Source organism: Chenopodium album, chromosome 12 (assembly GCF_948465745.1).
Source record: "Chenopodium album chromosome 12, dcCheAlbu1.1, whole genome shotgun sequence".
NCBI classification, from domain to species: domain Eukaryota; kingdom Viridiplantae; phylum Streptophyta; class Magnoliopsida; order Caryophyllales; family Amaranthaceae; genus Chenopodium; species Chenopodium album.
Genome location: NC_137845.1, coordinates 35,224,864 through 35,296,952, shown reverse-complemented (window position 1 = coordinate 35,296,952; position 72,089 = coordinate 35,224,864).

Sequence of the window (72,089 nt, the reverse complement as noted above, 5' to 3'; positions counted from 1 at the left end):
ATATATTAGCCAACACAAAAATCATATCATCCAACAAATTAAACATATCAGCTAACACATGAAACATATAAGCCAACAAGTAAAACATGTCAGTCCAGCCAGTCGCACGGAAATTTGCATGCGGGCATCTGCACGAAATACCTTCTCTATAGAAAATCCCTCTTAACAAGCATCTAGATTACTCCCCAAGTTACTACTAACAGACTATGACTAATAACGTGCCCTCCCCAAAATATTGATTCCTTGCAACAACCAACCACAACCTCAAGATAGGCGCTCCCCTAGCCAACATTTCATCTACCTCTACTACTTACCATCACATATCAGCTTCATCTGAACCTAACTCTGCAACTGTGTAAACAAGTCAACTTGGTAGTGATGATGGCTTGTGGGGGAGTGTTATCAAATCTAGGAAGGAAAGTTATTAAAACCACACTAGCTTATAACAGATATTTACTATTATTAAGCATATAATTAATTATATAATCTATTTTTCATTATCAGAGGGATAAAATCCCTAATACTTGTGGTTCATATCAAAAAATAAGTTTACTTTCTTGTAAAATAAATTAAACTCTCAAATTGATTGGGTTTATTTAAGTCTCAATGAATTTGAATTTTCAAAATTTCATTTGTAATATTGCTCCTATACAACTAATTTATTTTACTTAGTATATAATAATCTTTTTTAATTGGTTAAATTTAATAATATTTTATGTGGAACTCTACATGCTTCTGAAAAAAATTCCCGTTTTATTTGTATCAATCAAGAATAGTGGTTAATGATGTGCGTGTATGGAGTAAGTATTTATCATGTACTCCCTCCGTCCCTTATTTACATTCATGCTTTCCTTTTTGGGTGTTGCAAAATTACATTCTCACATTCCCTAAGTAGTTGTGATGTGGCATTACTTTTATTATTTTTCTATTTTGCAATTAATGGCACATAAATCATAATTTTCTCACTCCTCCTTCATCGTTTGCGGGTTCTTCCACCAGCTTCTCTCTCTATTCTCTTCTTCATCCTCCCCCTCACTTTCTCTCCTCAATTCTCATGGTTTTTTGCTTCATTTTCTACGAAATTTACATGATTACATCTGAAATAGTCCCCTCTACAAAAGCCCCATTTGAATTTTGCGCAAATAGTGTTCCTTTTCGTAGATCTGAAGTTTTCACTGTCACTTTTCATTTTCTCTCTCTTAAAATACCATCAGATCTAGGGTTAGCTTGCTCAATTGTTGTTTATTACGCATTCCCTCGATTATTTTGAAGAAATTTTTTCAAGAACTACCAATTAAAGCGCGTGTTTTGAAAACAATTACCTATTAAAAATTTCTTTTAAAAGAACTACCACAAAATTGTAAAAAGTTTAAGTAGCACTACCATTCTAATAATTCCTACTAGAATATTCGGCATGTGGGTTCCACTTTTTACCTTTACCTCATAAAATCACCATCTAAATTGACTAAATTATCCTTCATAAAGGTAAAAAGTGATAAAAAGTGAGACCCAAAAGCCGAAAATTCTAACCAAAATTGTTAGAGTGGTAGTGCTACTTAAACTTTTTACAACTTTGTTGTAGTTCCAAAAAAAGTTTTTAATAGGTAATTGTTTTAAAAACACGTGCTTTAATTGGTAGTAGTTGACAAAATTTCTTTATTTTGAGGTAATTTTCGATAACCTTCATCAATTTATTTGCAGAAACTGAGTTCCCCTCTTCCATTTATTTTCGACAATATGTTTAAGAATTCGAATTCCTCTCTACCAAAACAACCAAATCCTCCTGTTTGGGATTAACGGTTTGGCCCAGATCCTGATGTTTTGTTTCGTGGTGATAGTGATGATGATGGTGGGGAAACTCCACCTGACGAATGTTCGGATCGTGATTGTCACTGGTCGACTGACTGCAATGGCCACCATTCTTACAGCTTAGATGTTTAGAGCAGGCAATTTGGTCATCACCTCGACCCTAGGGAAGAAAGTGGCTATTTTGGGTGGTCTATTAGTGATGGTGACGGTAAAACCCTTAGTGGTGAGGAGGTGACATCAAAAATGGAAGAAAAAAAGTCCCCTATTTGGGATGAACGGTTTAGCTAGATCTTGATGTTTTGTTTTGTGGCGATAGTGATGATAATGGTGGAAAAACTCCACTTTACGAGTGTTCGGATCGTGACTGTCACTGGCCGACTGACTGCAATGGCAACCATTCTTACAGCCTAGATGTTTGGCGGAGGCGATTTGGTCATTACCTCGACCCTAGGGAAGAAAGTGGCTGTTTTGGGTGGTCTGTCTATGACGGTAAAACCCTTAGTGGTGGGGAGCTGACATCTAAAATAAATGTTGAGGAGGTTAACTCCTCCCCTGTTGATGAAAAAATGTACTCTATTGATGAATAAAAGTCCCCTGTATTTGGTTATGTAAGTAACTCCAGCAACACTGTGTCATCTCCATCTCCAGTTCGTGATTGCACATTTGGCTTTGTGAGTAACTCCAGCAACACTAATTTGCCTTCAAATGATGTTAATGTTGGCGGCTACGTAAGTGATTCATGTGAATCACATAGCTAAGTATTCCTCCCCCTTTAAATCTCTGTTGTTTAAGCACTTTTGATTAGGTTAGTTATTGAAAGTGTATGCCAGCAAGTGTGATATCTTGCTGGCCAGGGGAATTATGTGTGTTTGAATGAGGAGAACGATGAATAGGAGAATGTTAGGATTGAATTTATGCTTTACTTTAACATGTTTATGATATATGAGTTGATGTGATATTGATTTGAATATGATTATGACTATTATTTGATTTGAATGTATTCTTAAATGATATGATTATTAGATGATTTCAGTTATTTTGATTTGATTATTATAATGATGGTTTTAGTTGATTTGATGCTTTTATGATTTCAGTTGATTAAATTTGATTATTTGAATGATGGATTAAGTTGAGTTCGATTATGAATTTGATGCTTTGAATGATGGAGTAAATTGAGTTGATTATTATTTGATTATGAATTTGAATGATGGAGTAAGTTGAGTTGATTATTAGTTGATTATGAACTTGATTTTTCTTCGATTATGAATTTTATTATGATTATCAATGTGATTATTATTTTATTTGATTGATTTATTAGATGATATGATTCTGACATGATTTGAAATGTCTATTTGAATATGATTATGATTATCAATGTGATTTGAATATGATTTTAGGTGAATATATTATGAATGTGAGATCATATGAATTTGGTTATGATTATGATATGATTTATGGGGACTTCTAAGATGACTTCAATTACGGGCTTTTTATGAATATATGATGCATGTGGGTTTTTTTTTCATCAATGATAAGACTCCTAATAATGAGATTATAAATGCAAAAACTTATCTGGATTATTTTCCATTTGATTCCACCATTTCTTATGATTGTTGAGACTTTTAGGCAGATAATTTTGAGCAAAGTGTGTGTTTGTAATTAGTGATTGATGGGGACTTTTGAGATGATAAGAATTTGTTTCTACTTGGGCTTAAAAAAAAACATTTGATCTATATATGATGAAAATAATTTTCATTTCAATGAGTCATTAAGATACTTACAAAAACTTGCTACCACTATTTACAAAGCATCACATAGCCCACATGTAGTGAAGTCCCCAAAGACTTAATACTGTAGGACTTTACATACTAATGAGCGGAATTTCATGAATCATATTCATAAGCATCTAAACACCAAGATCATTGCATAACACATGTAATTGTACCTTTGAAGCGTGATTCAACGTGTGATCGAGCAAGAACAATGGGAGATAAAGAACCCTAAGCGTGATTCCTCTACTTCGTCCACGGGCACAGATTAAACCTCCACTAATGCTAGTTAGTGGTGATTGAATGCTTCAATCAACCTTCAACGGAGAAGAGAGGAATGAATGAGCCCCGAACCACCATCACCACCACCATGAGCAACCACCTTGCTTGGGTGGTCCATACTGTACGGACAAAGGGGAGGAAGAGAGAGGTGTGTGAGAGAGAGGGGTTGGGGTGTTTGGTTGCTTGCTTCACAATTTACTGGATGGGTAAATTATGACTTATGTCAACCCTAGGCATAGCCTCTATTTGTATATCACATATATAATTAGAGTCCATGTGAAGCCCAAACTCCTAGCCCACTTCTAACTACACTAGCCCTACTCCTTACATGGCTTGTCATATCCTCATGAGGCCCATTAATGGGCCTCTTACTTGTTAAACCCAATACCCTTGTTGTGTGACCTCATAGGATCCATTCTATTAGGCTTTGGACTATTTAACTAGCCCAAAGATCATTTGTCATATCTAGCACCAAACAATGACGACCCAAAAGAATGAACTTATTATCTCCATAATAGTGAACCTTGATATGTCTAGTAATTACACTCATCGAAGACATAATTCCTTCAATCTCCCACTTGACTGAGACAAGTGCGCAATATTCAAATTCCTTATGTCAATGTGTGTCGATTTGATAATATGATTGCATCTCATGTCGTGATCATATTAATCTACAAATCTTTTCTTGAAATCTGAGTTAGAATTACAAAACAAATGATTACTATGTAATCCATTTGAGCACGGCCATGCATTTTCTGAATTCTCCCTCTTCAAGGGGCCAAGACACATTCCTAATTAAATAGGTAGACTCAATCCAATCTTGTGAAACCAAAGCTCCCACTCAATTCTTGAAGTAGCCGGGAAACATCCTTTATAGCCCCCTTTTACGGCATGACGTTTGAATGTACCACAGTTAAGACAATCTTTGAATGGAATCAATGTTCCACTCATGTCTAAGGAACCACTAACATATCCGGAAGCTCTATATTTGAACTTCAAATTAGGTCTATAGTTCGATCATGCATCATTCATGCATATCCATGTGATTGACCGAGCATCATCACTATGCCCTTATAGCCCATGAAACTGCGCTATCCAATCAATCTTATATGCTAGTCCATTTATTGAAATCATTTATGTCCACTTTAATGATTCCGAACTAGGAACTTAAATAATATATAGATTTTGTTCACTTGTGGGGTTTCATTCACCAAGTCATCAACCTGATGAGCCCATCAATCCATAATTATTTTGGACATTTTATTTAACATCAAAACCATAATTAAATAAGATTGAAACTTTGTTTCAATTGATAAACATAATTTTGCAAGTTAATGTATTACTTATATGATATGTTTTCTCAAAACATACACAACTTAAATTACATAACTTGCTACAATCCAAGAACCTTAGTATGACTCTCATACCTTGGTCATAGCAGGGGTTTAGTAAGTAGAGTTCATGAGACATTCCCGTAAACATGAATTTTGCAACATCTAAATTTTATAATAATCTTCATCTCCATACACTAAGAATTTTCCTTCGCCCTTTCGCAAGGAGCTTAGAAATTTCTAATTTGTATTCTAATGTTACATTGAATTTTGATTGAAATCTGTCATCACTTGTTCTTAAAACACGCGAATCAAATAGACGAGTATAGTCCATGACGTGCATGATGCATCCTTTGCATATTGCATAAGGGTCATCACTCAAAACCTTAATTTCATCAACCTTCCTCGAAGCATTGAATCTTGTTAAGCAATGTGCCGTGTTATATGGGATTGAAACTCCTTTCAATATAATGTTGAATCTTATAGAATCTTATCAATATAAGCTTCTTAACCAAGCTCAAACATCCTTCTAGACCTATCTCTATAGATCTTGAATCCCAAATGTACTCATTATCCTGTTCAAGGTTTTTCATACAAAATGCATTAACTATCACTTGACCCTTCAAGCAATGAATAATTGCTCTTTATACTAGACTAAGAAGATTATATAGCTCCCACTAAATATCTTGTATACATAACACCTTCATTTATGGGAAAATCAAACAATTTTGATTAACTCATAAAATTAAGAACACCAACTCCATGATGCTTACTTCAATCCATTAATGTATCTTTTATGCATCCTTAGGATTATTGGATTTTCAAAATCATTCTGATTGTATCATATACAAATCTTCTTTCATGAACAATTTCAAGAAAGTGTTTTGAAATCCATCTACCAAATCTCATAAGGCAGAAATCACTAAATATCTTTGATAGATCTTTGCAATATGACTAATGTAAAGATTTCATCGTAATCATAGTCATACTATGAATTTGTTGAATTCTTTACCAAGTCTTTGGTTTGTTTAGAAAACACTTTTCTTTCTTGTCTGTTTTGCTTATAATGGGTCTCACCCAATTAGGCAAATTAATCAAGTGTCATACACTTGCTTACAAACTTAGAATCTATTTCAGATTTTATGGTTTTAAACCACTTAGAGTTATAACTTGTCAAATCATCTTTATAACATGCATAATCATCATGTTCCAAAATAACTATTTTAGAATTCTTAGTCAATATGAAATCATATTTCTTTGACTAAGTTTTACTTATGCTAGTCATCATTGTGGGTCTTTATGCAACAATCGAAACTCATACAACAACTTTGTTTAGTTTTCTATGAAAAACGACAATAGAGGACATGCACTTGGAATGTACTACCTTCGACACATGGTTGTTATTCCCATTACACTTAATGAGCCCACGTGTTGTCATTTATAACATGAGGTGAATCATGCTTATATTGTTGCTTTGATTCGATTATTTCTCGAATTTCTTCAATATTTTCGAATTAACTTTTTTTGAACTCTTTCAAGGCTCTCAAACTTTTCGAGATTCTTATACTCCCACTTGCCTTTTGAAGAGGCGCATTTAGCATAGGGTGAACCAACCATAGTTTGAACCATGTTTGTTTGTTACTTTTCTCGAGCTCTTTCGAGATTTACACTACTCCCACTTGACCTTTTGAAAATGACATCTTTTCCATAAAGGGCATATATTTGAGCAACAAACATTTTGTGCTTAGTATGACTTATGTAGTAGTACCCCGTGCTTTGTATAGGAATTGAACGTGTATCAAACGATTTAATACAACTTTTATTCCTTGCTTTGTAGAAGGACTTTATGAGAACTTTTCTTATCCATATCATATATGAAGCCTTTGCTACATTTTGATTTGACATATGTAGTTTGTTTAGTTTTGTATCTCATCTTAAAAGTGTATCCCCTGAATAATGGTTGGAAGATAGGGTATTTTCATCCATTATCAAAATATATCTCATACAGATTGATAGCTCCTTTCATAGACACTTCATAAGGTGTTCTTTCGGAGTTTGTTGTAAAACAATTTCACAACTCTTGGATGTTTATCACGGTCTTGGCTTAAATTCTCATTATTACGATCATATCACAATATTTTAAATATATTGCCAAGTAAATGTCTAGACTCAAACTTTCACCATTACAATCATACTATAGTGTATTTATTATCTTGTCAAGTTGATTTTGAACTTCAAACTGGATCGTTTGAACTTTTCAAAACTTTCACACTTTAGCTTCAATTAAGCACAAGTGATCATATCACAAATGAAGTTTCATTGTCCGTCTCTAGCCTTTAAACCTTAGGTTTTCTTACATCGATATGTATTAGACCTTGAGTTCATATTATCATTTCTCTAAACAATGACTTTGTCAAAAATTTCAAATTAGAATGATATTTACATATATCAATAGATTCACAATATAATGATATTGAAAGTCCATCTCTTTGGATCTTCCGCATGCAATGTTCATTTTCATTCGAATTAATTGACATTTTAGAGACAATTTATATATATAGAACTGGTTTATCTTTATCTATCATATAGAACTTTTAAACCTATTATTACTAACATTGAATGGGTATGTTTTGATAATGACAAGAATAAATAACATTTATTCAATTCTAGCCATAACTTGGTAAGGTGAAAAACACGCTTCTACTTGTAAAGTTGCAACTTTTGCTTCTAAACTTGTAGATTCTACTTGTGAAGTAGCAACATTAGCTTCTAAACTTGTAGATTTATTTCTCCCTAAGCCATACTTCTTAATTTAGTTCAACCACATTCTCAATGGGAGAGAACTAAACATGACATCGTATGTCCAAGAAGTAGTAATACACTAAAATAATTTCTATAATATACTTCTTAAATTGGAACATTTCCATTCTTTTACCTTCCAACTGTATGAGGTTGTTTCTAATCAATTGGAATTGGTCCATTTAATTTGAAACATTTGTTGTTCATAACGACTTTTAGCATTTAAGTAGTTCTAGGTTTGAGAGGTAGCAACTTGTTTGCATTTCTTGGCCTATAACTTTTAATGCAATCCTTATATATTCTTAAACCCTTCCCTTAGAGCCACTTAGAACATTTCTCTTAGGTTCAAAATGATACTTTGCTTAAATTCTTTAAGCACTTTCATGATTTTGCTAAGTCTTTTTCAATCATTATTCATATTAGAGTTTAATCAACTATTTAACTCCATATGAAATGAATGAAGAATAACATCATTTGACCAACTTTTGATCATAGAGACTTCCAATCACTTTCTTATAATCAATCATATTGAAGATAAGATATTTTATTGGATTTCTATACTTGTCTTTTAGAGGGTTTGCACCTCCCATCTCATTATATCCCTTGAAAAACTTTTCAAAATGAAGATGTGTTGGCATTTTACTCAAACATTTTGAACAAAACCAACCTTAGACATGTGACATGAGTTTCTAAAACTTGCCTTTTAGAACCATTTTAGCAAAATTGGAATATAGGTTTATGGATTATCTTTTAACCTTTTGAGAACGTTTCTCAACTTTATTTTCAATCGAGGAGATTATACATTAAAATAAAATTAGAACGAAATATTACTCATAAATAAACGTAAAATTCAATTATGTTTAATTTAATTTAAAGTACCATAAACGAATTAAATTTGGTAACTTTAAAACACTTTATTCAATTTAAATGATCCCAATTTGAATTAAGTGATTCCAATACCCTTTATTTGTGTAATAGTTGACCGGACTGAGTCCCTACCATCAAGCATTACATTTTCGAGGTGAGTAAACTCTTTACTGAATGCGATTCCTGCAACTCTTGGTTGAATAATTAACCATCTCATGTTTAATTATTACCCTTTGCTTCAAGGTTCTAAACGCTTTAGGTAACCTTGTTAAGCATAACCAATTAAATATGTAGAACATGATCTACCCCAAGTTACCTAAGATAACAAGTGACACTCTGTTGAGGCCGACCCATCACTTACGATTGAAGGATTGTTGGGTATCTAATTGGAAAGGCAAACTCAATATTTTCGGGACCTAGATTTATTATGTTGTGATTATTTAGTAAACTCTAGTGCATCATCACAAGCATCAATAAAATCTAACATGCACAATCTACTAATGCATAAATAAAATGACATAGTATGGCCCCTTAATCCTAAAAACTAATAAAGCAAAACTCCCACTTCAACCTTCATGGGTCTCATCCATCTAGCTCCTTTAGGCCTTCACTCCATTGGCTTCTTGGATTAACTGCAACCTATAATATTATTCTATTCTATTCTATCTACTACTTAAAAAAAATAAAATAAATTACAAAAATACTTAACGGTACGCAGACCGTATTTAGATTACAAAAATACAAAAACGATGCGCAGATCGTATTTAGAATCTATGGGCCATACTAGTCTATATATAGCAATAAATATTATCATATATTATAAAAAGCCATATAATAAATCACTCATTATGCTTTCCTAAACTACAACATCGAATGTTCATAATTAAGGAAACATGGCATCTTAATATCTCATATTTTATTAAATTACCACAATTAGATAATATCACATAATATTCATTACCAATCATAAAATATCATATATTCTATCTTAGGTATGAGATAGAATCAAATCTTATTTTAATTATGGAAGATAAATTATATTTATTTCCCATGATTATCCTAACTAATTTAGGAGATTCTATCCTAATTTCCTAGCCAATCACAATATTTTAAATCAATTATTATCCTAAAATAATTATGGGATACTCACATTATTTAATCAATTATTATCCATATAGAATCTTTTGCTCAATAATTATCCAAACTTAACAAAATTAACAACTTTAATTTTGATAATTATCTTTTTAATATTAAAACTTATCATTTTAATTTTGAAATATGATTTTATCCAAAAATAAAATAATTTTTTTTGTAAAAAAAACCGCATCAGCCACCGTGGTGTGGCCAGCCGAAGCTAGCCACGGTGGTCGTACACCTTACGGTGTACGCTGCACAGCAGCAATGCAAGGGCAGTAGCAGCACACGCCACCCTTTACGCGGCACTGCTGTGGCTGCTCTTGTTGTCCGAGCCTCCTGCCCAGCCCCTCCCACCCTCCTGGACCACCTGGTGCAGCATTCGCCGTGGCTGCACCACCCAGCCGCGTACCCAAAAATAAGCTTCCTTTTTTTATTTTTAATTTTAATTAAAACATATATTTTGTTGAAATAATAAATTAATTTTAATGTGGTCCAATATTCAAAATTAACTCATATTCAATCTTGAAATTAGGGTTCTTCATGAAATTAATCCCCAATTCAATTTAACTCTTAAATTAAATAATTTGATCATGAAAAATTCATAATTTAACATGAAATCAAATAGATTAAAATCATAAAACACATAGGTTATCGAATTAAATCAAAACCAAAACACAAAAAACAAAATTTAGGGTTTAGGGTTTCGAATTTTTCGAAAATTAGGGTATAGGGGTTCGAATTTTTCGAGTTTCTAGGACAAAATTTTAGATCTTTTGGCTAATTCTTGAGCAAATTAAACAACTTGTAATAATTCTATATGTTAAATCACATTTAAAATAATAATTGACACATAATTAAATTATTCTCCCTCCTAATTGAATTAAAACTGTGGACATTAAAAAATTAATAATTAAATATGTGTACATGCATAGGCTAACTGATACCACTGTAGGACTTTAGATACTAATAAGCAGAATTTCATGAATCATATTCATACACATCTAAACACCAAGATCAATGCATAACACTTAAAGAACATGTAATTGTACCTTTGAAACGTGATTCCAGGTGTGATCGATCAAGAACAATGGGAGATAAAGAACCCTAAGTGTGATTCCTCTACTTCGTCCACGGGCACAGATTAAACCTCCACTAATGCTAGTTAGTTGTGATTGAATGCTTCAATGAACCTTCAACGGAGAAGAGAGTAATGAATGAGCCACGAACCACCATCACCACCACTGTGAGCAACCACCTTGCTTGGGTGGTCTGTACTGTACGGACAAAGGGGAGGAAGAGAGAGGCGTGTGAGAGAGAGAGGTTAGAGTTTTTGGTTGCTTGCTTCACAATTTACTGTATGGGTAAATTATGACTTATGTCAACCCTAGGTATGGCCTCTATTTATATATCACATATATAATTAGAGTCCATGTGAACGCCCACTTCTAACTACACTAGCCCTACTCCTTACATGGCTTGTCATATCCTCAAGAGGCCCATTAATGGTTCTCTTACTTGTTTAACCCAATACCCTTCTTGTGTAACCTCATAGGATCCATTATATTGGGCTTTGGATTATTTAATTAGCCTAAAGATCATTTGTCATATCTAGCACCAAACAATGACGACCCAAAAGAATGAACTTATTATCTCCATAATAGTTATCTTTGATATATATAGTAATTGCACTTATCGAAGGCGTAATTCCTTCAAATACCACTATGTACATAGCATCACATCACTTTTTCTTTGATGAGCAAGCCTCATGGTCGTTTCCGCATAAAGGAGTTCCATATTTTGACGAGCCTTGTGACTTTAAAAAATTTTCATTGTTGAGTAATGATGCCCAATATTGTAGTTCTTCATTATACTCATGATGAGTGCCATTTATGGCACTCATTTGATGAGTATTTTGGTTGTTTTACCTTCTTTTCATAGCTTTCTTTCATAATAAATTCTTAGTTTTATGCTTTTTCTCTTTATTTTACCGTTTCTCTCTTATTTTGTGTTTTTATGGTTTTTCTAGTGTTTTCTCCTTTATTTGCGCTCTTTTCGTGGTTATAGGTATTTTACAAGGTTTGGGTCTTGATATTGTTGCCCAACTAAGTTAGGAGATGCATTTGGAGCAAACTTATAGCATTGGAAAAGCTCAAGATGCAAGGAAGTAAATGCTCCAAGTTCTAGCTCCTAAGCTCTTAATCTGCGCTCTCATGAAAGATGATGTTGAACCCACCATGGAGGCCCTTGGAAACTGCCACCCCCAATGTTTATCAAGTGGAGCTCACGAAGACCCATTTGCAAGCGCACGAGGCATCAAAGAAGTCGAAGAAACCCAGAAGAGCGCGGGTGCGCATAGCCCGTGCGCGGGCGCTTCTCCCTATTTTCGGCTTTGCTCGATTTGGTTTCCGCGCCTTTTATAAATACCTTTCTTAACCCGAATTTTGTAAGAGGTTGGAGACATAATTTTGGTCATATTTTTAGCTTAGTTGAGAGTTTCACTCTCTAGTTTTAGGGTTAGTTTTAGGAGTAGATTTAGAGAGAGAAAGTGAGAGATTTCATTGGGGATTTGAGAGATGAAGATCTAAGGTGACAATTATATTGAAGATCTCCATAATTAATTAATGAGGATTTCTAACTCTATCTCATTTTAGTGCTTTGCTTAATTCCATGTTTGTTTGATTTGATTTTGATGTTTGATTCTTGATTAGTGTAATTGTTCTTTTTATTTTGTTGATTCTTGATTTCTTTAGTTTCTTGTTGATTAGATGATGATCCTTGAGTAGTTGTTTGGCCAGGGATTGGGTGAAACTTGTATGATTGATTGATTGTGATTAATTTGGGAATTAAGTTAATTGATTGTTGAGTTAAAGTGATTAATGTAAGTTTACATGTGCGTAATTTGAGTAGGCCTTGAGAATTATGCTAGATTGCACTGTAATTGCTAATGACACGACCCATCGATTTAGGAATTGTAATTGTCGATTGGTTTGGATTGTGATTCTCCTAGTTTGTTATTCATAGAGACCACTAGCTTAACGATTAGGAGATAGCTCTTTGATTCCAATTGATAGCTCTTATTATTAGTCTTCACAACCATTGATTGGCACGTTCTTCCCAAGTTGTTGCAGTTGTCATGATTACTTGTTGATCCCCATTCCCTAGTGTTTTATTTGTTTGGTTGTTTATTTTGTTAGTTGTTAGTGTTACCTCTTCACCATCGACTTCAACTTAGCTTAGGCGCCCAATTGAGAGCGCTTGAACATAGCTGTTCCTTTGGGTTCGACCCTTGACTTACCTCTATACTTGTATTTAGGTTTGTTAAGTGTTTATAAATTTTGTTTGGCTTAGGGAGGATTAGTCAACGACCTAGTTTTCCCCTCGTTAAAATGATGCTGTTGCCGGGGAATGGTGTCTATGTTTGAGTGTTTTTGATTGCTTGAGTCTAGGTTTTTGTATATGCTTTTCTTTTATTTGATATTTGCTTGTTTTGAAAAAAAATATAAAATGGCATTTCTCTCATTTCCTCAATATGACAATGAGCTTTTTTGTGAATATTTCAATAGACTTGAAGAATTTATTGATTATAATTATTGTAATCTTTAGGAGGCTTGTAAGATTTGTTATTTTGGTTTGAATGAGATAACTAAGGATGAAGTTGAATGCATTCATGATGGTGAATTTAGAGCATTATCAATCAATGATGCTTGGTATTTTTATGTTTTGTTTGCTTGGGATGTCTATAATAGGTGTAAACATGTTTCTAATATTAATATGCAATGTCTTGATTCTACTAATGTTAGCATGAATTCATATGAATTGTCACATGATCTCATTAGTGAACCTAGAACGAATGATTTCAACTCCATTTCCCCTTTTGTTAATGATGATGAGGTACATGCTCAAGGTGATGCTAACGGTGTGTTTCAATTTTCTTCATTATTTACCATGCCTTCTTGTGATGTGCTTCGTTCCCTTAATAACAAATCTCATGTGTTTGATTATGCCCCTACTCCCCAATGTGATGTAAATGCTCATGTTTATAATGTTGATGATCCTATCCTTGGTAATGACTCTTCTTTTACTCTTGATCCTCAAACTTCTTCACCTTTTAATCCCCCAAACTCTTATGATGAGTCTTTAATTCCTTCTAGCCAAATTGATGAATCTTTTAGGGAGTTGGAGATGAATCCTAATCTTAGGCCCTTGGAGAGATAAATGATGGAAATTTTAAGGAGTCAATTGGAGATGATTAGAGAGCGTGAGGATCTTTTTAATGAAGAATTGAAAAGAAGAGTTGGAAAATCAATTGTCATCTTTGATGCTTGTTTGTGAAAAATCCCAATCTAATGTGTGTATTGAGGATGATGGTGATGATTTTGAGCAACCAAAAGAGTGTGAGGATCCTATTTGTGAGCATTTGAGTGATGGTGAAGGAGTTGAGAATGAAGAGAGTGTTGATTTCGAAAACCCCAACCCTTCTTACCATCTTGATGAGTCTCTTGTGTATGATTATGATTCTTCTATCCATGAGTATTTGGACTCGTTTGAGGTTATGTCCAATGTGTTCTTTGAGAGTCAAATGAAAACCCAGAGCCTTTTGAATGAGTTCATTGAGGATGCTTCATGGGAGAGAGATGAGTTTGAAATGAATTTGCATCCATTCATGCATGGTTTTGAGACTTTAGGCTTTAAGGATGTTGAGGGAGTTGTTGTTCATTGTTGTGATGGAGGGGATTATGTAGTTCCTCTTGGAAGTTGGATGTTTGAGCGAGATGGAAGTTTTGAGTGTTCTTCTTTTGAGGATTCTATGATTGATTTCCATGCTCTTATTGGTGATTTGAGGCGTGGTGGTGAGGAAGAGTTCATTTGTGAGACCATTGCCCCTATTCCCTCTTCTCATGTCTCCTTTTCAAGGAAATTTAACCATATCCCTTATACTCCTATATCACTTCGTTCCCTTCTTTTGTCAATAAGCCTATTGGGGACCCCCTTGTCTATGATAATTTTCATGTCCCCCATTCACTCTCTATTGAGGAAAAGGGTGATTTTGCCACTGTAGATACCTAATTGTGTCTCCCTAAACTAAACCCAGTGATGAGTATCTTCATTTGATTATTCAAACGAAGTGAAAGTGTGAAAAGTCTTGTAATGCGGTTGTTTTTATTAAAAATAACTCCTCTTTCTGTTTTCAAAAATCAACTCTATTTATGAAAATGTCCAGTCCAATTTAGTTTGGTCCATGATAAGGGTTCAATAATAGTTTAGTTGGATTGGACTCGAAAAGAGCTTTCCAACGATATATTATAAGCCCAATTCCGATGAATAATGAGGAAGTAATGGCCAAAAATACTAAATTGAGCCTGAAATGGTTTTATGGCCCAATGCTCTAGTGGAGGATCCATTAATTAATATTCCTAAAATTATTATGATTGATTTTAATCTCTAGAAAAATCTAGGAGGTTGTTTTGAGTTCTAATGGGATTAAGAATAAAAATTAATCTTTTATGAAAATAAGAATTCTATTTGGATTAAAACAAGTGTTTTAAAAATATTAAATCTGATTTTCAAAGATAATTACGGACGTTGTTAATCGAATTTAATTAGATTAAGGATTCCGTACAAGTTTTTAGAAAACACGTGAATTAGCGCAGAACGACAAAACCGGCGCTGAACGACAAGCCTGTCGCAATGCGCTGGACTCTATCATTCTGTGACAGAGGCAGTTTTACTCCTAATAGGATTCGGTCTCTTTCTGATCGTTTCTGGACTATTTTTTTTATAAATAGGGTCGTATTTCCCTGTTAACAATTATCAACGATCATCAACATTTATCCATCATATTTCTCTTCTCTCTCAAGCTAATAGCTTTTCTTTCTCCCTCTTTCTAAGCTTTCCCTTTTCAAATAAAATTCTGCATTCACGCGTTCTAGACACACATAGCCAAGTTCGAAGTTGCCTTCGCCCTAGACGTGAAAGGTTGATAGTTTCTGAGGATTTGGTCCCAAATCCCTATTTCAATTATTTGATTTGATTGTTTGATTTAATATTTTACTTGAAGTTACTAACTTGTGTATTCTTTTTGATATAAAGAGATACGAAGCATCAAAGTAAGTAATTTAATTGCTTAATTATTCTTTTGATATAGAAATCATGCTTAGATTATATTGGTTCCTAGTATCATGTTAGGATGCTTTTATTGCTTTCTAGTATCATGTTTAGGTTTCTTCCTATTACTTAATCATGTTAGCATCATGTTAGGGATGAAGCTTTGATCTTTATTGTTAGTGACATGCTAGGATTTGTTATTAATCTTGTTAGTATCATGCCTAGGATCTTGCTATTATTATTATGCTTTATCGAGAATATTATGATGATGATGATTGTTATTGTTATGTTGCTTGATATATTATTGTTGTTGCTTGATCACGCCCTCTGTTGCAGGTTTAAAGGGAATTTGTACTTGTAATCACGCTTAATAAGACAATTAATAATCTTATTTAGGCTGATGTGATTATAATTCAAGTGATCGCCAATAATAGTTTTGTTTGTGCATTAATATTCAACCAACATAGATTAAACATGCTTAGGATTAATATATTGATTGTATGTTAGTCAAAAAGCTCACATGAATATGAGAAGAATAAAGTAGAGGCCTATGTTTAGGGCAGGTTCAATCTCTTTTAGGTTGGATTTGTACCTTCATCCCCGAATATCCAGGCATGGTTCCAGACCACTATCGAGTTAGCGATCTCATGGATCATGAAGGGGTGTAACCTTCACCCTGTGAACGGTTTACAAGTTTCTAAACTTGTTGGCGACTCTTTTGCTCTAGCTTCCTTCCCTTTGGACGCCACCATACTCAAGTGTATTATCATAGTGGGGCTTAAGTTTTCGATCTTGAAATATTCCTTACAGTTTTTGGCGACTTCACTCGGGAGGATTTCTATTTTAATTCCTAAAATTTATTTTGGCAATAATTTAGAATGAGTGGATGAGACTCGAAAAGTTCTAAGTCTTCATGTGCGTAATTTTGATTGACATTATTGGCATAAGCATAAAAAAGGTCCGCATTGGATAGGCCATCCGTAATGCGTCAAAAACATAAGATTTTTACACGTAGGAAATTTGGGAAATATCTTTCACAACTAGGATCGAAATAACGCTGTGAAAAATTGGAAAATTCAAAGAACAGAAAGCTGCTGAGCCATGCAGGAACCGGCACTGAGAAAACAGAGCTAGTCGTAGTGCGATGGCTTTGTCGCTATGCGACAGCAATGTCGCGTGGCGACAGAGTCAGCGTCTGGTGACAATCTCTGTTGTCTCGCGCTACGTTCTTCCAATACCGAGCAAGAAATCTACCTTCTTGTTTCGTCCAGTTCTAGTACTGTTTGCTCGATTCTACTTCCTGATTGAGTTTTTTTCACTTTTCTGTACCCATATGTGTTCTACATATGGCCATAACCCTCTGGGTTCACGGTCCATTTATCCAATCGAACGCTCATGGCAACGAAGGGTACATCCGAGTTTGTGAATTCACCAAACCGTGGAAGCAAGTTTAACTTGCGGGATCCCATCCACATGCGCCAACCCTTCCGAAGATTAGGCTTCCGCGCGGTGCATCTGAACTCATAACCATGGACCCTCTTTGACTAACCCTTATCCTTGAACTTTAGAGAACTAGAGCCATGGTTAGGTTGCAAACTCATTGCATCATATTGTGCTTACTTAGCTACTTGTGCACCTCTTGTTTGTGCATATTTACTCTAACCATTTGTTTGACTTGTGTTTGATTTTAAATAAAATAATTAATGACTAAAGAACTTTGCTTAATTAATTAACCAATTAATATGAGTTTTTAAAGTCTAAATAAATTAATCGAACTTGACTTAGTACGTCTATAGGAATTTCCCTCTAAGCTAGAATACTGGAAACAGACCTAGACTGATGTTTCAATTATGACGCTGAATTTTAGTCTGTGGCGTGACGTTGGTGTCTGGCGCGACGCAACAGAAATGGCGCGCCGCGACAGAGCTGGCGCATTGCGACAGTTCCGTCGTTTCAGCGATGGTCCAGTTTTCTGCTTGAGTCCTCATGCCGAGTCTGTTTAATCAATTTTTTAATATTATAAACCGTATTGAGTTCTTAATTGAGTCTAAGCACATAGTCCCATGGTCTCACACAAGAGTCGAATCATGTCACTTTCACTCACTTGTAAACCACACACTTTATATATGTTACACCTAGACCATGTTCAGAGAGTCTTGTGTGCGCGTGTTTTTCGTCATTTTTTTAGGGGGGTGAGTCGGATGTTAATCCTCCAAAAATAACCCTGTTGTTTGAACCCTATACTTGATTCCCAAAAATATGCACCCTATTTTTTATTCCCAAAAATATGCAACCTATTTTTGCACCCTATTTTTTATCTTTTGCCTTTAAAACCAATAAAGTTAAAGTCTATTTAAGTCAGGTCATTAAAATAAATATGGTTTTAATTTATAGTACTTGGTCAATAAGAGAGGGCGATTGATCAAAGACAACACCTTTGTTCAAGTTTTACTTTTCGATAAGCCCATCAAACACAGAAAAAAGTTCATACTAATGGCAATCCAACAAGAAGTCGATGAGCTTAGGCAAAACCTCGTCAACTTGACCGAGATGATGAAGACCCTTGCTCTTCAAGTCAATGACCCTGCAAAAAAACAATAAATGGAGCGAATGGAGAAGAGCTTGAGCAAGCTTTCCAATGATTATAAGTTCCAAGGGATTAGCTCACGAGGGGTCTTAGTGGACAAGGAACTTCTTCCGCAGAAGTTCAATGCCAATGGACATCCCTAAGTTTAAACCAACTGACAACCACTACTTTCATCTAAGGGCCTTTGAAACCATAATGAACATGAAGGGGATTGACAGGAAATTTTTCCACACTCTGTTCTCACTATCTTTAGAGACCGTTTGCCAACATTGGTTCTTCTCCCTTGAAAAGGAGAAAACCTCTTCTTGGGATGGCATAGTAAACGCTTTCATAGATAGGTACAAGTGTAACGTCCAAGTTGAAACTGACCACGGAGAGCTTGAGATGTTGAAACAAAAGGAGAATGAAGGCCTTACTTCTTCCTTTAACAAATGGAAGGAAACTTCTGCTAAAATGGTTGAGAAGCCTACCGAGAAAGAATCTGTAAGGATGTTCATTAAGAATCTCTAGGAAAAGTACTCTAAGCATCTCAAATACCAAAGTAACTTGAACACTTTCAAGGTTGTCTATGATATAGGAATCAACATTGAAGACGACCTTGCAAAGCAAAAAGCTGCTAACAACTCCAACAGTGGCAGGAAAGGAAAGAAGAGGGACAATCCTTCTTCTTCCAAAACTACCCACTCGAATAATGTTAGCACCTTTAATCTAAATAAGGTCCTTGCTATGAACAACCAAGGGCAAAAGAAGCCATTTAGGAGAAACTTCACACTTATTGGCATGAGTTATGACATCGCATTTGATCGCCTACATGCAAAAGGTCTTATTGATAACATCGCATTGGACCATTTGGGGATCCACCGGTTGAAAAGAGGACGGCTAGTTGGAACCCCAATGAACACTGCAAATACCATCAAGGAAGGGGCCATCCTAATGAGAATTGTTGGAAATTAAAAGAAGCTATTCAAGACCTCATTGATAACAATAAGCTTCCATTGCCTCCTGTAAGAAAGAAGCCAAGTATCAATGATGCTCCACTTTCGAACTACTTGGCTATTTCTGATGAGGAAGATCATGTCGATCCAACAAGCTTCATCAAACCAATTGAAGAGACTCTTGCCATCGAAGAAGAGGAGGAAATCTTTTTCGATGCCAAAAAACACACTATAGGTGAGTCGTCGGCTAGTAAAGAGGAGATATAGCACCTCATAAACACGATAAAAGAAGCAAGTGATATCTGTAGTGAACTCCTCGACCGTCTAAAAAGAGTTCAAAGTGAGAGTGATGTGGAAAAGGCGACGATTGCTAAAACAAATGAGAGAAAACCATTTTCTCTCCAAGTGGTTGAAAAACCTAAAAGGAGCAATAAATCTTACACTCCAAATGGGACCTCTTATGCAAACATGTTTCAAAAGCTCTTCGAGAATGGGAAGATTAAAACTCTCAAGCCAAGACCTTTTGAATCACTGAAAAGAAAATACAGGTCTATTTTCCATACCATCAATCTGGAGGACATACCATTGAACATTGTTTTAAGTTCAAAGATCTAGTTCAAGGATTAATTGATAGCAAGAATTTAGTCTAAATAACTCCTGAAAAAGATGCTAGTATCAATGGAATCTGGGAAAGTGATGATGAGGATGTCTACCTCAAAGATTTGGAAGAAACTCCACTTTCCACAATCTATCCGGTAGACGATATTTGGGATGAAGAAGACTCACCCATAGATGTCCTCACAAGATCTGGGAGAATGCAACCTCCCATTAAAACACAACCCATTCTTACTACCCAACAAATTCCCATAACTATCATAGAAGGCAATGATGTTGTGAAACAACTCAAAAAGACTAAGGTCGAGATGAATGTATTGAAATTGCTAGCCATATCCCGTGAGCATAGAATTGCAGTAATGGAAGCTTTGGCTAAAATAAGGATAGATTCTGAAACCACTCTTGAAGGGTTAGCTAACTTTCTCACGAGTGATCTTTCAAGTCCCATCAACCTAATCACCTTTTCTGACAAGGACCTCCCCGCAGAAGGTAATAAGCATAACAAGGCCTTAAACCTCACGGTGATCTGCAAAAGAATGAATTTTCCAATGAATCTTGTAGACAACGAATCATCAATCAATGTTTGCCTACTTCGAACTGCGAGGATGTTAGGGATAAAAGATGAAGATTTGTCTCCATCTACACAAGGAAGGGCCTATAACAACACTCGTCGCTAAGCTCTTAGGACTATTACTATGAATGTTACGACAGGTATTATTGAACATGCTACTACTTTCCAAGTGGTAGATATAAAAGCTTCTTTCAACTTGTTGTTAGGGCGCCCTTGGCTTCATGACCTTAAGGTCGTCCCTTCATCCCTTCATCAATAAGTGAAGGCCATAGTATGAGGAATTCCTGTCACTATTGATGCTTTTACAATAAGAATTAGGCAATTGATAAACCAATTATAAATGTGGAGCACGATGAAAATGATGAAGTCCAATGGGGCTTTAATGCAGAAAAGGTCTTTTTTATCGATGAAGATGAAAAGACCCTTCTTCACTAGGACCTCCATTCAAACATGATAGTTAATGGCATACTCCAAAAGCAAGGACACTTTCCTAGAATGACTCTAGGAAAGAAGAAAGGAGTAGCAACACAAATGGGATTGCCTGGCCTTCCTAAATTAGATAATTTTGGACTTGGTTTTGAACCGACTCCGAAAGACTATAAGCAAGCCCGGGAAAAGATTAATGCACGGAGGAACGCTCGTACCCAAAAGAAAGCAATCCCAAAGGACCAATATCCACTCACTCTAAATGCAAAATTCATAAGAGAGGGTGAGGACTACCCTTGTTACGAATATCCTGAACCCTTTGTCAAAGATAGGATAAGACAACATGGGTTCGAGATCTTCTTGGATGATATCCCAACTCCTACCCATAAGGAGAAAGAACCTCCATGCTTTGACTTTAATGTCATGGGATTACTCTTTGGCTACGAGAAAAACGAGCCTAAGCGCATCGATGACAATTCAGCGCTTATTCAAACAGTCTTGCAAAGCGAAGACTTTGATCCCACAAAACTCATTACTCCGACAGAGGGATTAGTCCAAGGATGGAGAAAGACCGTAAAGGTGACTACGCCAAGTGGAAGAAGGATCTTCATAACGACATGACAAGGACCAATGTTCGACGAGTCTGAGTCTGAGTCTAAATTCAAGTCTTCCTTAGTCGAGTCTTCTAAACCTTTTGTAGTAGTGTCTCCTCCTCTCCCTTCTACTTCAAAATCCACCCCTAGGATAGTTAGTAGTCAAGTCCTAACTGACATATCTTTATTTGATGTAATGATTTCCAAATTTAATAATATGTCTTATTCCGCTTACTCCTCGTGTCATTCCCTTATTCAAGATGATGAGCATTGCTTAATTAATAATGAAAATGACAAAGAAATAATTAAGGCAATGGAACACTTGAGAATAGAACACCGGTAATTGAAGAAACTGAAACGATTAACATCTCAAAAGATCTAACCATTAAAAGAGAAGTTAAAATTAGTCTAACGCTTAATAAAGAAGAAAGAACTGACTTAATAAATCTATTAAAAGAATTTATAGATGTGTTCACTTGGTCATATGAGGATATGCCAGGCATAAATAGAGAAATAGCTCAACACACAATACCGCTAATCCCAGGAATGAAACTTGTAAAACAAAAGTTACGTCGAATGAAACCCGACGTAGCTCTTAAAAATAAAAGAAGAAGTACAAAAACAATTAACAGCAGGTTTTATAAGGGTATCCAAATACCCCGAATGGGTCTCATATGTGGTACCAGTCCCCAAGAAAGATGGAAGGGTAAGAATGTGTGTCGACTACAAAGATCTAAATAAGGCAAGTCTAAAGGACGACTTCCCTTTACCAAACATCGATATTTTGGTAGATAATACAGCGAATCACAAGCTTCTCTTATTTATGGATGGATACACATGATACAACCAGATTCTCATGGCAGAAGAAGACATGGAGAAAACTACATTTATAACACCGTGGGGCACTTACTGTTACACGGTAATGCCATTCGGGTTGAAAACACGGGTGCCACTTACCAAAAAGCAGTGACTGCCTTACTCCATGACATGATGCACAAAGAGGTAGAAGTCTATGTGGATGATATGATTGTAAAATCAAAAGATCGTCCAGGACATCCGGTAGCCTTAAGGAAATTCTTCGAAAGGTTAAGAAAATACAATATGAGGCTAAACCCATCTAAGTGCGCTTTTTGAGTCACCTCAGGAAAACTCTTGGGCTACGTCATTAGCTCTAAAGGAATAGAGATAGACCCAACTAAGATTAAGGCAATCATGTCAATGTCACCGCCCAAGACCGAGAAGCAACTTCGAGGATTCATTGGCTGATTGCAATATATAAGTAGGTTCATATCCAAGCTAACTACGATATGCGAACCAATATTCAAGAAGCTCAAAAAGAATGCACCAGTAATATGGGACGACGAGTGCCAAAAAGCCTTTGAGAAAATCAAAGCCTATATCGCTAATCCTCTCGTATTGGCGCCAACACTTTCGGGAATTCCTCTTCGATTATACCTAACAATCACTAAAGAGACCATAGGAGTTATGCTTGCACAAGAAGTAGAAGGCAAAGAGAATTCCATCTACTACTTAAGTAAAATGATGCTTGAGTATGAAGTGCGCTACACACCACTTAAGAAATTATGCCTCACTTAACGGGCAATATCAAGATAGATAGTCAATTATACTGACATCTTCAATTATATCACCAAAGGTGAATACCCACCTTATGCTAACAAGAGAGCAAAGCGAGCTCTAAGACTTTTGGCTTCCTAATATGTACTCATAAACGATGAGCTTCATAAAAGGGTACATAAAGGTAGAGCTCTCCTATGTGTAGGTAAAAAGGAAGCTCAAAGAGCAACGAGAATAATCCACGAAGGAGTATGTGGAACTCATATGAATGGCAAAATGCTAGCCCAAAAAGTAATGCGCCAAGGATACTATTGGACTACCATGAATAGGGATTGCCATCAATATGTAAAGAGATGCCCTAAATGCCAAATATATGCTAACTTGCAACATGTTCCTCCATCACTCCTTTACACCTATACATCACCATGGCCATTCTCAACATGGGGTATAGACATTATTGGAAAAATCACCTCTCTAGAGATAGGAGGTCATGAATACATCTTAGTGGCAATTGATTACTTCACAAAATGGGTCAAAGTAGCATCATATGCAAAACTCACCGCAAAACATGTAGCACTCTTTATCGAAATAAACATAATATATCAGTATGGAGTCCAACATGAAATGATAATTGACAATGGAACTCACTTTCAAGAAGAATGTGATGAATTGCTTTAAAAGTATGGTATTCAACACCATCATTCTTCCCCATATAGGCCTCAAACAAATGGCGCGGTAGAAGGAACCAATAAGAACTTAAAGACTATCATCAAGAAAATGATTAAAAATTACAAGGATTGGCCTGAAAAACTCCATTTTGCCCTTTGGGGTTATCGCACATCAATTCGTTCATCCACAGGAAATACGCCATTCTCCCTATCTATGGAATGGATGCCGTACAACTTGTAGAGTTAGAAATACCTTCTCTACGCATCGCATTGGAAAGTAAACTCGACGAAGTCGAATGGACTAGAGCAAGGTATGAGGAGCGAATTCTACTTGATGAAAAACGACTAGAAGCGCTACATCATACTCAATGTTATCAAACTCGCATGGCTAGACATTTTAACAAAAAGATCAAGACAAGAGACATTAAAGTGGGAGACTTGGTGCTAAAAGCATTAAGGAAAAATGTTCTAGACCCAAGAGGCAAATTTAGGCCTAGTTGGTCCGGACCATACATTGTCAAAACTATCCTATCAGGAGGTGCCGTGAAACTAATTGATATGGATGGTAATGAATTCTCAAATATGTCAAACCATGACCAACTAAAGAAGTTCTACCCATGATAACTTGAGTAACACACGCAACAGAGCTACGTTTTCCCTGATTCCTTAGGAAAGGATACGTAGGCAACCCTTTACTAGGTGCAGCCACTTTAATTTCTACAAATCTTGCATCCTCGCATCAATGCGTCATCTCAGAGTAAGCGGCGCAGAATTCAAGACCAGCGCTACAAGACAGCATCTGTCACGCAATGACATATCCAGCGCACCTCGACAGGACTGTCGCACTATGACAAATTCAAAAGTCTAGCGTCAGTATTTTTTCGTCGATCTAGGCGGATTTCGGTGTATTTCGAGAATTTTCGACTTCCGTACTCGAACAATTTTCGAAATTTATTCAAGTCGTTTTCATTTCTTTAATAATGAATTCAATAAAAAAAAAGTCAATTTGATTTAAAAGCTGAAAATTGCATTAATAAAAATAAAATTATATTATTAATGGAATTAAAAATAAAAGCTTAAATTGACTTATAATAATAAAATTGGCTAATAAATTGATAGTAAAGGCAATGCTCTAATATGTCTTCTCCACTTCTTCTTTATCATCTATCTCTTTTACCAATAAGGATCCCTTAGAAGACCTACACACAATCTTGGAGTTGATAGTTTCTCCAATAGCCATCACATCGTGCTTTTTTTCAACCCATATTTTTTTTTTCTGCAGAGTCAGTCTTTATTTTCTCCTTACCCTTTGTAGTACTTTTCTTCTTAGGTATGACAGGAGTCTTAAATTCAACTTTCTTACCTAAGCTCTCCTTAGGAGGAATTTTCCTATCCCCTAGGCGGTCTTTCACATTAGTCTTACTCAACTTTCGGACTTTGTTCTTGTCCTTTTGAGATCTACCAATTAACCATTGCTTCACATCCCTAGACAAAGAAGGAGGTACCTTTTGGGTAACAACATCCCACAAAGGTCTAGCACACCAATAGTCATCGAGCCTCTCTATGTCTTGTGATACTGGAAATTCATAAGGACGACAAAGATCTCCGGAAGGAATGGAAGTCCATATTGTCTCTTCACTCTAGAAGGGTAATAAAAGGTCAACTTGGACAAGCTAGGAAGGCGGAAAAATGGTTGGCTATTGACACCAACCATCTTCTCAATCTTCCACTAAGGAACAACCCACTTGATAGCAAAGTCGTAGGTTTCAAAGATCCTTCTCCACTCCCGGTGGCGCATCTTTATGGAGAAGTGTTTCTTCCTTCTTACAAAGAAATTTGGCGTATATTTTTCAATATTGTCAGGAGGACTGATTAATTCAAGTCTCTCCATTAGCCATACCTGCAAAAATTCAATGCAAATAATTAATATTACTATACAAAATTATATTTTTGATTTCTGTAATTAAAAGTATTAATTTCTACCTGTAATAAAATTGGAGAACCTCGAAGAGGTGCTTTTGAATCTCTTTTTAGCTCATCTAAGCTAAGCATCGTTTCTCCAACAATTAATGGCATTGGATTTCTCCCTGATTCAACTTGCTCCATGACGGACACTAATATTCCTTGACCCTCATGAAAATTACCACTAGTGAGGAGATATTGGCTAACCATGCAAAAGAGAAAAGCTCTTCTCTTATAAACATGAAAGGACTTTGAGCGTGGTCTATCAAAGTAAAAGCGTGCAAATTCTTTCAAATTAACCACATTCCCATGCACTATATCTTTTAAGTCCCTATCCCTAAGGTTAAGAAAACGCTCAAAGTATTTATAATAATATTCATTAACTTTAGGAATTACCGCAAGATTTAAAGACGGGAAGCCAAGCATGGCACCAAATTCTTCCGGTAAAGGGAAAAGTTCATCATGGCCTAATCTAAAGCAATGGGTGTCTGAGTCCCAACACTCTAAGGCGGTATGAATAAAGTTTATGTCAACATCTACCCTTTTAATGCCAAGAAATCCCCCCAAGTGAATAAAGTCAAGCTCTTTTCTCTCTTTAGCAGTCAAAGACCGGCACCACTTACAAGTAAAATCGCTAAAACTCTTAGACATGATGAAAAATTAAGGAGGAGAATTTTTTTTTCAGTTCAAATTGTACCAAAATCGACGGATTTGGGGGCTATTTATTAATAGAGCTAATGCAAACCGAATCCCGAAGGGATTCTGACAAATAAACCCAGCACGCCGCGACAAGCCTATCGCGCCGCAACAGTTTTATTTGTCCACATAGCGTTACGCGTTTCGCTGACAATATGTTATCCGACTTTGACTCGGATCTGTACTTTGACTGTACGGTTTTGATTATTTCAAAGCCTTATCCAAACATTATTTTTAAATCTTATCCAAACATTTACCCCATATTTGATTATTTTAAGTTTAATTAACTTTAAGCTCATTTTTAATCTGATTTGATTTTATTTTTCATTTTTTCTTTTTGGGGGAGAAAGTCGGAAACCCTCCATTAATAATAAAAATGACGGGAATTTTCGGGCAAAATTAGTTACATTTTTCACACACTCATATGCACACAAAATAAAAAATTAAAAATAAAAATGCAAAGATAAAATGGACATAGTAATCATAAGATATATACAAAGTGTCCAACACGAGTGTCAAGTCAAAATAAGCAAAGTCCTACAAAGTCAAAATAAAAATATATATAGGTACAACTATGATGGCGGAGGACGTAAATGGGGAGGAACCCCAAACATGTCGAAGAGCTGTGTAGTTTGTGGAGTCAACCCCTCGCTAGTAGCCTGATCACTAGTGGTCGGGATCGAGAGAGTAAGGCCAGTCCATCCTGCCTCACCCTGCGACTGCACTCCCAACTGCTGAGGCTGCTGTGGCTGGTGCGATGATGAGCCAACGTCATACGTCCCACCAACCACTGAAGGAGTCGATGTCGCGCCTCCTTGGCCAGTCGTCCTCTTTTAAGCACCCTCAGACGAAGAACCGAAATCCTCTACTACTATAGTGTGGTCCGACTCCGCTCGACCGCCTTGGCTCCTTACCGAAGTACGGCTGCGCCATGAGCCAGATCCAGATCTCTCCCTCCGAGTCTCAAATCTTGAACGAGTATGCGTCTGAGGAATAGGCTGAAATAAAAAGAACAAATCAAGTTAAGCATGGCAAAATAATAAGTAAAGTAAGCAATAGGGTCAAAAGAGATACCTCTGTGCCATCGTCTCCACGACACCTAGCTCGGTGAATCAATCTCACAAGCTGATAAAGAAAGGCGTCCATGGCTCTTGCCATCCTCGTCATCTCCTCGTGGGAAAACTGTCAAAGCAATGAAGTCAGAAATAATCAAAACATCTATGCAAACATAAAAATGATGATAAAAGAGTTACCAAGGTCTGGTGACGAGGTATCGACTGCTCTATCAGGCGCCAGGGCTCAGGGGCCAGAGGAATCATCTCCTCGACTTGGCCAAAAGACCCCCGATAGGTGATAGACACCGGTGGAGGCACAAAATCCCTAGCCGCTGCTGTAACCTGTCTAAACAAAACCTAGGCAATAAAAATCTGCTGGGGGCTATCTAGAGAACAAATCAAAGGCACAAAATATACCTGCGCTTCCTCCGATATACATGGAGGTGGAGCCAAACGCGGCACGTGACTCTCACCATAACTCCGGCTCGAATGGATATAACGCTGCCAATCCTTACCAGCTGGCGACCCACCAAAATAGGCTCTCATGTCCGTTTGGTTCAACATATGCCGTGGGGGACGAGCAGGAACCACAAAAGACTCAGTAGAGTGTTGAATCGCAACTCTCTCGCCCAGATACACCATAATATGTCCCCTAGAAATAACGACGCTGAGATGTATACTAAACAGCCCGTCCAGGAAGGTCGAAATCGGCCCATGGCCGAAATCGCACCTCAGGCCCCTACAAAATGAGCACCTATGAGATAGATTCCTACTAAATAGCAAAGAGACAGAAATGATAAGCAAAGAATACCGAGAGAATCGACTCTCGAACACGGGCAGTAACAGTCTGGTCATTGTAACGGCCTCCCCAACTGACAGCAATAGGGAGCCCATGAGGCAAGGGCCTCGCCGGTGAAAGAGACGGGAAATACTCGTAGAACCAGACCTATAAATGACAGAGAAGCATCAGCGAGTGCTAACACATATCTAAGTAAACCTTAGCAAAGAAAAACAAGGTATACCTCTACGACCCTCTAGAAGCTAGAAAGAGTGACCTCCTCCTCGAACTTGCGATGGTGACAAGCGAGTCGCAATCCAAGAAGGAAGTCATCATAGGCCAAGCTGGCCCAATAATATGACCCAACCATACAAAGGTCGCGAAGAGCAGGCAAGTAATAGAGTAGCACCCGGCTACCCTTCTCAGGAGAGAAAGTCCCTGACAAAAGAATCAGAACAAAGATGCGCACCCGCTGCTCCGGGGTGGTCGTACCATCTCGAAAGGCCTCCACGAGCATAGACCACCGAATACATCAGCTACTGATCTGCATCGACCGATCTTCGCCGCGAGCTCGAACAGCGATAAGACCGAGTAGTTCCTTTACCTCGGGAGAGAACACGGTGATATCGCTGCCAAAAGGAACCGCAGCAGTCCGGAACTCGAGTCCGGTGATCAGAGAGAAGTCGACAGGAGTGGTGGTCATCTCACCCCATGGAAAGTGGAAAGTGTTGGTTGTGTCCCAAAAGAACTCCGCCAAAGCTCGAATCAGGAAACGACTCGAGGATGAGGAATAGAGCGCCTAAGTGGCCTGCAACACTGGAGTCAGACCACAAGACTCCCACAGCCCACGCAACTCCTCGTTGTTAAGAAAGTAGGACTCGTATAACTGTCCGATAGTATCGTCGCCCGAGCTATGGCAACGAACTCTGATATGAAATAACCAAGAAAAACCAAGAAAAGGGGGAAAAATCAAGTAACAACAATTTCAAATCAACAAAACAAGATAAGCCTATCTTAAAAGTCACCAATTTCAAAGCAATCCGAGTGCTAGGGGCATAATGCACAAGCATGGTGGCTAGCATGCGCACCAAGCCGAGCCAAGGCTGGCTGGTGCGTGCTAGCTCACCGTTTCTAGCAGCCAAGGCGTCCAAGGGCAGCGTGCAACAGCAACCCACACTTGGAGTGCGTGGCTTGCTAGCCGCAAGCAGCAACCCGTATCTCCAAGTACGGGTAGCTGGGCTGTGGCGCACGCTATGGCATGGCTTAAAATCATCTCCTCGTTGCTAGCAGCAGGCCTCGACAGCAGCAGCCCGCACGCAAGTGCAAGGGCCTAGTGGGTGAGGAAGCTAGCAGCAGCCCGCACCTTGCGTGCGAGGCCTGCTAGGCCGACGCATGGACAGCAGCACTGCAGCCCACCTTGGGTGCCTTGGTGCCCAAGTGTGGGTGCCACATGGCTTAAAATAAATGGGAGTTGGGGCATTGAGGTGGCCGGTTTTGGAAGAAGGAGTGGGGAGCAAGTTTGGTCCCCCCTCTTCCAAATGGTCCTCACCTAACCTCTCACATGAGCTTGCCACTTGTTGATTTATTACTAGTTTGAGTTTAATTTTCTTTTAGCTTTAAAATAAAATGGGAAAATCAAATTCTCCCACATTGATGGGAAAGCTTTTCACACTCATGATTTTCCCTATAAATACCCAAGTTGGGTATTGGAAAAATCACTTGAGTAAGAGTTGAAAAAGGCATCACTAGTAGTGAAAAACTTTGAACTCAAGAGTTGAAAAAGGCATTACCTTTGTGAAAACCTTTGAACTCAATTACTCGGGTTTCGGTCGGGCCTTGCTAACTCCAAGGTATTGGACCTAGTAGGTGTTCGAGTTGTGGGTGGACTTTCGTTGGAGGTCGTCGTATTTTCGAGGCTAGCTTTCGAAGTAAGAGCCCCTCGAGGTCGGGTGAAGCACGCGTCAAAGGTATAATTATTATCTTAATCTTGTCATTAAGTTAATTATGTTTATGGTTTTATTTATTGCGAGTGCGATCTTGGTTTGGGTTTGTTTTCGCGGTGAGTCGTACTCACCAAACCCCAACAGCGGTATCGGAGCCTCGCTCGTTTATTTTTAAAATCATATTATTTTTCAAGGTGTTTTATGGCTTAATTTTTCTGGTTTTAAGTTGCTAATTAAATTAATAGCTCGTTGTATTAATTTCAACCTCGTATTAGAGCTGACTTCAGCTCCTGAACCCAGATTTCGACCCAAAAATAGTGAATTTTGGGTAGAAAAGGCGTTCTGGAAATGGTTTTACTCTTTTAGGACTCTATTTTTAGCCAAAAAACGACCAGAAGTGCACTTTTCGAGAGATTTTTCGTTTTGACGAAAAATTTTAAGTCTTTCTAACCTTGAAAATTAATTGCATATTTATGGTAGTTAAGTAATTGGTTCAATACATATTTTATATGCAATTTTAAACCTCTTTAGGCATGATTACTTGGTAGTAATTTGTGTTTGAAAGCTTGGTTTTATTTTTCACATAATTGCAAATTAATTGCATTAAGTGTGAAATTGTTGTTCTTTGAGGCTTCTAAGTACTTTAGATTCAATCTTTAATTATGTTAAGTGATTGAAACTTTAAAGTTACTAAATTCCATGAATTTTGTTGAACTTTGTTGATTTAATCATTTTTAAGTTGATTGGAATCATAAAGTTTGAATCTTGTGATAAAATTTTGTTTATCTTCATATTGGAAGATATAATTTTTCAAGGATTCACAAGTATTAAAGTTGGAATATTTATTGAACTTATGTTCATTTTTTTTTCCAAACTCCCTTTTCTTTTTCCAAAATCTCAAGATTAATTTAAATTGATTAAATTATTAGTGAGAAATTGCCTTATTTTGTTGCACCAAGTTAAACTAATTTTATTAAAGAATGGTTCTTGGAAATAATTTTAGTTGTATGCACTTGGATGAATTTATTTAAGTTGGACTTGTTATATTTTCATTTTTCCTCAAAATTAATTGATTCTAAAATTAATTTAGAATTAATTAAGAATGTCACACAAAATCGGGAATATTTCCCGAGGCATGAGCATACAAATCGAGGCCTAAGAGCCCCAAGCAAGCTCTCGGCTAGTTGGGCTGCTCACGCAACCCACATGAGGCTGTCGAGGCTGCTGGTAGCCTCGAATGGTGTGTGCGTGCGAGGTCTGCGCATGGGCAGCAGGGTGTGCGTTCGTGTGTGCGAGGGAGGTATGCGGCTGCTGTTTGCTGCCAGCAGCATGGCGCACCAGCCAGCAACAAGCAGCAGCGCAGTGCTGCAGCAGCATGATGCTCTACGCTATGCGTGCTGCTATGCTTGGCTGGCCATGGCTGGTGCGAGCAGGAGCTCGTACGTGGCTTGGTGCAGCAGTGGTGTGCGAGGGATATGCTGCGAGCTTGCGGCATGGTGCGCATAGCTAGCAAGCTTGTGCGACCTCGTGGCTTGTGTTCTTGCACGCTCCGTAGAAGAGTCGACACGTATGCGGTATTCTAAGCTATGGGTGTGATGCTTAGCATGAGTCACGGCTATGCGCACCTCCCCTTAATTCGCACATATACCCCGGTTTTAAGGCAATGTTATTTTGCATTTTAGCCGTTTATTTATTTTAATTAATCTTGCGTATTTTAATTAAAATTTTGGAGGCTAGGCCTCGGTTTTGAGCGGCGTTGGCAAAATTTAATTTTGGCAAATTTTGGGCTTAATTAATTAGATTAATTAAGTTGGATGCGGAATTTCGTGGGAGCTTCAAATGTTAATTGCGCTTATTTACATAATCGGTTAAAACAACTTTGACTAGTTTTAATTAGGCGTGTTAATTGGGTTAACCACCTAGATTAGTTACAAGTTATCGCGTATTTATGCATTATTACTTGTTTTATCGTTGTAGAATGCATGGGCCATTCACAAATAGTGAATGGATGAATGGAATATATGTTCTCTCACAGGTTTCATAAAATGGCATTTAGTGGGGCCCGATTAGGATAGAAAATACGGATTGCGATCCGTGATGTATTTTTGTAAATCTAAATACGGTCTGCGTACTGTTGAGTATTTTTGTACCTTAATATTTAGATTAGTCCTAATCATAGATACTAGTAGTTGCATAATTTTGGTCAAGTCTTGAAGATGGAGGTTCTTGGAAGACAAAGCCATGAAGTTGCAAAAGAAGACCTTTTGAAGACTTGAAGAATTCAAGGGGTCATGCTAGTTGCCAAATATGCATCAAATGCTTGTGCTTTACATATTTATGATCATTTATATGAATCATATGTTAGATGCATGTTTAGGATTTCGAATGTTGTGATGATTAATTAAGTTCACTTAAATCAACCAACATAGAAACCCTAGGTCCCTAAAATATTGAGTAAAATTGCCATTCCAAAACAACTCTTATTGACTTATTGAGGGTAGTGATGGGCTACGCCAAAGTGAGGCATCACTACTACTCCCTAGACTCATAAGGCATACCGGGTATGCAAGTTGGTTTTGGTTATACTTAACGATATGAGTGATGGAGTCCTAACATGTCGTGGCAAAGTGAATAAATTGTTGAGAGAGCATTAGATGTGACGATTTATTCAACCAAGAGTGGCTTGGAGCCATTAGCAAAGCGTTGCTTACCTTGGGAGATTGAGTGCTAAGACAAGCCAAAGCATGCTTAGTCACTCTCTGTTTCCTTGGATCTTTGAATCGACTTATTTTCACAAAAATAGGGACAATTTTATGTGTAAATAAGACGTTAAATAAGTTTGAAATATGAATGAATTAAATTCAATCTTATTTAAGTATTATGAATGGTTTTTTCATTAAAATTCTTTCAATTGTAGAATCATGTCTTCAACTAACGACAACAATCTAATAATCCCAGATCTTCTCGAAAAGTTACCATTTAGCTTGAATTTGGTGAACTTCAAGGAATGGGAGGAAGAACTCCGTATGACCCTCCACAATTTCTACCTAGAGCATATCTTGGACACACCCATCCCGAGTTTCTACTCAAAAGGGGTTATGAGCGATGAGGCTCATGAGGAGTGGAGTTATGATTGCAAATGAGTCTCGCGACTCATGGCAAACTCTATCCCGGAACAGTGGAAGAAGAAATTCTCCAACAATCTGATGTACTCCTCAAGGCTCTAGAAGATGTGGTCAATCTGAGGGTCACAAAGAGCGACAGGGGCAACTATGATGGACTTGTGTAAGAAGTGACTAGGTCATTGTCTAACATGAGGATCAAGCCACCGCAAGATGGTTGTCTTAAAAAAGAGAGGCAAGAAGTATGGGCTAGGGTCTATAATGCAAGACTTAGACCAGGGATGCCGCTTTAAGCCCATGTGCAAAAGATGACAAGGTTATTTAACCATCTGGAACTGATTGGTAGGTCGGTGGAGGATGAGCAAGCGGCTCATATGCTTTTAAGCTCACTCAACTCAGGGTACATTGCAATTAAGATGCAACTTACCAACAATCGGGATAAACTATCCTACAAGGAAGTTGTCCAAGAGCTCCAGAAAACCTATTCTTGCAAAGTGGCTAAAGTCACTCTAAGGCCCAAGAAGAAGGAGTTCAAGAACAAGGCTAAGATGCGCTGCTTCTATTATAGTAAGCAAGGTCACTACAAAAGAGAATGTAGGGAGTATCTGGAAGATGAGGCAAGAGGAAAAGCAGCCTCAATCTCAAGTATCATCTTAACACTTGAATACAAGCAATTTTTAAGGTATTAGATACCGAAAAATTGACTCACTTTATTCTCTTCTTTCGGGAACAAAGTGAGCAGTGCTTTTTCAAGTGGACATGAGTACACAAGTGGAAGATGAAGATAATCTATCCAAAGAAAGCTTGTAAACTCATGTGTTTTGTCTAAATTCTAAAACTTGTTGAGTTTTATCTACAATACTTTGATCTCATGACGTTGGACGTCATTTTAACCTTGATCACAAGACTTTTGTTTCATGTCTTGTTCATATTTATGGAAATGACACTTTTTGTGTGTTTAGACAAAATCATTTATTATGATACCAAAAGAGCTAAGACCATGGAGTCAAATCAAACTTACTTGTGGCATTGTCATCTTGGCCACATTAACATCAAACGCATCAAGAAGCTTCTACAAGAAGGCGTTCTTGACTCTTTCGATTTAGAATATTTTGAGAATTGCGAAGGATGTTTATTAGGAAAGATGATTAAGCAGCCATTCTCCAAGTTGGGAGAAAGGGCCGGTGACTTATTAGGCCTAATACATACCGATGTATGTGGACTAATGAGCTTCACCACAAGAAATGGACATCGATATTTCATCACCTTCACAGACGATTATAGTAGATATGGCTATATCTACCTCATGTCGCATAAATCTGAATCGTTTGACAAGTTCAAAGAATTTCAGAGTGAAGTGGAAAATCAGCTTGGCAAGAAAATCAAAGCCCTTTGATCGGATCGAGGTGGTGAATACTTAAGCCAAGAATTCGATGACCATCTAAAAGATCATGGCATACTTTCATAACTTACACCTCCAGGAACTCCACAATGGAACGGAGAAATCGAACCCTGTTAGACATGGTACGATCAACCATGGGTCTTAGTGATCTTCCTATCTCTTTCTGGGGACACGCACTTTTAACTGCGGCACTAACACTGAACCGTGCTCCATCGAAAGCTATTGAAAAGACTCCATACGAGTTATGGAAAAAGAAACCTCCTAGGTTGTCTTTTCTAAAGATATGGGGATGCGAAGCATATGTCAAGAAACTGATTTATGACAAACTTCATCCCAAATCTGATAAGGTTTACTTTGTGGGCTACCCAAAAGAAACCAAAGGGTATTACTTCTACAACGAATCGGAGAACAAAGTGTTTGTTGCTCGCGATGGTGTCTTTTTGGAGAAGGAACACCTTTCCAAAATGACAAGTGGGAGGAAAATCAAACTTGACGAAGTTCGTGAGGATGAGCAACAAAATCAGAATGACAGTCAAAGTGCTTAAACAGCATCTGTTGACAAAATTCAAAATGATCAAAATATGCAAAGTTGAACTGACAATGCAAATGCTCAGCCTATTACCCTACGGTCTCAAAGGCCGAGATCTCAACCTGATAGATATCTTGGTTTAGTATTAACCGAGAATCAAGACATCCTGATCATGGATGGAGATGAACCGGCAACCTACAAGCAAGCGATGGCAAGCACCGACTCTGCTAAATGGCAAGAGGCCATCAAATCTAAAATGGATTTCATGTTTGAAAATCAAGTCTAGGACTTGGTTGACTTACCCGAAGGTTACACACCTATCGGATGTAAGTGGATTTTCAAGTTGAAAACCGACAAAGATGGGAATGTATTCATTTACAAAGCTAGATTGGTAGCAAAAGGTTATAGACAAGTTCATGGTATTGATTACGATGAAACCTTTTCTCCAGTCGCAATGCTTAAATCCGTTCGGATCCTCCTAGCGATTGCTGCATATTACAACTATGAAATATGGCAGATGGACGTCAAAACTGCCTTCCTAAATGGTATTTTGGAAGAAACTGTGTATATGACACAGCCTGAAGGTTTGGTCGACCAAAACAACGCTGGAAAGGTATACAAGCTTAAGAATTCCATTTATGGATTAAAGCAAGCAAGCAGAAGTTGGAATCTGCGATTCGATGAAGCCATCAGTGAGTTTGGTTTTATCAAGAATCTAGATGAATCTTGGGTTTACAAGAAGGTCAGTGGGAGTGATATCGTCTTCCTAGTGTTATATGTCGATGACATATTTCTCATTGGAAACAATATTCCGTTACTAGAGTCTGTAAAGGCTTGGCTCGAAAAATGTTTTTCAATGAAAGACTTGGAAGAGGCTTAGTACATACTAGGCATCAAGATCTATAGGGATAGATCGAAAAGGATGATAGGATTGAGTCAAAGTACTTATATTGATAAGGTACTAACTCGATTCGGCATGGAAGGAGCCAAGAGAGGCCACCTACCCATGTCGCATGGCATAACCTTAAGCAAGACTCAGTGTCCAAAGACACCTGATGAGCGAGAAAGGATGAATCAGATTCCATATGCTTCTCTTATTGGATCGGTCATGCATGCCATGATATGTACTAGGCCAGATATATCGTATGCCTTGAGTGCTACGAGTCGATACCAATCAGACCTAGGAGAGGCGCATTGGACTGCGGCCAAGAATATCCTAAAGTACCTGAAAAGGAACAAGGATAACTTCCTGGTCTATTGTGACAGAGATGAATTAGTTGTTGAGGGTTATACCGACGCAAGCTTCCAGACAGACAGAGACGGCTTCAAGTCACAGTATGGGTACATATTCTGTCTCAATGGAAGAGCGTTTGGTTGGAAGAGTGCTAAGCCAAGCACAACTGCAGATTCTACAACTGAAGTCGAATACTTGGCAGCATTTGAGGCAGCTAAGGAGGCAGTTTGGATTCGTAAGTTCATTAGTGAACTTGGTGTTGTACCCTCAATCGAGGGATCAATAGACCTCTATTGTGACAACAATGGAGCTATTGCTCAGGCTAGAGAGCCAAGAGAACATTAGAAGGTAAAACATGTCAAGCGGCGGTTTCACATGATTCGTGAATGGAAATCAGAAGGTGAAATCAGAATTTTTAAAGTTGGAACGGATGACAATGTAGCCGATCCACTGACTAAACCTTTGCCTCAAGTGAAGCACAACAAGCACGTTAAGGCAATGGGAATCAGGCACATCGGAGATTGGCTTCTATTTCCTTATTTTAGTGTTTTAATTAATTTTGGACAATTTTAATGTAAAGCACTATGATGAACCATTCAGTTTTGGAGTAATTAAATTTTTCATGCAATTTAAATCACTCTATTGGCTATTTAATTGTGGTTTAGAATTAAATAATGAGTTCATTCGATTCTTGGAATATTCAAAATAGGGTATCAAGACCAGTCTTGGTAAGGAAACACCTATTAAGTGAACAATGAATATTATAATCGAAAATTATCCCTAATCAAGGTCATTTAAACGATGGACGATTAATGACCATTTGAGATTAGTGTGTAGTTTGATTTATAGTACCGTTTCTTGTGCTACAAGGACATGATCTTCATGAATCATTTGCACAGGTATTGGTTTAGAACCATACTGGATCGACCTATGAGAATACTTTAAGAGATTAAAAACGTCATAAGTATACTTCTCATTATTTCTATCGGAACCTTTTTCCTCGACCATGAGTATTGTGAGCTTTCTTGTTTCAGCACTAGTCCGCTTTGATTATTGTCAAACGTCTGCCGTAACAGGGGATTATAACGGCATCACTTGGGCGGCTAGGTCCTCTCAGTAAGAGAAGCTACATTACAAGACTGGAAATGTCCTCCTATTAAATATAAGAAATATGTTTTTGTTGTTTACAAGGCCTCTTGTAGAGCGAGACTGTAAAATGCATGGTCGTGCTCGGATGGATTTTAGAAATCATCTGTTTATTGACAGTCGGACTCGGAATCGAGAAACACTTCTAGACGTAATAAGGATGACAAATTAATCTTACCTTATAGTTCATGAAGAGGCATTAAGCGACATAGGAAAAGGGCTATACACTAAAAGCACACTTGTCCGGAAGGACAAGTGGGAGATTGAAAGGAATAGTGTCCTTCGACAAGTGTATTATTCCGATAAGGGGTTCGGAATTATTAGAAAGCTAATTTTTCAGTGAGGTCAAGTGATCGGAATGCCTGGGTGGAGGCCGCTTCCGATCAGTAATATTAATGCATAATTAATATTACAGCTTAATCTTGACTGAACCCTTCGGGTCACACCCAAGCAACTAACGAGCCGAAGCAACGAATTAATTAGGAATTAATTAATAAGTCGACCGAGCAATTAATATTTAGACGTCGGAAATTCGAGCTTGGAGCGTCGAAATCGAACGTCAGAAGTCGAGTCGAAAATAGTAAAAGACGAGATGTGAAAATAATAATAAATCAACAAAGACCAAAATACTCCTAGCATCGGAATGCCCCAAGCAATCCGAGTGCTAGGGGCATAATGCACAAGCATGGTTGCTAGCATGCGCACCAAGCCGAGCCAAGGCTGGCTGGTGCGTGCTAGCGCACTGTTGCTAGCAGCTAAGGTGTCCAAGGGCAGCATGCAGCAGCAGCCCGCACTTGGAGTGCGTGGCTTGCTAGCCGCAAGCAGCAACCCGTATCTCCAAGTACGGGTAGCTGGGCTGTGGCGCGCGCTATGGTATGGCTTGTTAGCAACAGGCCTCAACAGCAGCAGCCCGCACATAAGTGCAAGGGCCTGCTGGGTGAGGAAGCTAGCAGCAGCCCGCACCTTGCGTGCGAGGCCTGCTAGGCCGAGGCATGGACAGCATCATTGGCAGCCCACCTTGGGTGCCTTGGTGCCCAAGTGTGGGTGCCACATGGCTTAAAATAAATGGGAGTTGGGGCATTGAGGTGGCCGGTTTTGGAAGAGGGAGTGGGGAGCAAGTTTGGTCCCCCCTCTTCCAAATGGTCCTCACCTAACCTCTCACATGAGCTTGCCACTTGTTGATTTATTACTAGTTTGAGTTTAATTCTCTTTTAGCTTTAAAATAAAATGGGAAAATCAAATTCTCCCACATTGATGGGAAAGCTTTTCACACTCATGATTTTCCCTATAAATACCCAAGTTGGGTATTGGAAAAATCACTTGAGTAAGAGTTGAAAAAGGCATCACTAGTAGTGAAAAACTTTAAACTCAAGAGTTGAAAAAGGCATCACCTTTGTGAAAACCTTTGAACTCAATTACTCGGGTTTCGGTTGGGCCTTGCTAACTCCAAGGTATTGGACCTAGTCGGTGTTCGAGTTGTGGGTGGACTTCCGTTGGAGGTCGTCGTATTTTCGAGGCTAGCTTTTGAAGTAAGAGCCCCTCGAGGTCGGGCGAAGCACGCGTCAAAGGTATAATTATTATCTTAATCTTGTCATTAAGTTAATTATGTTTATGGTTTTATTTATTGCGAGTGCGGTCTTGGTTTTGGGTTTGTTTTCGCGGTGAGTCGGACTCACCAAACCCCAACACTATTATTGTCATTGAGATTATGTGAGAACCAAGGTGAATAAAAGAAATTAGGAACTAATCACAACCACTAATCGCACTTCATCTAATGGCTCACAATGCACCCGCTCTCGAACACTAGTAATAAATTCTCTGTTTTAAAAATTTTAATGCAATTTCATTTACTTTAAGACTGATTTCATTTACTTTTACTAAATTTTCATTTACTTATGAGAAATGCAACCGAATCGTCCAATTAACATGATCTAGGGGCTTAGATTAGTTCCTAATACTTATTAACTTGGTTCCTTGACAAAGTACATCTTAATTAACAATGACATTATGTATAACATGTTAATATATCCATAAGTACACCACCAATTCACCTATTAATCAATAAGTGAATTACTTTTTAAAAAGTACCATGTACAATATCATTTACTGGTTGTCACTTGCTCAATCCGTAATTACATTCTGAGGATGATTGGAGTTTAAAATGATAAAGCGTTAATATCTTCATGTTAAACATTTATGAAATTGATTTGTTAATTAATATAAATGGAATACTCCCTACTATGAACATAACATCAGTATGAGATTTTAGCTTGAAGGCAAGTGTAAATAAACACGGTACTAGACCTTCGAAATTACTATTTTCTCCTCAAGGATGATGTAATTTCGTAATCATAATCAAATAAATCATGGTTACCTTGCATTTAAACCGGAAAAAGTCAATCCCAGATAATAAATATGTTCATAAACGAAAACCAAAGTCATGTTCTCTTCTGCCTAATTTCAGTTCCGTTCAGTTTAACTTAGTTCAATTTAGTCAGTTCAATTCAATTACTACTTTTCTTCTCTCAGTTCAGTTTAGTTGAGCTCCAGCTCAGTAAATGAGAACATGTCGTACATGTAGGTCACATTAAACTGTAACGACCACAAGTTGATCAAATGTAATAAATTTTTATTCGAGTGAAGCAAACCTTTATACTCGACTTGCTCGGTTAGGACCCATACGAAATATTCTAATTACTCCGTAACACTAGTAATTTTTTACTAATATTTGAATGTGAATGTGCAGTTTCTAAATACTTCACCGTAAACACTAACCGTTACGGCAATAGGTAATAGGACTAGCTGCCACATCACTTATTCTTCTATATTAATGGAAATTCTTACCATATTTAGTTAACAAACGTAACTTCAATCCGTTTACTTTGACGGCCCTTTATTTGCTTAGGGTGTTTGTTCACAATAGGTCAACACCTATAAGCTACATTGCTACCAGTAAATTGTAAGGGAGAAGGCTAGCATAGGGACTCGTATATGATAGTCGAAGATTTGGAAGATAAAATTATTTGAAATTGCAATCTAACTTGTACCGTCAAATCTTACACTATTTGTTTGTCAAAATACGTCATCCTATTACTTTATACTTTTTCACTTTGATAAAATTTAAATATGGTTTTACGGAGTATTTGAAGTTGACAACACAGATTAGAATAGTTGGGTGTACCCAATAACTTTGTGAATATTCAATTTTTACAATAGGTATCAAGTGAAGTTTGTGTTAAAGCCGACCATAATTAAAACAAGGTTTTAGAATCAATTATTCTGAATATAAAAGTTACTTATTACTTATTTTACTTAGATTATTTAGATATAGGGTTAACTATTTTACTTAGTAATAACAAGAAATTAGTTGAATATATTATTTGACAGAGACCAAGATTGGTAACAATAATCAGGTTGTTGTTTTGGATTCGTACCAATACACATTTGTGTGAAACAAGGAATTTAGGAACTGAGAAAAATGAACTGAACTAAACTAAATTGAATTAAGATGAAGATAACATGCTCTAAATATAATTGGAACAAAATGTTAAATGTGGTAATTCATATTTGTATCAAATTTAACAACACAAGATAGTTATTATTGGCGTAAACGAATAATTTGAAAAAAAGCATTCCGGTTGCGTCGGAATTTCGTTTTCAAGTCAATGAATTTGATTCACGACACACCGTACTCTTTCTATTGTCTAGGCTCCCCATATCTAAGCCATAGATGTTGAGGGAATTGCATGCATGGAAATGTGGAAGTGCTTTTCAATTGTTGCTTAGCAAATAGCATTTCCTTGGTCCAATAGAATAATGTAGCCACTTTTCCATTAATATATTCTCCGTCTTCCAACTCACCTATAACCACTGTTATACCCATTTGATAACCAATATATGCCAATAGTTAACCATAACTCTTTGGTTATATTTTTTTCCTTTCCTACTTTTACCCATCCCCACCATACACCCTCATTTGCCATGTTACCTAGGATACATATCAAAAGCAAAAAGTAAGCATTACTTTACTCAATAACCCAAAGTTGTAATCGGTTATGAAAATAACCTAGTTATTGGTTTATTCCATGTAATTTTCTCTCTCTTCATTATTTTATTATTTTCTCACTTTCTCTCTCTCTCAATAACCAAGGCAATTGGTTAATTACTGTGTTTTCTCTAATAGGCAGTAATTGATGTATTATTGGGCCTTTAAGAGTATTTTCTTTAAGTAATTATGTTCAGTGTATGTTTTAGTTAATGCTAAATAATGGGTTCTAATCATGCATGTGTTATCGTACTATCGTGTATTATTATTACTTGATAAGGTTTTAAATTAAGTGTCCATGTATTTTTAATATGCGCTTCAATAATTCATCATTGATTATAATTAGTGTATAATTATCCAAAATTTAAATGTAGCAAGGAATATAAAAGTAGGTCCATTATTCAAGTTGATAATAATCACAATTATTAAGGATTAAGTAAGAAGCTATAATTTCATAATCAAATAATTATATCGATGATTCATTATATTTATCATTGTGTAAGCATTTTAAATTTTAATTATATGCAACAATTATAGGAATTGTTATTTTTTTAAACAATAATTATAATTTATATGGTGGGATAGAAGAGAGAGAACATAGTATGATAAAATTAGGAGAGAGAAAATCTGATCAAAGTTATTTTGGGCAACCATTTGGAGTCTTTGGTCATGGTTGGTCATGTGACTTGGTCATGGACGGATGAAAAGAGAAAGAAATTATATAGTAATCCATGACCAAGAATTTTTGGTCATCCATTAGGTATACTAGAAACACTTTTCGATCTTATTGGTTACTTCTTTGGTGGCCTTGAAATATACGGAGTATTACAACAATTTGCAATGATGATAATAGTATCCTAATAGTTGTAAAAAGAGTAATGATGATGGTAGTAGGCTAGTAGTATGGTAGTAGGCTAGTAGTAGTAAAATGAGGAATAGTAAAGGTAGTAGTAGTAAAAAGAGTAATGAAAATGATAGTAGGCTAGTAATAGGAGTAGGAGCAATGATGATGTAAGTAGGCTAGAGTAATGAAGATTTGGAAACAAATTCGGTACGCATGGAATTGAAGTATGAGTGAGTCGGCTCAATGATGTGTTAGAAATATTGTCCAAGAAACATTAAACCCTAACTCTTGATAATGACATATCTAAGAAACTGGCGGCATCTCATGTATGGGTTTCACGAAACTAAACTTTGAATAAACCTTAATTATAAAATTAATTTAGTTATATTAATTACACATATAGCTGTTAAGTAAGTAAAGTGCTAATTAAACGTAAAATGTTAATTAAATTAATTAAATAAAACGTTAATTAAACAAGAACGGCAAGGATAAAATGTACAAGCTTCATGATACTATATATTAAAATTTGATTATTTAAACGTATTGGTGAACAAAATGAATTGGTAGTGGTTAGGTTAACTAAATAAATAAAAAAAAGTCATTAAATTAAGTAAAATAAATAAATAAAGTTTGTCTCCTTGGAAAACAAAATATGTAGCACACCGTCAAAGGTCTAAAATTAAGGACAACGGATTCGGAGATAATGACATATTATGTATCATAATCAAGTCACTCCATTGGAACAAATTACATAATACCTAGAATATACGCATCCTAATAACGGGAATATACGCATCCTAATACAATAATAATAATGTGATCATACTACATTGAGCATAATAATAAATTTTTTTGAACATGTTTTAAGGTCGGGTTTATTGAAGGCTTCATGAAGTGACATATGTTACACATTGATTTTTGTTTAACTTAATTAAATAGATAAAACGCTTCACATATTTTGCAACTTAATTGTATTGAACTAAATGGATAATTTATATGACACTCAAAATAAGTATAAGTGTTACTACCTCCGCTTTTTATTAGTTCACACGTTATGACTTTTGCACTATTCACACACTTCTTTTTTACTGTGTTTTATGCTTTATATGTAACGAAAAATATAATCATGTAGGATTTTGTTAGATTCGTCACGATATATATTCCAAAATATCGACGTTTTATTATTTTTGATTATCGATAACTAAAAATATAAATAATTGAATTTGTGCATTGACAAACGTGACTACAGAAATATGTCAACTAAAAAGAAACGGAGGAAGTATCACTTTGAGCTTAAAACGCCCTTACAGGTAGTTAATTTTACCATGGATAAATAGGTAAAAGGTAAAATAGTGTAATGATGAGAGTTATTGAGGTAATATAGTAGTAGGGGACTAGGTGAAAAAGAGTAATGATGATAAGTAGCCTAGTAGTCTAATAAACTAGTAGTAGTTGGAGTTAATTGATGATGAAGAAAGATTTGGGGAGATGAAACAACAAAATCACTAGAAATAGAGTACAAAACGTGTGATGCTATGTGTCATAAATGTTGGTATATGTGATGGCACTCGATTTAAACCCTAACCCTTGACAATGACGTTCTACCTGGAATTAGTGTAAATAGTGACTTGTTTTGTAGATGCGAATTTTTGTTCTCAACATATTATAACATCAGTTTTGTAGCACCTTATTATAGTCTCACCGTTTTATTAAGTGTTACAGTTTGACCGGCACATCATTTTAGTATTTTTCTTGACTAAAATAAAATAAAAGATAAGTGGGTATTTTTATTATTAAAAATTATAAGAGAAAGATAATGAGGTTCATAAATTATTGAAAAGTAATGAATGTGAGAGGAAATATATAATAAAAAAGTAGTAGTGGGTTTGTGTGGGGACCATGAGAGGAGAAAAATATAATATCTAAAGGTGGTTTTTTGCTAAAAAAGGAATTGTATAACACTTATTAAAACACAGCCGGTTTCGGTAAGTGTAATGCTTATTAAAACACGGAGGGAGTATACAAAGTACAATACTCATATTTAGATTCGTACAAGACTGTCGTCACATTCACCCATTATCTTATTCAAAATATATTATACTTTAAACTTGTTCTACGCAGTATAATATATTTTTATTAATTATTACAAATATTGTTTCTAATTTGAGGGAGTCTTCCTATCATCATTTACAACACTCGGATATGTCTTGGATGAGTTGCAATAATCTTTAGGAAGACTCATGTTAAGACTGTCGTCAAGACTTGCAATAAACTTACTCATATGGATCTCGTTATGTAAATTACATATTTAAGTTTATAATGACATTAAATGTTAGTCAAACGTTAAAAAATGAAATAAACACACTACCCATAAAAAAAATTCAATCAAATTATAGGGTTGTAATCGGTTCTAGTTGAACCTAGAGATTTGAAAACAGGTTTTGCCGGTTTAAAATCGGATCATAATAGGCTTTGGTTGTAATCAATCCAGTTGGTTCAAACAAATCCTATCGCGTAAATTTTGTTCATGTCAAAATATAAAGACTTTAAAATTTTACATTGCCAAGGGATGAATTAGAATGAGTTGAGTTATAAACTTGTAACTGGTCGGGTTATAGACACGCTGTAGGCTTGGCATGTTCACATTGACTGAACCGAACTAGATTGAACTGAACTGAACTGGTTGGAACTGAACTGAACTGAATTGAAATTAAGCTTAACTGAACAGGCCCTTAGAGTAATAATTATCAGTTGATTAGTTGTATACTTAGTTGTAATTATTAAAACTTAATCAAAAATAGGCCCAATGCTAAATTCAAACAATAAAATCCTCATATCCTCAAAAGTCGGCCCAATGTTACATTCACCCGTACCGATTTAGGCAAATCACGCTCTATCTCAAGATTCTTTCATAACACTTTACGGACTTACGGGTTGTAAACGGATTTGGTCATAACTGGTTACACTAAGTAAACGGTTCGGTCATAACTCATTATGGGCTATAAACGATTCGATCCAAATCGGTTGCGGGTTGCAAACAATTGGGGTTTATCAGGTTTTTGTCGGGTTTAAAAGTTTTCAGTTTACAATGGCTCAAGATGTTATCAGGTACAGATGTACTTCAATTTCGGGTTGTCCTAGGGATTCGAGTTGCATCGGTTCGGATTGTTAACGGGTAATCCCTCTGGTTTTTTTTACATCACTTTGATTGCAAAAAGTTTTAGGATAGTAATATAATTCATTCGGATCGGTTTAGTTTTTGGTTTTAAATTATCAGATTAGGTCTGTGCACGGTTTTAAAATAACATGTTCTACGTAGTTTCGTTTCTTTTCAGAGCAGTTCCAAACGGTTCGGATTCGCCATTTTTATTAGGCAAGATGGATAAAAAGATCTACCTACAACCATTGCCCTTTTTATGAACCATCATGGGGCCTGTTGTGTTTCAACTTTATTTTAATTAAGTAGTTAAGTTCAGTCCCTAATTTTCTTATCACATACATTATTCATTTCGGCTCTATTTGACTCCATTTAATTCAATTCAGCAGCAATTAATTTAGTCAACTTCAGTTGTTTTTGGAAAATCGGAACAGACACAAGTTCACTAAACTTGGCAATTATGACCTTAGTAATATGTTCACTAAAATTGACAATTTTGACCTTAATCTTTTCTTTATATATGTAAAACTGAAGAACTTGCTTTCCATCCACTGATCCACTCCCTTTTGCACTTGTCTTCCTTTACACACTCTTCCATTTCCTTTCGTACTCCCTTTCCTTTCCATTCGCCCATCCTCATGGGTTCCTTTCCACTTCCACTGTGTCCTATCGGTTATTTTCCTATAGAACCACCAAAGACTACCTCTATTTAGGAGGCATGTAGAGGCCAAACTCCTGAAATTAATTGTAACGATTTTGTTTACAATTATAGCAAGGATGGTTTACCATCCGCGATGTGCCGCCTGTGGAATTGCTTATTTGATTATCAATCCTGATGGGACGTGGTGGCCAAAAAAGATGGTCTCTCTAATAATGGTTGATGAGGCCGGAGAATTAAGTCCTTCCTATCTGCCTAACCTCACCGACGTCGTTATGGTACTGGAAGTACAAGACATCATGCGGCGGCTGAAGGATGGTCCAATTGAGTATGAAGGGTTGACTCCTCTCGTTCCTAACAAGATGATGGACAAGATTGATCGAAGGCTTGTTATCCCTCGTGAAGGCTTTATATACTCCCTTCGCCTAAAGCGTATAACTTTTGAAATGGGGTATTGCACAGATGCATTTGAAATACTCCATGTTAGAGTTGACATAACGACTGCTAATTATGTCGTTTCTCGTGAACACTTGTTACAAAGTGAGCCATGGACTCGATACCATTCCATAAAACTGAGGCCTGAATTCAGAAAAGGGAAGCCTACCCTTGAAGTTAGATCCACTATGGTTTTGTGGAATGCATGGAGCATCACCCATAAATCCTTCTATGAGGATTTCAGTTGGGTTGTAGAGACTCACAACCCTATTTTTATCATTCTCACCGAAGCTCGTGTCTAATAACATGTAAGAGGGTTATGTGGCATTTGACTGGGATGGATTGGAGGTTGGATGAGAGCATGGGTCTCAACTACGGGGTGCTTGTAATGTGGGATGCAAGTAGAGTCAGTTCCAGGGTTATCATAAGCAATTCTCTAACATCTGTTATTCGCATGCTTGGGTCGTTTGGGCCAAAAATGGTAAAGTTTATTCCTATAATACTTTTATTTTAATATATCAAAAGTTGTTTAATCATATTATATTCAAAAATTATAATTACTGATGACGTTTTTTTGTGCAGCCATGACGAGCGGGGTGAGGGCGAAAGACCAAGTGCTGCTTGGCAAAATTGACCATAAGTGAGAATGGACTTTTGAGGGTGTATTTTGATGTTTGCTTAATTACGCCTACTAGTTATTTTAATACAAGTAGTTTTTAAGGTTTGTTACTCGTTTAAGTTATTAGTTCGGCATTAGCAGTTGTTGTGACTAAGTGCTTGAATGTATTGTACTGTTGTGATTTAGCCGGGTGAATCATGATGTAATATGTAATTGTAACTGTTAACATTTTAATAGTAATGTATCTTTTAAATTATTGTTTTATTATGCATTTCAGTCATTACGTAGTTAACTTTACTAAACTAGTAGAGTACACACTATCTTAATAGGTCCAAATTATACTATTTTTATCTATAGTAACAAGTTAACAACCAGTGTTTCACATAATGGCAATTTTGTAAATATGAGTAACTTTATTAATCAAGTGCTAACATGTGGCATTTAAAATAACAAAAGGTTTACCTTTTCAGTAGGTAATCGGTTTTTGGGTTTGTTGGAGACAAGTGACCTAATAGTTAGGATTATTAAAAATTAAACCTTAGTAGGGATTGTTGCAGGTAAATTGGAAACAATTGTAGTTATTAAAGTATATTTTTTCGACAAATTATTACTACAAGTATTTATAAATACTGCCAAAATTTTATATTTAGTATTGTGCTGATGTTGAGCTTTTAATTTTTAAGAATTGATTATCAATTAAAGAATGAGTTAATGAAAGGGATTTATATAAGTTTCGAATGTAATTTAAGGCTTTTTAAATTGGTACTATATATAGTACTAATAGTAGTAATAGGTTAATTTATTTTTAACTTGGTACTATTGTGCTGTAAAGGATTTAGTAATGAGCCAAAATTTGCATTTAGGCCTTGTTTAGTTCACCTTATTTTTACTTATTTCAGAAAAAATAAGTTCCGATCAAATCAGATCAGAAAAAGAAGTTCAGATCAGATCAGAAAAAATAAGTTCACATCAGATCATCGTTTTATGTGCAGTTTTTTATCGCTAAATATCTTTAATTTTGTAATGAAAAAAATTCTGAAAATCACATATAAATAAAATACACATTATTACGAATCTAACAAGACCCCACTTGATATTTTTTTTCCGTATAAATTATCATATATTTAAGGTCAAGGTTTGGTCAAATGTGACATTCAGATCATATCAGATCAGATCAGATCAGACCAGACCAGATCAGATCAGACCAGATTAGATCAGATCAGATCAGACAAGATTAGATAAGTTTAGATAAGCAAATATGAGGCAAACTAAACAGGGCCTTAGTTATGATAGTCTTGATAAAATTCTACACAATTTGCAACTTATTGAATACAACTACAAATAACAGTAGTTGTTTACTTTTATGAGTAGTGGACTATGACACATTGACACCATCACAACTTCACAATCATTTCTCTTACTTCGACTATCGTGTCCACTTATGCATGACATCGTTTTTCAATTTTTGTGTTTTTCCCTTTTTGTAATTGTAAATTAACTAATTGTTATCTAATACTATAAAAAAAAAGTATTAATGAGTCACACTACTTTGGTAATTCATAAAGTACATATACAAAAATACATAATATTTATAATATTTATGCATCCCAATATAATTACATAAATTTATGGCACCAACAAGTCATAAAGATTCCTATTAAAATAGCCATTAAATACATGGACAAGCCAACCATGATACGGATTTCAGGCTTATGAGATGTTAAATTCCATGGGATCCTTGTTCATCAAATGAACTTCAACTCTCTGGCTAATGTGAAACTTTTCACCTCGTACCATATTCTGAATGTCATCCGCAATATAACAACACACAATCTTCCCATCTGCTTTAAGTTTAAAATGCATATTTGCTTCCCACCTCTTCGTATGCCATAGTGCAACCGGCGAACCGTGTTGTAAGTGGCTTAAGTGCTCTCGTGCAAATGCCAAAGGCACATTCTACAAAAATAATGAAATAAAATGGAGACATACAATGTCTCATTAGAGTTACAATATTATTATAATATAATACAGTTCCAACAAAAAATATAGATGTGCTCTCCATGTGAAATTACTAGTCTATCAGCATTTATGTAAGACCTTGTGAAACGTGCTCTAAACTTGTGTACCAGATCTGCCGCTTCAGGTAGAGGTAACGGATCAACCGCTTCCGGTTCCGTAAACGGCACAGCAATAGGGTCACCCACGGCATCAGTATTGCCAGTTCCGACAAACCTAACACGGAATAGCATTTCCCCTTCATATACCAACTCTACACTGTCCTCAACCTTTAGGTCATATGCCCTAGTGAAGGCTGACCATCCTCTGCCCAAATATGTTAACACCCTCCCTCCCTGGAGAAAATAATAAGCCAATTACACTGTATAAATTTTGTTATATGTGACATATTAAACGCGAACAGAGCCATTATTTCCTCGAATCTGTAGACAAATCCGAAGAGGAACAAGTTGCCAAAAACAATATACTTATCAACACAACCACAATAAACAGCTAAACACATACTGTACAACACAATTGGGTAATAAAATTCCTCACCACCACAGGAATGGTGCTTTCTTCTCCAATCGTGACCACAAATCGACCTGAGGTTGACATATTAACCAAAACCTATTTTCACAATTGAAATCAAACAAAGTTTGAGTATTGTTCTTCCAGAAGAGATGCATACAAAATACTAAACACAGTGTATTTTGTATGCATCGCCCTCTAACAAATACACTGAAAAATATACACTAGATTGCTTTATTTTTGTTTTTTGAGATCGGCTCAAGTTTATAAGAATTCCCAAACAAATTCACATCATATATAGCAAAACAAGACATGCATCAGTATAAATAAACGGTTGAGGTTATCTTCTTAAAAGAATATATTTATTACATACCCAAATTCCCGTTAAAACAATAGGGTCGTCCATCCCATGTTTTGTCCGTCCCCATTTAGAATACATAATTTCACCACCGGTTAATACAATACGAGTATATGTTATGTGCCCTATAAAATACATAATACTTTCAACTAATTAATCAACACACACATGGAAATGGAAATATCAACTCCGTGAACATCAAAACTAAGTAAACAATTATAGACTAGTAAACACATCACAAGAGAGTAGATCTGAAAAAACCAATTATAAATGGTTTGTAAATGAATCAAGAACAATAATTTCACATCTACTTGTATTACTAACCTGTTTGGTGGTTTAGATCTTGATCTTGATGAAACGGCCGGACATAACCCATCGGGGTTGGGGGTATTATGATGAGCGGAGAGAGAACTATTGTAGGTATAATGATTAGTTGAAATATGGGAAGTTATGGGGAAAGAGAAAGAAGTTATGAGGAGAGAGAGAAAGAAGTTATGGGGATAGAGAAAGAAGAATAAAATGAATATAGGCGGTTACATATAAAATGTGAAACCCTTGTATTCATACTGTATTAAAATTCCATCCGTCCCCGAAAGAATGAACCATTCAGGCTGATTTCACGGGTATTAAGAAAGTTAAATAAAAATAAGTAAAAGTATGTTGGAAAGATAAATTTATGTAGGGTATGTAAAAAATAGAGACATAAAGTAAAAAAGTATAGGAAAAAAAAATTATATGGAAAAGAAAATTTCGCACAATAATTGTTGCAGATTGGTGAGTAAATTAATGTAAATAGAATGATCATTTTGATACTAAATTTTGTCCTTAAGGGTCGAACTTTTAGGGATGAACGGAGAAAATACTTCGTATATTGGACTAGACTTGACCCACCCTCTTGCTTCCCAAATTATCCATTTCGCTTATGATTTTATTTCATGGTCCTTGTAGGTAGGTTTTCAAACCCATCAATAAAGCCTTTCGAGTAGAATAAAAAATACGGTTTTGATCCACTTTAGATATTGTATTTGTACAATTCAGGATGTCAGGTCTTGCATAGAAATATCTCCATTCTTTATTTTATGCAATAAATTATGAAATTAATAACAATCAAAATAAAATATTGTACATAACTTGTATTATCAAACTTGGAAAGTTGCATCATAAATTAATCACCTTGCTTGCAAGTTTGTCCATCAAAAGTAACTTTAAATGCAAGATTTTCCATAAATAGAAAAATGTACCAAATAAGATAGCAATACATTCCAAAATTCCAAAAGGCCACAATACATTCCGAAATTTCGAAAGACCACCATATTCCAAAAGGCAACATATTACTTATTAAGGTAGCGGATGTCAGTCCATTGTTACCTACAGCCAATGAGGACTTACGTTCTTTCCCTAAAAATAACAAAAATTAGAAATAAGAAACAACCCTAATGTAAAAAATGCAATTTAAAAAGTCAATTTGTAAGGTACATCCACCGCGTTAAAGATAATAGTTTACCTAAACGATAATGCCGGGTAAGATCCTTCAATCTAAGGCCTTGTGCTGTTGAAGGTGGACCATATCGTCCCGCCATAGTATCGCCAAACCACCCGATAAGCAGTAACGGATAGCGTTTACGACTTTGTATCGGATGGGAACTACACTAACCATCTCGTTGACATTCTCATCGAGATGCCTTGTCTCAAACAATATTACCACCGCAGGAAATGCAGGTAGTAAAGAATCATGAAGTTCTCCACAAATGAAGGCCTTTTTATCCCCTTGAGATTCCATACAATTAGGCGAGTATGGGGTGGAACACATCGAAACTGGGTTTGTGCCATACCTGATGGGATCACGTGAGGGTCGATGACTGCCATATTGTAAGGTGGAACCACGACCATGGAAAACGTGGCGTACACTATGACAAGGAGCACGGAACTCCACACCGGTGCCTGGATCACTTGAACCCCATCCGTGTAAATGCCCATGCACACGGACAAGGCATCGATGGAGAGGCGGTATATGCCACTGGAAAGATCTAAAACTAGTCTTGGATTTATTGCGCGTGATAATAATAATGGAACTTGATACATATTATCAAGAAACAAGACCAACCACGCCTTTACATTGTCCGGCAATAGTATCGCATCTTCCAAGCTAGGAAGATGCGCAGGACGGAAGTTGGAGCTAAAGTCAATGGGGTACATTCGTGGCCAATTTGGATGGTATTAATTTGGGGTTTTAAATTAAATTTTCCATGGTTTGGGGGGTTAGAAATCGCGGAGATTTTGTGGTTGGGTCAATACACATATACAAGAAATTGTTGGACTCAATCTCCGAGACTAAACCGCGGGGATAATGGAAGTACAACAACGCTCGACGGCGTTGTGGAAAAATGTAGGTACGAGGATGCATATTGTTTAGTATGATGAAAGAACACTAGGCTACTTTAATGGTTGAGAGATGATGATTTAGAATTTAGAGACGGGCTTGTGGAAAATATGCAAGAAAGAGGGGAGTTTAAACAAAAAGTTCGATTTTAATGAAAGAAAAAAGATTGAATGAGAAGTTTGATGATTTATCAACTAAAGTCCAACTTATATAGTAGAATAGTTAGTAATAGATGAATTACAAGTGTCCGATTTATAGCTTTTACTTAGTGAAGTGGATTTGGATAAGTTACAAGTGTCCTATATTATAAATCCCATTTTGTCTATTCATCAATATTAATAATTGATTCATTAAGATGAATCAATTGAGAAAAAATTATGCTTTGTATAAATGTTAATGTACCCATCATTAAATCGTCATGTAACTTTGATAAATAATCATCGGTAATTTAATTAGCTTACAAATACAACAATCAATAAATCGTTTTCTTCACTGTCAATACTCAAACCATAACGAAAGTCAGAATATGATAACAATGTATAATGATAAAGTGTTTAAATGATGTACAATTAAACGTTATACAAATTAAATTGTTAATACGAGTAGTGTTATGTTCTTATTACATGATTTTACCTTATTTTGTTATATTTGATATATTTCCTATACTATTATACTTAAAAGTATACATGATTTTAGCTTATTTTGTTATATTAATAAAAAGTGGTGTGGACTAACAAGGTAAGGAGAGAGAAATTACTTGGATCCCCATAAATGTAGATTCTCTAATGTAAAAGCAAAATAGATTGTATAAACACCTAAAGATGAACACCTACTTTCCTAGTGGAAAAATCTAGCATAGGGATATGAGGTAGACTGATAGTGGAAGATTTGGTATATTAAAATATAAAAAAGGTCTAATCAAATCCTGTACAAGCAAAAATAGAAATATATACTTCCTTTGTTTTTAATAATTGCAACATATATTTTTTCACAGTATTTAAAGTATGTGGGGTTCACATACAATGATATAATACACATTAAAATGGGGTAAGTGGTTATTAGGAGTGTAATTTAGTGGGTCATTTATGTATGTGCTTTAAATAAGGGAAATAGTATAGCTTTTCCCTAAAATTATTTTTCATTTATGGTGTGTTGCAAGTATTGTGTCATTTCCATTGTAGGGAATTGTTGCAAGTATTATCAAAGGGAGCAAGTATTATCAAAGGGAGCAAGTATTTGACAAGATAACTCACGATACTGCTTTAGACAATGAGTATTAACTTGTTTAAAATCTGATTAAATATTGTAATTGAATTGAACTTATACGTATAAGCTATTAATTATATACGTTTTGTGTTTACACATGATAAGATAATAGTTTACATGAGACATATAAGTAGATTTTTCATTTTATAATTAATATAATTTAGATAAGATCATGGTTAGTAGTAATATTAAAAGGTGTGAGCAAGAATTGAACCGGCAATGGAACCAAACCCTGCTCAACTTAAAATCTCACACTTAAACCGAACCTGGTTGGGTATACGGTCACCCATTATGTACTAAGAAGTAAATAAATTTTAAATCACATATTTTACAAGATTTGCGTTGATTATATGCCTAATTATATGAGATGTGTTACATATTCATATGTGTTTGATTTAATTATCTAATTTAAGAACTTCATGAATGTATGGCAAAATGGCGACATGTTCTTACAAGATGTTGATGTGACTATACATGAAATAGTAATAAGGGCTATTTCTAGGAGTCTAGTCTAGGTGAAAAGTAGCAATGATGTTAAATAGTACCCTAGTTGTAGTAGGTGTAGAGTTGTGATGATAAGTACTAGTATATAGGGAGAAGCAACAACAAAATCGGAAGAAATGAAGTACAAATAGAAAGTGACGTCGGCGATGTGATTTGTCAGAAGGTTTGTTTACAAAATCTAAACCTAGATACGTGTTGATGACAAATCTGCGAGTTCCTGGAAACCCTAAATCTTGATAGCGACATTGTAGTATGAAACTAGAGGCATTATTTAACATGTTTCACAAGATATTAAAGTTTTATTTGATGATAAAATAGACATGCATGGATTAAGTTTACATTAAAATAGGAAATTAAATTATCCCAAAAAAAAATTAACCAAAATCGATAATTAAAGGAAATGTACATGCTTAGATTATTTAGATAAAATATAATCCGTAATATGAAATACGAAAGATGTTGACTGATTTCATTTCATTAAATGTAAGACGGTAGGGTGCCAACACACGAGGGATAATATGTGCAAACACCAGTATATATACGTCAAGTATAAATAATTATATTATAAATAACAACTTGTGTCTGGATTAGGAAATGTTATAGTGATAATAGGGAAGGTGTATTGACATAAAATATTTATTGAATGTTGATAGGCTAAATGGGGAGTAAAATGACATCGTGGAAGGACAAGGTTGTTCTGAGGCCTGAGATCCCTACTAAATTCCATATCTACTCTATTTGTCACATTTGATTCAGTTTGAGTCGTAACCACTCAATCACGAAGAAGCAGGTATTTGAGTAAGGGAAGCCCACTTTCAAGAGAAGTTCCGATAAGGTCGTACGGAATGCAAGACGTTTCACTATAAAACCTTTCTATGATTTTGATTGGGTGTCTAGACTAACATTTACGCTATTCGGCAAAGTCACTTCTGTAACGAATATCTACTCTGTGACAATGACATGAACTGAAACAAAATATTTTACGAGAGAAGTAAAGAAAATAAGAGAGAATCTTCTAAATTTCTCTCAATCTATACGAAACAAATATAGTCATGTAGGATCTAGTTTGTTTCGCCTTGCTGAGTACATTATTAATATCTAACTTTTACTCCCTCCGTTATTTTTTATTTGCATCACTTGGTGATGCGCGGAGTTTTAGAAGAGTAATATAATATTGTGAGTGGGTGAATAATTTATTATAGTAAAAAAAAAAATAGTGATCATGAAAGAGAAAGTATGTGAAGGAGAGTAAATATTTTTATTATATAAGTGGGGACCATGGAGGAAAGAGAAATGATAAAATAATTTAAGTGGGGTTTAAAGTAAGAGAAAGAAATGATAAAATATAGTATAAAGTTACCAAATAAGTAAATGATGCATTTTAAAAAAAAACACCCATAAAAGGAAAGTGATGCATTTAAAAAAACGGAGGGAGTATAATTTTTGCTAATGTAATACTAAATATATATGCGTACATTAAAAATTAACATTGATTTATGTAAACAGAAACATCATTAGGAAAAGGATGGAGTATTGATTACATGTTTTAATCGAGCAGTATTATATAGTAGATCTGTCAAAAGCTGACCCGACCTGAAATACCTACCCGAACACGATTGTTAACCGACCCATCTTTGGGTTCATTGATATGAATTGAATAAATGTAATATGACTACGTAACTAATAGATATAAGTAATTAACATGGCTATAATGCAATTAATATAAGTTTAAAAAAAATTAGTACTAAATTGTCAATAATCAACTTGTCACAAAACATCGCTTATTATAGTTATAGGTTCACTACATAGAGTATGAAATAAGCCATCATATATAGGCTTTCAACGTTGGTCATACAAAAAACAAGGATACAAAATAAGATATCAATAGATTCCAAACATCCAAAAGGCCAAATTGTTCTTAAACACTTAGCACGCCTATTGGCATCCCTTGTAAAGTTGTAAACTACACCGATTGAGGATTTGCGCTCATACCCTACAAATAACAAACATAATAAATAAGAAAACACCTTAATTTAAAAAGACCATTGTATATCCCACCGTATTATAAATAATACTTATTATACCTTAATGATAAGATCTGGCAAGAGACCTCCTTCCGTGTACTGTTTGACGTGGACCATGTCGTCCTGCCATAGTATCGCCGAGCCACCAGAAAAGCAATAACGGGTACATGTAACGACATTGTATCGGATGGGATGTACGCTGACCATCTCGACGACATTCTCGTTGAGATGCCTTGTCTCAAACAATACTACCATCGCGGGGGAATGCAAGTGGTAAAGCATCACGAAGTTGTCGACAAAAGAAGGTCTTGTTATCCCCCGGACATTCCATACAATGAGGCGGGTATTGGGTGGCACACAATGAAACTGGTTATCTGCCATACATGATGGGATCACGTGAGGGTCGATGACTGCAATATTGTAAGGTGGGATCCCGACAAGCGGTACTGTGGCGTAAACTGTGAGATTAAGTACGGAATCCCAAACAGGCGCCTCAACCACTTGCACTCCATCTGTGTAGGACCCCATGCACACGCGCAAGGCATTGACGAAAAGTTAATATAAGCCCCCGAATAGATCCAAAACAGGTCTTGGATCTATTACGCGAGCTAGGTAAGATGGCACTTGATGTAAGTTATCAAGATACCAGATCAACAACTTCTGGACATCATCCGGCAAGAGTATGGCATCTTCCATGCTAGGAAGATGCGCAGGACGATAGTTAGTGCTCAAGTTCGACGACCGCATTTTCAACATGGCAAACTCGGCTGTTGTTAGCTTCGGATTCTCATTGAAATTTTCCATAGTTTGCCGCAAAAGGGTTCGGGGAGTGTTTGTATTTCGGTCACAACAAAGATACAAGAAACTGTTAGAATCAAATTCGGGGACCAAGCCACGGGGAAAATCAAAGTAAAACACGGTGGTATAGGCTTGTGAGACGTAGGTGATGAACGACATTTTATGTCACTCCTAGGATAGTGTTTATGCCTTGTTTTAGCTTGTCTTAGGGTGTTCTGCAGTTGTTTTGTTCAAATAATGCGTGCATACATGTCTCGATGTATTTTTAATGAAATCGCGTATATTGTAGAATGCTTGCCTTCATTGCGTGTTTGCACCGTTCCCTATACCTTATTGCTTCCCTTGATGTTTGTGCTTAGGTATTTGAAGTCTTGGATTGCAAAGAAGAAGCCAAGGAAGCATGAGAGAAGAATCGAAGAAAGCAAGGTGCAAGGGCGCGAATAATGTGCGGGCGCGCAGCCCTGTGAGAACCCGCGAAAAATTGGCAAAATTGCAGAATCGAGGCAGAAAGTTTTGCGCGGCCTGTGCGCGACATGTGCGCGGGCGCACACCCACACCGCGCGGGCGCGCAGCAACGGTGCGCGGGCGCGCATCCAGCAGCACGGGCGCGCACACCCAAGCACAAGCCGCGTAACCCACAAATGCGCGGGCGCGCAGCTACATTGCGCGGGCGCACAGACCGCTGCGAGGGCGCACGCGCGGGCGCACAACTACCATGCGCGGGCGCACAGATCCTTGCGCGGGCGCACAGCGGGTCCTGTTCAACGTTTTTGCGCAATTCTTTATATATTGCGGGGCTTGTTTTGTACGGAAGAACTTCATTCTTTTAGATTTTTTTCCCTTATTTTAAGAGAGATTCTCTCTCTAGGTTTAGCTTAGGATCAGAGTAGTTTAGAGAGAGAAAGTGAGGGTTTCACCATTATTGAGCTTGGATTTTGAAGAAGAAGATTGATCATCTTGTTTGTAGACTTTCATCTTCAATCAATGAGAATCTCTAACTCTCTCTCCTCTATTTTATTTGCTTTCTCTTGACTATTGTTTTTGTTGTTGGTATTGCTTGTTAATTATGTTGATTCTTGATTATTTGTTGATTAATCTTGTTGTTATCATGATTAGTGAGTAATTTCCCCATTAAGGGGATGGTTGTGGTGTAGTTGGATCTTGAGCATGTTCTAGGTTAGAATTGATTTATTTGTGATTAAAGTCTTTATATGCTTGATATTCTTCAATCTTCTTGCAAGTGCACATTGTTGGTTGATTAAAGGTGAATCTTTGCTAACAAGGAATGGAAGTTGACTTAGCTAAGGTTCATTATTATCGATTGTTATTTAATAGTACCTCCTAGTATATGGTTCTAATGTGGAAGCATAGAGGCTATGTTAGGAGAAGCCAATTGACCCCGGAAGGCGGCTAGATTGGATCCTTTATTTCGATATTTGAGCATGTTTAGTTCATAATTAATTCAATTTCTATGCCTTTGTTTATGTTCAAGTGAATGCTATTCCTAAACCATTTCTCTTAATGTTTTATTTCTTGTTTTAGCATATTTAGACTTTAGTTTATTTATCTCCTATTCCGGACTAGCTTAATTGTCGATAACATTTGGTGGTGTTTATCCGTTCTCTGTGGTTCGACCCCTATGCTTGCCTTATACTCATATTAGGTTTGTTTAGGTTGTATAAATTGTATTTGATCTAGGGATAGACAATTGACGACGCGTTTATTCCCTTGTCAGTAGGTACGAGGAGGCCTTGCTATTTGATGGTTGAGAGATAATTTCAACGTAGTCGTAGATAGAGAAGTTTAATACTTTAATGGCAAAAAATGATTAGTTGGAAACTTTGTGATAATGTCAACTAGATTCCTACTTATTATTTACTTATATACTTATATCATATGAGTCTATATGATAGTTTGACAATAGAAGTAGTACAAGTGCCCTAAATGTAAATTTTTAATACATACTTCGTAGTATGTAGTGAGTTGAACATGGGAAAAATGACAAGTGTCCAATAAAATATTATTTATGTATTTTTTAATAAAAATATATGGGTGAACTTTGTATTATTGAAAGAGTACCTCTTAACAATTACATCATGTATAACATGCTAATAGTCATAACTAAATCAATAAGTCAATTACTTTATTAAAAGAACCATCAATAAATCATTAACTGGTTATCACTTGCTCAATCCAAATTAAAATTAAGATGATGATATCAACATGAAATGATAAAGCATTAATGTCATCATATTAAATGTTTATGAAATCGATTCGTTAATTAATATGATCGAATGGACTATTCCCTAATATTAATATAACATTAATGTGAGATTTTAGCTTGGTAGGCAAGTGTAAATAAACTAGGTACTGGATCTTTAAAATTTGCATTTTCTGATACTTGAGGATGATCTGGTAATTTGCATTTCAGCTATGTTTAGTTCAATTCAGTTCATAATTTTCTTCTCGAAATTGTAACGACCACAAGTTGATCAATTTTAATAAGTTTTGGGTTCGATTTAAGCAAATCTTTGTGCTCATATGAAATATTGTAAGTACTCCGTAATAATATTATACTAATATTTGTCTATTTTTGAATGTGAATGTACAAATTCTTAATACTTCATTGTAAGCCCTAAAATAGTTAAGGGACGAGGTAAAAGGAATAGCTGCCACATCACTTATGCTTCCATATTAATGGAGATTCTTACCATATGTAGCTAAAACAAAAGTAACTTCAATCCGTTTATTTTTATGGGCATTCAATTGCCTAGGGTGTATGTTAAAAAAAGGTCTACACCTATAACCCTATAAAGCGACTTGATAGGTTGTAAATTCATAGGGAAAAGGATAGCATATGGAAGTGTGTGCAATGGAAGATTTGAAAGATAAAAATATACAAAATCACAATCAAACTTGTACAGTCAAATCTAAGCCTATTTATTGTCAAGTCACCTCATCCTATTATTTTATACCTATTTCATTTTGACGCCCTTTGTAAATACCTTGATTAATATAATTTCAATAACTTTGGATTTAGATTTTTGTGAATATTCAATTTTTAAAATGGATTAGAAAATTCAAGTTTGTGATGGAATCAATTATTCTGAATACAGTGGTTACTTATTAATTATTAATACGTAGATTCTTCAGATATTGGGTTAGCCATTTTCTTCACCACTTAATTACGGTAAATTAGTTGAATATATTATTTGAAAAAGATCAAAATTGTTAATGTGCACAGTTGTTTCGGATTCATACCAAAACACATGTATATGACTATATGAGTGAAGGATATTATGAACTAAACTAAACTGATCTGAAGTAAACTAAAATGAAGAGACCAAATAATTTCAAATTTAAAATTGAATATTCACAAATTATGGTAAATTAAATAATCTCTTGCATTATACTTTGTATCACTTCGACTTCTTAATATTCATGGCACAACGAACTCTATTTGTGTAGTTTGCAAACTTTGTACATATTATTAATGATAATATTAAACAATATTCTAAAAGTAATAATATCCTAATAGTTGTAGCCTTGTAGGTTACTATGTATGATAGTAGTAGGAGTGTAGTGGTGATGATGAATATATGGGGAAACAAAACTGGGTAGACATGGAGTATTGTGTGACGTAAGCGATTTGATGTGGCATACCATGTCTACTCCAAATATAGATAACATTTCATGTATGGATTTTACAAGACTCTACGAAAGTGTAATTATAAAATGAGACACAAGTAGGATTAAAAAATTGTATATAGGATGACTAAAGTTAACAAGTCGTTAGGTTCACTAAGTAAAATGTTACAATGGAAGACGGAAGCTGATTGTAACAAATGCTAGGAGATAGGTAATTAGGAAAAGTCATGGTGTTACTAGAATTGACGTAATTATACTTTAAATATATCATGCACGTGGACAATGTGGTTGGATAACTTATCCGAGTCAAAGCACACCATCAAGGGTCGTAAACGTACGCCAACAAATTTGGGTCTCAATTTTGGGATAATGACATTTTAGTCATCTACATTACAGCACTATGTTATGGTAATGAAAATGTATAAGAACTCGCAATGTATATCAATTAAGAAAATAGTAATTGCATGTCAACATAACATGTTTGTAATCGTGACAAATAATAATCAGGGCTTGTTCTCTTCAGCATATTTTCAGTTCAGTTCAACTCAGCTCTAATAAATTTCTTTCAATTCAGTTCTGATCTTAATTTCCTTCTCTCATAAAATATTCAGTTCAGTTTGGTTCAGCTCCAACAAGTTCAGCTCATTTCATTAACTCAGAACAAACCCTCAGTAACATGTATTCAATTCAATTTTATAAGGGATGGATTAGTAGATTACAATATGACATAAAATTTAAACATCTATTTAATTTTTAACATGCACAAAAATCGGTCAAGAAGAAAATTTCCAATGATGATTAATAGAAATCAATTTAATAGTAAAAAGAGTAATGATGATGGTAGTAGTCCAGTAGTAGGAGTAGGAGTAATGATGATGGTAGTAGGCTAGTAGTAGGAGTAGGAGTAATGATGATATAGGATATTTCATCAACAAAATCGGCAAATATGGAGTACAAGAGTGACGTCTTCGTTTGATGACGTACTGGTGAGCAAAATGATTTGGTAGTCGTTAGGTTCAATAATTACAATAAAAAATTCAGGTCATAAGGATAATTAAAAAAAAAATACCATTGTCTATCATTGTAAAACAAAACATGTTTAAAGTCAAGGGTTAAACTTAAATATATCACTGGATAAGAATTGTCGTGGTTAAACAATATTGGCAAGTCGAAGCAGTCAGGGCTATATATATGCATTATATATATTTCCTATAATGAAATTAAATTGGGAATTTATGACAAAATCACGCGCATATTGGTGTAATATATGTTAATTTTCAATCAATATTTTCTTATTGAGCTTCTTATACATTGCCCTAAAGGCTATATTTACCATATTTCAAATAATAATACTCCCTTCGTTTTATAATATAATTCCTTTTCCATATGTTGGAGAACCAAATTGTTATTGTTGTTTTTATTTTTGGATAATAGGTAAAGATCATTATACCGTCCTTTATTTAAATGTGTTCATTGTATTTCCTATTTTACCCTTACATTTTGCACATGCTTTAAACTTTTTTCCACTTTGTGTTTCTAACTTTTGTCTATGATTAGATTGTACTTTTCTCTTTTATTAACGCACCAACTCTGACATTCCCTATTTTATTATTATGCAAAATGACCCCAATTAAAGAATTTATCTCCCTTGTGACATTATAGAGAGTTAATTTATTAAAAAATTAACGCCGTGTTTGTTAATTAGCTTATTTGATCAATATTAACTTATTGACTACACACAATTAAATAAACTGATTTAAGTTGTTTGGCAGAAAACTTATTTAAAGAGCTTATTCCATTAAATAAGCTCGTTTTCAAAAAGCTCTATTTAGGAGCCTTTTCACTTAGCTTATTTAATTGTTATGGTGAAATGACACTTACACCCCGATTAAATTTAAAATTATATATGAACTACCTATCCCACAATTAGCTTATTGGTCATTTCACATAATCAATATGCTTTATACAATCAACTACTTACCAAACACTTTTCTACAATTTTGTGAATATTCGATTTTGGGTTCGATATATCGGTGTTACAGGTTAGTTGATTACATTAGTGAATATTCGATTTTGGGTTCGGTATATCGGTTTGACGGGTCAATTGGTTATATTTGGAATCATTAAGGTGTTTATTCGGGTCAATTTTAAATAGGTTCGTGTCGATTCGGTTTAGTTTGTTATTATAATTCCTTGTCGGGGCCGATTGCAGTTGGTACAGGTCATAATCGGTTTCGTAACAGGTTTTGTCAGTTTTAAGCGGGTTCTAGGTTGAAAACATATCGGGTCCTGATCGGGTTGGGTGGTACTCGATATAGGTCATAATCAGTTCGAGTTGAACTCGCCCGATTTGAAAACGAGATTTCGGGTTTCAGGGTGGGATTGTATTCAGTACAGATCATAATTGATTCAAGTTGGATCCGTTTGTGTCCAAATTAATCGAATCGGGTATAATCGGTTCATGTCAAGATATAAAGACTAAAACAAGTTACATTGATCAAGTAATGATTACGGATTATAAACAATCTCAAATTAGTAGTTAAGTTCAGTTCTTATTTTCCTACACAATTCATTTCAGCTTTATCAAACTGTATTCTGTGCAGTTCAATAAAAATCAGTTTAATTCAGTCAAATTCATTTTTTATTAATAAATCGCAACCGACACAAAGTTCTCTCAACATGACATTTGTGACCTTAATTAATACTGCAAAATACTTGCAACACTTCCCTAAAATGGAAATTTCACAATACTTGCAACACACTATAAATGGAAATTTAATTTAGGAAAAAGATGTATTATTTCCCTTGGGCTTGGTTTGGTAAATGACTTTTCATTGGCTTTTAGATTGTCTTTTGGACTTTGGCTTTTTCATTTGGTCAAACATCCAAAGTTCGCGTTTAGTAAATGGCTTTTTCAGCCAGCTAAAAAGCTAGCTTTTAAGCCAAAATGAAAAAGCTACTTAGAGTAGCTTGTTGCTACCTAAGTTACTAATAACATCCAACAGCTAATTTTAACAAACATGTTTTTAGACTAATAAAAAGTCAAACATCCAACAAAAAAGCCAATACAAACAGCCAGTCAAACCAGCCAACAACCAGCAGCCAATTACCAAACAAGGCCAGTCACATGGCCCACTAAATTACACTTCTAACAACCACTCACCTCATTTTAAAGTGTATGATATCATGTGAACCCCACATTTTTTAAATATCAAGAAAAAGTGTGTGTTCCAACTATTAAAGAAAGGAGAAAGTATGTAATTTAAAATCAAATAACTTGCTTTCCATACACTCATCCACTCCTCTATTCACTTGTTTTCCCATACACACTCTTCCATTCTTTTTGCATTCCCTTTTCTTTCCATCCGCCCATCTATTCATGGCTACCCTTCCACCTCCACTGTGACCTCCCGGATATTTTCCTGTAGAACCACCAAATATTACCTATATCTGGGAGGCATGCGGAGGCCAAACCCCTGAAATTAATTGTAACGATTTTGTTTACAATTATAGCAAGGACGGTTTAACATCCCACTATGTGTCGCCTGTGGAATTTCTTAGATCTTTGATTATCAACCCCAATGGGACGTAGTGGCCAAAGAAGATGGACTCTCTAATCATGGTTGATGAGGCTAGAGAAATTTGTCCTTATCATTTGCCTAACCTCATAGACGTCATTATGGTGCCGAAAGTACAAGACATTATGCGTCGGCTGAGGGATGGTCCAGTTGAGTATGAAGGCTTGACTCCTCTCATTCTAAAAGGCTGTTATCCCTCGTGAAGTCCCTATATACTCCCTTCGCCTAAAGCGTATAGCTTTTGAAATGGGGTATTGCACAGATGCATTTCAAATACTCCATGTTAGAGCTAGCATAACGACCGTGAATTATGTCGTTTCTCGCAAACACTTGTTACAAAGTGAGCCATGGACTTGATACCATTCCATAAAATTGAGGCTTGAAATCAAAAGAGGGAAGCCAACCCTTGAAGTTTGATCTAGTATGGTTTTGTGGAACGCACGGAGCATCACCCGTAAATTCTTCTATGAGGATTTCAGTTGGGTTGTAGAGACTCACAATCCTATTTTTATCATCCTAATTGAAGCTCGTGTCCAAGAACTAACACGTAAGAGGGTTATGTGGCGCCTAACTGCGATGGATTGAAGGTTGGATGAGAGCATGGGTCTCAACTATAGGGTGCTTGTAATGTGGGATGTAAGCAGAGTCAGTTCCAGAGTTATCGTAAGTCATTCTCTAACAATTGGTATTCGCATGCTTGGGTCTTTTGGGACAAAAAGGGTAGGGTTAATTCCTATAGTACTTTTACTTTAACATATGAAAAGTTGTTTAATCAAATTATACTGCAAATTAAAATTACTGAATACGTTATTGTGTGCAACCATGACAACGGGGGTGAGGGCTCCGGACCAAGTGCTGCTTGGGAAGATTGACCATAAGTGAGAATGGACCACTACTACAAAAAGGGTCAAAGAAACCTGTCATATATGGCATAAGAGACCTGTTTAGAGGAGGTCTCTAGCTCACAGGTCTCTTTGATAAAGAGACCTGTTCAATTGAACAGGTCTCTTTGTAATCAATAAGAGACCTGTTAAGTAGGGCAACAGGTCTCTTCTCATGAAACTACGTCATTCATTTACGAAGGGAAAGAGACCTGTTATGTTAGGTAACAGGTCTCTTATACACCAATCAAAGAGACCTGTTATGCTAGATAACAGGTCTCTTTAAATTGATTTTTTTTAAAAAAAAATATTGATGATATTTATTAATCGAATTTATTTTTTTGAAAGAACTAAATCAGCGAAAAATTGTAAATTATATAATAAAGCAATTAAATAAACATATTATTAAAATTTACATATAAACTTGTTGAAATGTTTTACAAGTATATCTATCAAAAATAAAAAAAATTACATGTACTCCTTGAAATAATTTACAATTAGCCATAAGGTCCATACTCCATAACCAACAATAGTCTTGATCAAGTTTCTTGAATAAACCATAGTCCTGTAAACCAAATCAAGAAAATCAGTTTTAGAATAAAAAAAAAAAAAAAAAAAAACTCCAAGGCTAGTACTTTTGGTGAAAAAAAAACTAAAGATAAACAACAAAAAAATTACATTAACCCACATTGCCTTCATCAAAATCAATTCTTGAACACCTAAATACAACCAGAAAAATCAATAATTGACCCATCAAAATCAACTCCTGAACATACAAAATACAACCAGAGAAATCATAAATTCATCAACACCAACATTAACATTCTTTTTTCGCATACTCCATACACCACGCAAGACTTAAACTGAAAATTTAACAAGGAAAAAATATACACAAATTAACAAGTTAATGTAACAAAAATTCAGATTAAGATCATTAAACAAGAGTAAGAGGCCTAAACCTAGCAACTCCACTATAAAAAAAACCCCAACCACCATAAAAACCCGAAACTACCCATTCTCTGTATGAACAAACCACCCCCAATCTCGTAAAAAACAATCCCAACCCCATAAAAAACTACCCAAACCCCGTAAAAAACCACCCCCAACCCCAAAAAAAACCACCTCAACCCCAGTACACACCCAAGTTCTTCATAAAACTATAGTTACCTATAGAAAAACTTACCCAATCTAAACCCAAAACCACCACAATAAATTAAAAATTCTTTTCGCCCACCTATAAACTTATAAAAATATTAAAGTAAAAATGGAAATGTAAATATACCTTTTTCAATAATCGCTTTATTTGGCCAATTTCAACCATGAACACTTTAGATCTAGAGTGATGGTCAAAATTAACATTTAAATCTTCAAATTTGAGTGAAGGAGGAGGAAACGTCTACATTAAAGAGGAGGATGCAGCAGCGGCGTCGGGTTAAGGTGGAGGATCTTGCAGCACAACGTCGTTGAGGTGGAGGTTGCGGCGCATTTTATTAGAGGTCTTTTTGCCCATATTTGTAGTAGTGGACTTTTGAGGGTGTATTTTGATGTTTGCTTAATTACGTCTACTTGCTTGGGTTTGGGTTATCTTAATGCAAGTAGTTGTTAAGTTTGGTTAATCTTTTAAGTTATTAGTTTAGCATTACGGGGTTGATATGAATAAGTGCGTAAATGTGTTGTAGAGGGGCGCCATATGTAGCTCGGTGATTATTCAAGATGTAATATATAATTGTAATAGTTAACATTTTAATAATAATTTATCTTTTCAATTATTATTATATTATGCATTTTAATTGTTGCATCAGTTAATTCTGAATATAATTCACACTATCTGTATGGGTCCAAATCAAACGTTTTTTTGTAGAAACATATTGTTGTAAATTGCAATCAAACGTAAATTTAATATTCTTGCTAAATGCCAATACACACAATAATTACATATTACCCATATTACCAACATTTAAGCCCTCATAAATTAAACATTGAAATTAGGTCTACAAAGTTTAACAAAGCTGAGAAAGGCACTCGATTATATAATTAGGTCTACCTGTTCCCCTGATTGTTGAATGTCACATTAGTGGAAAAATAACTATCCGTAACAGGCAAAAACAACCTATCTGTAATGGGCAGCGGGCATTACATATGATGCCGTTACGGATAGGATATGTTATTCACCAATAGGACCCGGAACCACCGACGTAGCATCTTCTGTCGGAGCATTTAGGGCACAAACTTTTCTCTTTCTTTAGTATTCATAGTGCTTGTTTGTATATCCATAGAGAGGAAACGAAAATGGAGGAGATTGAGTGAGCAGAAGAGAGAGAGATTGAGTGAAAATGCGGAGAAGAGAGAGAGAATGAGTGAAATGAGATAGGAGAGAGGAGAGAGGAGGGCATGACGGCTAAGGACTTGAGGAGAGAGAACGAAGTGTGAAACCCTAATAATAAGTAATGGGCTCCTCCCATCAGCTGGACCATGTTCAAATATTTGTATCAGGCCATTGTGACGGTTACGAATAAATAAGTATTTGTAACGGGCACTACCTTGCCTGTTACAAATAACTTAGTTTTTCTAACGGGCAACATAATGTCCGTTACAAATAGTATATATTTGTAACATACTGTTATTTTGACCGTTACGAATATATTTAATGTAACGGGCATAGCTTTTCCCGTTACAAATGACAATTTTTCCACTAGTGTCATCTTCTTCTTCATTTTCAATTTCAGCCTCATTGTTACTGTTTTCCTCAATTGTGGCCCCAGAACCACCCTCTTCCTCAATTCCACTCTGCTCAACGAAATTCCCTTCTACATTGCCCGAACCCCCTTAAATTCCAGCTTTAACATGACCATCTCCCTCCACAGCATGAATGGCGACGGAGTTTTCCCTCATTCCTTTAGCATTCTGAACATCCTCTAAAATATCCATACTTTGAACTTGACCCTCTTCTTCAATGTTTTCATTGGCTTCATTAACCATCCCTCTCTCCCTCATCCCCTCCCTCATCATCTCTATTGTTCGACCTAACCTTTCGTGTATATCCCGTAGTTCGTCTGGTTCCCTCTTAATACCCTTTTGGACTTCTTCATTCATATGATTATACTGTAGATCTATTTCATCTTCCAGTTTCCTCAATTTAACCCGAATTTCCCTTGAGTCTAATTTCTTCTTCACACGTTGTGCCTTATGTTCTACCATTTTTGCCCTTACTTGATTAAGTCGCTCTTTTAATGCGGATCTTTCACTTTTGAGAACGCTTGAAGTTGAAGCGATATTGTTATCCATGGTGGTAAATAGAGTAGAATTATATAGAGAAAGAGACAAATAAATAATGGGGAAAATGAAGTGTTCTCTACTTTAATTGTGTATTATCCAAAGCTATCATTAATTAACACAATCACCAAAGCGATATGTCACTTCAGATTGCGTCAGTTCACCACGAAGACATTTGCAGTTTGCACTTCTAAAGACATTAACGGTTACAATACAACACCTCTAATAAAAAAATAAAAAAAATAAAATATAAAAATAAATATTAAAAAAACGGTTATATTTAAATTCTATATAAGTCATTACAATGAACTTGTAAGTATTTTAAAACAAAAAAGCATCATTTGGTGTTATCGGAAAAAATTTGTAGTACAATTCCTCACATTTGGAAATGGAGATCAAAGAGATTAATCCAGACAGCATGGAGGAAGAGCAAGAAAGTGTATTTGTTAATTATTTTTGCATAATTGATGTTTTTAAATTACTATTAAATTAGTATACTATTATACTCCTTACTATTTACATAAATATAGTAACAAACCTACAATATCTTTCATTTAGTAAAGTTTGTATGTTTTTAATGCAATTCATATATTTGATTCATTTGATCAGGTTTTAAATTGTTATGTATTTGTATTAGCTCTTCCTCCCATGAAATAGAAATCATATGATCAGGTTTTAAATTGTTAAGTATTTTTATTCCAATAATTTGTTTTATCACCTAATGTTATACACTATGGTCTTTTGTCTTGTATTCATTTCCGATACTTTTGATGTTGGCATAATTAAGTTGATTGATAGGATGTTCGTCGCAGAGGCAAAAGGCAATTTAACGATGAAGGATGCAATACAACACATCGTAAGAAGCAAAAGGGAAATGATGTTTCATACTATGAAGAATGGCTCTTAAAAAGAAATAGGATAATCGATGAACGAAACGGCCCATCAGACACTAGGGTTTGCAACTGTTTACAGAATATAGTGGAAGATATGATGAGGGAACCTAAGTGGTCATATTGTGCGCATATAGGTGATGCGTGCCATTTATGGCACTCTTAGGCTAGGTTTTCTTCTTATTTTTATACTCGTTTTTAGTCTTTTATGTCGTGTTTTTAGGGAATAATGCTTGATTTGTGTGTTTGTGTGTTAGTTTAGAGAAATGGGTTCTTTTAATGGTTTTCTTATTATTTTATTCATTTCTCGGTTATTTCTCTCGCTTCTCCGTTTCTTGGACTTGTTTTGTAGGTGTGCCGAGTTTCCCGGGATTTAATTATCGAGGAGGAGGCTCAAGCGCATTCAAGGAAGTCAATGGAGCTAAGTTCGAGAATCCAAGCATGCAACTCAAGCAAACCAAGCTAGCTCCGCAAGCACAAGCACCTTGGAAGCAGTGTTTTAGTTCGGAGTGTGCAAGTGCTTGAAGAATAAAAGGCTGCCCTCATCGCGGGTATCGCCTCGAGTGCACCAATGATAGAGATGCTCGAGAGCACAAAGATTGATCGAGCAAGCAAAGGAAGCAAGGCCTCGAGCACCAAGCAGGGGTGCGCGCGCGGATAGTGGTGCGCGTGCGCAGACCCAAATTGGCGCGCGCGGCCTGGGTAGTGCGTGCGTACTGATCTTCTGTGGCCTGCTGTGCGTGCGCACGGAAAGGTTGTGCGTGCACACAGTCTGCCTTGTTTCCCCTCACTCGTTTTATTATAAATTAACCTTGTCATTTCTATTTGAGGGGACGATTTTTAGATTAGTTTGAGGACTTTCTCTCTCATATCTTAGGTTAGGTTGAGAGCTTCTCTCTCTAGTTTTAGGGATAGTTTAGGAGTAGTTTTAGAGACAGAAAGTGACGGATTTCAATGGTGGTTTGAGAGATTAAAGATATAATGGTAACAATTGTATTGAAGATCTTCTTAATCAATCAATGAGCATTTCTCACTCTATCTCATCTTATTGCTCTGTTTAATTTCATGATTGTTTGGTTTAATTTTGATGTTTGATTCTTGGTAGTGGAATTGTTCTTGATATTTTGTGGATTCTTGATTTCTTAGTTGTTTGTTGATAGATAATGATTCTTGAGTAGTTGTTTGGCTAGGAATTGGGTGAAACTTGTATGATTGATTAATTGTGATTAATTTGGTAATTGTGTTGATTGATTGTTGAGATTAAAGTGATTAATGAAGGTTTGCATGTGTGTAATTCGATTAGGCCTTGAGAATTATGCTAGATTGCATTGTAATTGCTAATGACACGGCCAATTGATTTAGGAATTGCAATTATTGATTGGTTTGGATTGTGATTCTCTTAGTTTGTTATTCATAGTGAACCCTAGCTTAACAATTAGGAGATAGCTCTTTGATTCCAATTGATAGCTCTTATCATTAGTCTTCACAACCTTTGATTGGCATGATCTTTCCAAGTTGTTGCAATTGTCATGATTACTTGTTGATCCCCATTCCTTGTGTTTCATTCGTTTGGTTGTTTGTTTTGTTAGTTGTTAGTTTTACCTCTTACCTTCGATTTCGACCTAGCTTAGGCGCATAATTGAGAGTGCTTGAACATTACCGTTCCTTTGGGTTCGACCCTTGACTTACCTCTATACTCGTATTTAGGTTTGTTAAGTGTTTATAATTTTTTTTGGCTCTAGGGAAGATTAGATAATGACCTAGTTTTCCCCTACGCCAATAGGGTTTTATAAAATTTCCACAGTGCTTGATCAAATTATAGAAGGCGTAATTATAAGGTTAATTGAAAATGATGTTAATAATTGATCGAAAATGATCCGACCTAAACCTGAACCCGATTTGAACTAAGACCCGGATCTTACATGAATAACAGAATTGACAGCTCTAAATACACTACGATCTAGAAGAAGGTTTTAATACATAATTATCATTTTTAGAAATATAACTCAACCCGGCTTCTATGTTTACCACTAAGAAGGACATTGGTAAAAAATTGCTCCAAGTATGTTGTTTATGTATGTCTCTAATCCTCCATTGCCTTTTATGGACTTGTATTAATCCTTATTGTCATTCTTTATGATATCGGGAGTCCATGGATAAGAGAATTCCTAAGCATTCTCGTAGATCATATCATCCTAGCTACCTCAACACCGTATAATGTATATCCCCCTATAACTGCACCCAAAATAACTTATTCATTATTTTACGT